This window comes from Solanum dulcamara, chromosome 3 (assembly GCF_947179165.1).
Source record: "Solanum dulcamara chromosome 3, daSolDulc1.2, whole genome shotgun sequence".
In the NCBI taxonomy this organism is placed as follows: Eukaryota; Viridiplantae; Streptophyta; class Magnoliopsida; order Solanales; family Solanaceae; genus Solanum; species Solanum dulcamara.
In genome coordinates this window covers 10552699-10624787 of record NC_077239.1, presented here as the reverse complement: position 1 = coordinate 10624787, position 72089 = coordinate 10552699, and the positions used below count along the sequence as shown (strand labels likewise).

General features: G+C 35.7%; 2 protein-coding genes across 2 annotated transcripts; both read right to left on the bottom strand.

The window, feature by feature from the left end:
- Nucleotides 1-22644: 22644 nt before the first annotated feature.
- Nucleotides 22645-32866, bottom strand: LOC129882395 (chlorophyll synthase, chloroplastic). The gene is made up of 15 exons (XM_055956668.1): nt 32685-32866; nt 32500-32541; nt 32315-32403; nt 29350-29437; nt 28665-28750; nt 28488-28574; nt 28328-28393; nt 28169-28252; nt 28012-28073; nt 24575-24650; nt 24429-24491; nt 24260-24341; nt 23337-23413; nt 23080-23127; nt 22645-22959 (listed from the first exon to the last, which is right to left on the bottom strand). The coding sequence occupies exons 1-15, from the start codon at nt 32791-32793 to the stop codon at nt 22897-22899; spliced, it is 1122 nt and encodes a 373-aa protein (XP_055812643.1). The 5' UTR covers nt 32794-32866; the 3' UTR covers nt 22645-22896.
- A 19097-nt stretch (nt 32867-51963) lies between these two features.
- Nucleotides 51964-52590, bottom strand: LOC129883433 (uncharacterized). The gene is made up of 2 exons (XM_055958107.1): nt 52394-52590; nt 51964-52315 (listed from the first exon to the last, which is right to left on the bottom strand). Exons 1-2 carry the CDS (start codon nt 52588-52590, stop codon nt 51964-51966), a joined length of 549 nt encoding a protein of 182 aa, XP_055814082.1.
- Nucleotides 52591-72089: the final 19499 nt, after the last annotated feature.

The following is a 72089-nucleotide window of genomic DNA, read 5'->3' as shown; positions in this document are numbered from 1 at the left end:
TCAATTACGAGAGTGCTACTTGCCCAATTTCGTAAAGCCGTACAGGCTTCGTATTGTCTTGGCTATCAACTCCAATTATCAAAATAAGAATTCAATCCCCCATCCAATATCGATTTACCCTGGACTTCACTTGACTCTGATTTCGTCCAAATCTGATCCAGGCTCAATATTTTCAAGTCACTATCCAAAAGTTTTCTAGCCCAATCCCCCTATTGGCCTATCCCTAATGCAAAAACAGGTAGTTACGTCTAGATTGATGAGCTTGGATTTTAATTTTGAAAATTCATTAGCTCCGAAATATGATTTTTGACTTAGTTGAATAGTTTGCACGGATCCTGGCGGATTTTGCAAGCGATTTGGGTCATTTAGTTGAATTTTTGAGTTTTAAAAAGTTAAAATTAATCACAATAAACATTTGATCAAGACGAACTAGAATCAAATTTAAGGAGAGATTTATGTGATTAATCTTTCGATTTTTTTATACTAATAACTTTGTATATAAACTAATCTAAATTTGAATGGATTTTATCAAATATAAAATAAAAATAACTAATTCTGATAAAGAGTTCAGGATAATCAAATGACCATTGAAATAATTCAGTCGAAATAGTTTCATTTACTAACCGTTATATATATGCGTGTGTGTATATATATATATATATATATATATATATATAATTGTTTCAAATACCAATAATTAAATTGAGTATAAAAGATATTAAAGGTTTTTTTTTTCTCTTTGTTGGATATGCATGCGGTGGGAAAGTTGTAGAGAGGACTGGTGTCTTTGTGCATGCATATGTGTGTCTTTATTTTGACACGCACCTACTTAGCTTAGTAACTCAAATTTATATACCTCAATGAAACTTGCTCACTCAATTCTATTGTAATAATATAAAATAAAAAGAGAGTTAGAATTAATGGCATCAGGGCAGGAAGATCGATCTCAACTTGATGCTAGAGCTAGACAGGGAGAGACAGTTGTCCCTGGTGGCACTGGTGGAAAAAGCCTTGAAGCTCAAGAGCATCTTGCTCAAGGTAATCATTTTAAAAAAATATCTTTTTTTAAAAAAAAATTCACTGAAAAATATTCAGCTATTTTATTTTAATTGAATTGGTGAGTAAAGAAAAAAATAATAATGCTTTTATACAAAAAGTATTAATAAGTTTTTCACTATTTCACTCAGTGAAAATTTGTTTCAAATTTTTTACATGGTTGTTTATTGACTAATATGATTTTGGGTGGAATATAAATAAAGGTAGAAGCAGAGGAGGTCAAACAAGAAGGGAGCAACTAGGAACAGAAGGGTACCAAGAGCTAGGACAGAAAGGAGGACAAACTAGGAAAGAACAAATAGGGAAAGAAGGATACAAAGAAATGGGTCGAAAAGGCGGACTTAGTACTACTACTGATAAGTCTGGTGCTGGTCAACAAGATGTTGAATGAATCCAAGTTTGTAGTGTTTTTTAGTCTGGTAATCACTTTGTAGTTGAAATCTTTTATTTATTTCAAGTTTTAGTTTGGTTCTTGTTAAGCTCGAGTCCAGTCCCTAGTTATGTTAAAAACAAATGTTGTAATGGACTAAGATTTTCGTTTCTTGCATGTTTTACTTGAAACTTCTTAACAAATTAGTATCAACTGTGAGGATCGTTTTTTATCTATTTTTGTATCAACCTGTTTGTATCAGTCTAAATAAGTACTATGCATGTATTTAATGCATATAATTTTTTTTGTGTGTGTTCTGAATAAATATAAGTAATATAAAGATATCATTTGCATTTTTTGTGTTCTAAATAAATATAAGTGGTGATATAAAGAGTAAATGGAACTTAATGATATATGTTGGATTTAAAAAAAATGAAAAAATGTAAATGAGAAATGAAGTCCTCTCTTATCGGAAAGGCATTAAAAGAAAAAGATATAATTTATAAATAACATAATTTTTACGTCAAAAGATTTTGTAACTTGTTCAATAAATTTTGACTTTTTCAAAAGGATTATGACTTATTTAAAGGGTTTAATATTTCATTTAAAAAAAAGTGGAGTTTTAATCTCGAAGAAAGGTATTGACAAATATAAGTCGAATTTGTTAGTCTATTTTATAGATAAAAGGAAGGTTTCAATTTTATTGATCCATATTCGTCATAAAGGATAACATCTATTTGAATATGAAAATTTATATGAAACCATCTGAGAATTTTGTGATTTGGGATAAGAAGAGGGAATTTGGTGGTTTGGGATAAGAGACGAAAGTGTGGAAATTTGTTAGTTCATTTTATGAACTAAAACAAACCCCTAAATAGTGGCATGTAAAATTTGTTCATTTTATATTTGATAAATGTATTTAAGATTAATAAGTGCGAGACAAGTGTGTATATTAAAAATGCTCTAAATTATAAACTAATTGTGTTTTGTTTATATGTTGATCGTCAGTATAGATTTCTGGCATAAATATTATTAGTCATACAGTGACTAGCAAATTAAGTGGAATTGTATAAATGACAAATGATTCGGCCAGAGGTTTTGGAGTTATTTTCTTAATCTTTGGGATTAAGATTCTCAGAACTTTACAAATTTTAACATTGTTACATTATCATTACATTCATGAAAAGATAGACAAATTCAAATATTTGAATTTAAAATTTTCAAAACACCAATTGATATGAGTTTTGTATCTTTTGGAGGCAAAGTAATTTACAATTGGATTATTCATGAGTATTGAAAAGTCTAATGTATATTATGAATTCTAAACAATTAGATATAACATGTGATATTAATAAATTGTGTTGGTTCACAAGTAATTCCAATCAAATTTATTGAATGGGATTAAAACGAATTTTGAGATATCTAATACATACTCAAGATTATACTTTGCATTATGACAAGTATCTCGCAGTACTTGAAAGATAAAGTGATGCAAGTAAAATTTATGGATCAAATGAAAGATACAGTGATGCAAGTTAGATTTACGGATCAAATGAAGTTAAATTCACAAATGGATATATTGTGTCTTTGAAAATCATCCAAACACACATGTATCGATCGCGCTATAATGGAATCTGAATTTATAGCTTTAAATAAGGCTGATGATAAAGTTGAATGGCTCAAAAATTCTTGAAAGATATCTCATTTTGTCCCAAATCTTTGGCACGTGTATGCATGTATTATGATAGCCAATAGACAATAGGTAGGGAAGGAAACACTATTAGTAATAGAAAATTTTGTCAAATACAATGAAGATATAATATAGTTAGATAATTATTTTCTAATGAAATTATCACAATTGACTACATAAAATCAAAAATAATATGTTGGATCCATTTACAGAAAGTCTAACTAGAAAAATAAGTGAAAAATCATCAAGAGAAAGGGGATTAAGGCATAGGATAAGTCATTATGGTGGTAACTCTAACTAGTATACTAGACATCCCAAGAGCGAGGTTCAAAGAGATCAAACAACGTTATGAATGACGGTTTAACATTGTCGAATAACTTTGTAATTTTGTGTTTTGATGATCAACAAATCATGGGACCTAATAGAGGGATTAGGTCGTGTCAACTTCAACTGATTCCTTTCGAAAAGCAAGCCAGCTGTAATGTTGACAAGGTTGGTGAAAAGGTGGCTGCCGGCTCTACAAACTGTGTACTGATGCACCAATGAGAGATACCGAGGTTTCTCTCATTGAAGAAATTAAAAGAAAACCTTTTCACAAACAAAAGGTGTGTTTTTTGAGATCAACAAAAGTGAATCTATCAAGATTTTTTCTCAAGGAGCAATATACAATATTTGCACTTAAGGGACCTGATCAAGCACGTCTAGCAGAGTCTTATCTTTAAGTGTTACTGTATTTGAGCTTGTAATCATTGTGAGATCAGTTTCTGATTTATAAAGAAACATTGATCAGTCAGGTATATTTTTAGTGCTTGTTTCCAAGTTAAGTGTCAACCTTGAATCAAGTTGTTGAAGTCTACATCAACTAAGGATAATTTGAGTAGTGGGCAATTGTCATATTACTTAGGCTCTAAGTCTTGTGATAGTGTGTTGCAAGCAAAGGGTTGAAGAGGGTTAGTAACTAGTTACATAGATTTTAATAGATATCTTTGCTCTTGCATCTAGTGAAGATTGGTTGGAAAATCCTGTAGAACATGTCGTGGTTGTTTCTCCCTTGAGCAAGGAATTTTTCCACGTAAAACATTTGTCTTGTTTATTACTTGCACTTGTTGTTCATTTCTTGATTACTCTGTTTAGGGACCTAGTCCCATAGTATAGTGGACGCACATATTCCAACATTTGGTATTAGAGAAGGGATCTCTAATCGGCTAACACCCAAAGAGATTCCTATGAAAGAATGGCACTCCACTAAATCTAGAAGAAGGACAATCATCAACGAGACCACCTCGTTTCAATGGCCAGTTCTATAGTTGGTGAAAAACTCGTATGCATGATTTCCTAATGGAGGGACATAGTGAATTATGGGACATTATTCTTGAATGAATCATTCCCACTACTGAACTGAAGGAAGAAGAGGTCACAAAGTGGTTCCTAAAACAAGGCAACAGAACAGTGAAGTTGACAGAAAGAAGATCGAGAAAAACTACAAGGCTAAAAAGCTTTTTGTATGTGGCATTGGAGCTGAGGAGTACAATAAGATCTCAGTATGTGAGTCAGCTAAAGAGATTTGGGACTGTCTGAATAATGCACATGAAGGAACTGAGTAAGTCAAAGAATCCAAAGTTGACATGCTAACCACTCAATATGAAAATTTTGTTATGAAAGAATAAGAGACCATTCATGAAATGTACACCAAATTTCTTCTATAAGAAATGAGCCGAGGTGATTGGGTGAACCTATCAGTCAAAGCAAACAGGTCAAAGTTTTTAAGAGTTCTTCCAAAGTCATGAGAAAGAAATGTGGATGCTACCACTGAAGTCAAGGATTTCAAGACACTTACCATGGATGTACTCATTGTTAACTTGCAGACTCACAGATGAATAAGCAGCATGATGGTTACAAGAAGTACAATAAGAAAGAAAAGTCCTTAGCTTTGAAGTCTGCTCAAAGTGATGATGATGATGAAGATAAAGATATGACCTATCTAACTCATAGGTTTCAGAAAATTGTGAGGAAGCATGGCGGATTCGAAAAGAAGGGAAGCTTTGGACAAAATCCAAATAGTGTTGAACTTTGTCATAGATGCAGAAAGCCGGGGCATTTTATCAAAGAGTGTCCTATGAACAAAGTTGAACATAAAGAATATGTCAAACCTGCAGGTGACAGACAGAGGGACCTGGTCCCTAACAAATGCAGAAGAAAGGCAGCAGCAGATCTTGTGGTGAAAAAGGCACTTGTTGTAACACCCCCCCCCCCCAAAAAAAAAATTCCCTAAGATTCGGACCCTTCTTGTATTCGTGTAGGGTCGGACTCAATTATTGTGAAGTATATCCACGAGTTAAGATGAGTCCTTGAGAAATTGAAAAGTGTTAGAGGTGATGTGGGGTCACAAAAGACCCCTAGGACCAAGCTAAGTCCAAAAGATTCGTCGTGGCTAAGTTTTAGGATGAGTTCATATAAGGGGTCAACTTCTAACGACCCTATCTTTTGAAAGAAGACAATCTGGGTGGTCTACGACTTATTGAATTAAAGGTCGTCAAGTCTTCTTTCCAACGCCACCAAGAGTATAATTTTTAGAGTTCGGAGTCAAAAGGTATGACGATCCTAAGACAAACTAACACGGCAGGAATTTCAGGCCTGGGTTGCAACTACTGGAAATCTGGACTTGTCGCCGCAGTGGCACGACGCGCCACTATCGCGCCAGGAACAAGCCTCAGTAGTTTGGTCCCTGGCTCAGTGCGCCACTACGAGATGTGCAGGGTTTTCAAGCTTATTGTAATATCCCCTAAAAACGTTGTATACGATGTTTCAATTTTTGCCTAAACATGATACAGCCTCTGTATTTTGGTCATAACTTTTCCTAGAAATATCCAAATTGAGTGATTCAAATTTCTGAGTAACCACAAGTTCATTACCTACAACTTTTATGAGGACCATATTTTAAGATTCGGAGGTTAAGTAGGTCAAATAAATTAATCTTTGTAAGGTAGGATGCTGTTACGGAAATGAGTGTTTATAGAAGAAAAATCATATCTCACTGTAGGTTTATCCAAATTGGTTGATTCTTGAACGATATGAAACTAGACTTCCATATCTATAATTCTTATGAAGACACCAAATCCTAATAAGGAATTTATCTTATTCAAACGCAGCTTCCAAAAAGAGTATTCTGTCAAAGATAACTCATTTCACCTACCATAGAAAGATCTAGATACATTTGACATCACTCATGACATAAATTGTCCTCCATTTAACATCATCCATGACATCAATATATTCCACTAAATTTTCAGATTTTTATTTATAATTATTTTATTTATTGTTAGGTCATCTTTCCCACCTATAAATACCCACCTTATTTCCTCATTTTATTCATCAAGCTTTCTCAAGCAAATCTTCTCTCTATACACATTCTCAAATATAGTTTTAGTTCTTCGTAGTGAAGAAATACTATTCCGGTGATTCATATATTCCGGGTAGTACACAAAATGTTCCGACAAGGAGAGAAGCTAGGACTCAAGAGTATTCATTAAGTCTTCCGGTACCAACTAAAGCTTCGGTTTCCAGGGATCGGTGCTCCTCCTCGTTCTCCTCCACGTGGCTAGTTGATATTCCATCGAAGACTACTTTTGGTGAGTTCCCATGTTCCGGAAACAATACTCCTTTGTCTTTCTAGCTTATGATATGTTAAGATATTTTATTATGGCATTTCTTCTATTATGATTGAGGGTGAGCTAGGAACTTGTCTTAGCCCCATTAAATCTAATAGTTAGAGGTATTGTTGGACATATGTAAGTTGAATATTTATTATTATGATTTCCGCTTGTCTATTTATCATCATTACCTATGAAAGGCTAAAAGAATGCTAAGAGGCTTGTTTGAGGTACTTTCGGGTTCCTCATTCGCTATGTCACGTCTAGGCCCTAGGCTTGGGTCGTGACAAACTTGGTATCAGAGCCCGAGGTTTTGAATGATCCTTGGAGTCCAACATACCGCGTCGAATAGGGTCTTGTTCATGGTTGTGAAGCGCGCCACAATTATGAATAAGAGACTATGAGGCGTTTAGGAAAATTTTCACTTCTTTCAAATTTATGTCGTGCCTTAGAGTGTCCTAAGCTTTCCTTTAACTAATTACCCATTTTGTGTTCTCTAGATAATGACTCGTGGAAGACCACCTCAAAGAGCAAGGATTGACAATGAGGACCAAACTCCTCCGATTCCTAATGCCCAACATCATGAGGATGGGGTAACCCATGCCGAGTTTCGCAGTGTTATTACTTTGTTAGCTCAAGTCATAGCTAACCAAGGGAATCTAGGTGTTCCTCCTCCCCAAATGCAAAATCCAGCCTCTAGGATTCGGGATTTCCAAAGGATGAATCCGCCCGAGTTCGATGGTTCTAAACTAGATGAGGACCCTATGGAGTTTATTAATGAGGTGTACCAGATTGTTGCTATCATGGGTATGCCACCAAATGAGAAGGCCGAGCTAGTGGCCTATCAACTCAAAGGTGTGGTTCGAGTGTGGTACGAACAATGGATTGTTGAGAGGGATGAAGAAATAGGGTCGATAGGATGGGAAGAGTTCAAAGGTGCCTTCCTAGACCGCTTCTTCCCATTGGAGCTAAGGGAGGCCAAAATCCAAGAGTTCATCAACCTCCGTCAAGGAAGTATGAGTGTGAGGGAGTATGCTCTCAAATTCACTAAGTTGTCAAAGTATGCTCCCTTCATGGTCTCTGACCCAAGAGCTAGAATGAGCAAGTTTATTTCCGGTGTCTCAAGCTTGGTGTCCAAGGAGTGCAAAACGGCCATGTTGATCAAGGAGATGGATATCTCTCGGTTAATGACTTACGCAGAACAAATTGAAGAAGAGAAGCTTAGAGAGAGATCAAGGGGGTTCAAAAAGGCTAGAGTGGATGGTGGAGGGTTTAACCCTCAAAGGTCCGATTATGGTAACAATGGCAAAGGCCAAGGTGGGCAACAATTTATGGGGCAAGGTTCCACCAATACTCCTCCTCCAAGGTTCAACAAGGACAAGAGTGGTAAACCAATGATTCCCAGAGAGAATGTTGCTACTCAAACTTTCCCTGCTTGCAAGAAGTGTGGAAGGACTCACAAAGGGGAATGCTTAGCTGGCTCCAATGCATGCTTTAAGTGTGGCAAGCTGGGCCACCATGCTAAGGATTGTAGAGATGGTGGTGGTAGGACTCAAGGCCAAATTGCTCATGGTCAACAAGTCCAAGGAGGTGTCCAACGCACCAACCGCTTTTATGCCTTGCATGGGAGACAAGAGGTTGAGGATGCACCCAATGTCATTACCGGTATGTTAAAGGTCTTTTCTTTTGATGTGTATGCACTATTAGATGCGGGTGCAAATTTATCTTTTGTTACTCCATTCCTTGCTAATAGATTTGATGTTTTACCTGAAATGTTATTAGAGCCTTATTTGGTGTCTACCCCCGTTGGTGAGTCAGTTATTGCTAGAAAGGTCTATAGGGGTTGCCTTGTGTCTATCTTGCATAAAGTTATTCCTTGTGATCTCATTGAGCTTGATATGATAGATTTCGATGTCATTCTTGGGATGGATTGGTTACATGCATCTTATGCTTCCATAGATTGTAGGAATCATCGAGTTAAGTTCCAATTTCCAAATGAGCCTGTTATTGAATGGCAGGGTCGTGATTCGGTGGTTAAGGGTCAGTTTATTTCTTATCTTAAGGCTCGTAAAATGATTTCTAAGGGATGTATTTACCATATTGTGAGGGTTAGGGATGTCAACTCCAAAAGTCCTTCTCTTGAGTCAGTTCCTATAGTCAATGAATTCCCCGATGTCTTTCCTGATGACCTTCCCGGTGTCCCTCCCGAAAGGGAAGTTGATTTTGGTATTGATATCCTCCCCGATACCCAACCTATCTCTATTCCTCCTTACCGCATGGCCCCAGCAGAATTGAAAGAGCTAAAGGAACAATTAAAGGACTTGTTAGAGAAGGGGTTCATAAGACCAAGTATTTCGCCATGGGGTGCTCCCGTTCTATTTGTAAGAAAGAAGGATGGTTCACTTCGAATGTGCATAGACTATCGGCAATTAAATAAGATGACCATTAAGAACAAGTACCCACTCCCTAGAATAGATGACTTGTTTGATCAATTACAAGGGGCAAGTCACTTCTCCAAGATCGACCTTCGGTCCGGCTACCACCAACTACGGGTAAGGGAGTGTGATATTCCCAAAATAGCCTTCCGAACAAGGTATGGTCACTATGAGTTTGTGGTGATGAGTTTTGGGTTGACGAATGCACCGGCGGTGTTTATGGACTTGATGAATAGGGTGTTCAAACCTTACCTTGATACCTTTGTAGTAGTCTTCATTGATGATATTTTAATTTACTCTCGGGGTGAGGAAGAACATAAAAATCACTTGAGAGTTGTGCTTCAAACATTGAGGGATAAACAATTATTTGCAAAATTTAGTAAGTGTGAATTTTGGTTAAAGGAGGTAGCATTTCTTGGTCACGTAGTGTCCGGTGATGGAATCAAGGTTGATCCTAAGAAAATAGAGGCAGTCAAAAATTGGCCTAGACCATTATCTCCTTCAGACATTAGGAGCTTCTTAGGTCTAGCCGGATACTATAGACGGTTCGTCAAAGGCTTTTCTTCCATCTCATCTCCTATGACAAAATTGACCCAAAAGAAATCCAAATTCATATGGACAGATGAGTGTGAGAAGAGTTTCCAGACCTTAAAAGATCGACTTACCTCTGCTCCTATTTTGACTCTCCCAGAAGGATTAGAAGGGTTTGTAGTTTATTGTGATGCTTCAAAGATTGGTTTAGGTTGTGTCTTAATGCAAAAGGGCAAGGTAATAGCCTATGCTTCTAGGCAATTAAAGGTGCATGAGCGCAACTACCCTAACCATGACCTTGAATTGGCGGCTGTTGTTTTTGCTTTGAAGATTTGGAGGCATTACCTCTATGGGGTGCATGTGGATGTCTATACTGATCATAAGAGTCTTCAATATGTGTTTACCCAAAAGGACCTTAATCTAAGGCAAAGGAGGTGGCTAGAACTCCTTAAGGACTATGACATGAGTGTGCACTATCATCCGGGTAAAGCCAATGTGGTTGCTGATGCACTTAGTAGAATATCTATGGGGAGTGTGGCCCATGTGGATGAAAGGAAGAGGGAGTTGGTGAAAGATGTTCACCGATTGGCTAGATTAGGGGTGAAGTTGGGTAGTACTAATGATGGGGGTATGGTTGTTCAAAATAGTTCTGAATCCTCTTTGGTGGTGGATGTTAAATCAAAGCAAGATCTTGACCCAAAGTTTATCGAGTTAAAGAAGTTGGTAAAGGAAAAGAAGATAGAAGTCTTTTCCCAAGGGGGATATGGGGTACTGTACTATCAAGGTCAGATATGTGTTCCAAATGTTGATGGCTTAAGGAGTTTGATCATGATGGAGGCTCATAATTCTACATACTCCATTCATTCCGGTTCAACGAAAATGTATCGAGACTTAAAGGAGTTGTATTGGTGGGGTGGCATGAAGAAGGACATAGCAAGGTTTGTGTCCGAATGTACGAATTGCCAACAAGTGAAGGCCGAACATCAAAGGCCGGGTGGCCTAGCCCAAGACATTGAAATCCCAACTTGGAAGTGGGAAGATGTGAATATGGATTTTGTAGTGGGTCTGCCTCATACCCGGAAGCGTCATGACTCAATTTGGGTAATTGTTGATAGAATGACTAAGTCAGCTCACTTCCTACCGGTTAAAACTTCCTATAGTGCCGAAGACTATGCCAAGTTGTATATTCGGGAGTTGGTGAGGTTGCATGGTGTGCCATTATCCATTATTTCGGATCGTGGTACCCAATTCACTTCTCACTTCTGGAGATCATTTCAAAAAGGCCTCGGTACTAAGGTAAAGTTGAGCACAGCATTCCATCCTCAAACGGATGGGCAAGCCGAAAGGACGATTCAAACACTAGAGGATATGTTAAGGGCTTGTGTGTTGGAGTTTAAAGGGAATTGGTATGATCATCTACCTCTCATCGAGTTTGCCTATAATAATAGTTACCACTCAAGTATTGAGATGGCACCGTTTGAGGCTTTGTATGGGAGACGATGTAGATCACCGGTTGGTTGGTTCGAAGTAGGTGAGATGACCTTGTTGGGCCCCGATTTGGTACTTGATACTTTAGAGAAGGTGAAGATCATTAGAGAAAGGTTGAAGACGGCTCAAAGTCGTCAAAAGTCCTATTCTGACACTAGAAGAAGGGATCTTGAGTTTAATGTGGATGATTGGGTGTATCTGAAGGTTTCACCCATGAAAGGTGTGGTTCGATTTGGTAAGAAAGGGAAATTGAGCCCTAGATATGTAGGGCCTTATAGAATCGTGAGACGTGTTGGTAAGGTTGCATATGAGTTGGAATTACCATTGGAAATGGCCATGGTTCATCCGGTGTTTCACGTGTCTATGTTGAAAAAACATGTGGGTGATTCTAGTTCCATTGTACCTATGGCAGTAGTGAATATTGAAGAAAACTTGACCTATGAAGAAGTTCCTGTGGAAATTTTGGACCGGCAAGTTAAGAGATTGAGGAACAAAGAAATTGCATCTGTTAAAGTCCTTTGGAGGAATCAACAAATAGAAAGTGCAACATGGGAAGCGGAAGCGGATATGATTAAGAGATACCCTCATCTTTTCCCCTCTACCCAAACCTAAGGTATTAAGTTGTCCTTGCTCACTTACTTGAAATCCTTACATCTCAACTTTTCTTGTCACATGCTTGCAAAATTATGAAATATTTTTTAAACGATATTTTAAATTACACTGTTGCATTAATGATAGGTTGTTTTTTAATACTCTACTCTACTCAAGCTAAGTCTTTTCTCATTCGAGGACGAATGTTCCCAAGGGGGAGATAATGTAATATCCCCTAAAAACGTTGTATACGATGTTTCAATTTTTGCCTAAACATGATACAGCCTCTGTATTTTGGTCATAACGTTTCCTAGAAATATCCATATTGAGTGATTCAAATTTCTGAGTAACCACCAGTTCATTACCTACAACTTTTATGAAGACCATATTTTAAGATTCGGAGGTTAAGTAGGTCAAATAAATTAATCTTTGTAAGGTAGGATGCTGTTACGGAAATGAGTGTTTATAGAAGAAAAATCATATCTCACTGTAGGTTTATCCAAATTGGTTGATTCTTGAACGATATGAAACTAGACTTCCATATCTACAATTCTTATGAAGACACCAAATCCTAATAAGGAATTTATCTTATTCAAACGCAGCTTCCAAAAAGAGTATTCTGTCAAAGATAACTCATTTCACCTACCATAGAAAGATCTAGATACATTTGACATCACTCATGACATAAATTGTCCTCCATTTAACATCATCCATGACATCAATATATTCCACTAAATTTTCAGATTTTTATTTATAATTATTTTATTTATTGTTAGGTCATCTTTCCCACCTATAAATACCCACCTTATTTCCTCATTTTATTCATCAAGCTTTCTCAAGCAAATCTTCTCTCTATACACATTCTCAAATATAGTTTTAGTTCTTAGTAGTGAAGAAATACTATTACGGTGATTCATATATTCCGGGTAGTACACAAAACGTTCCGGCAAGGAGAGAAGCTAGGACTCAAGAGTGTTCATTAAGTCTTCCGGTACCAACTAAAGCTTCGGTTTCCAGGGATCGGTGCTCCTCCTCGTTCTCCTCCACGTGGCTAGTTGATATTCCATCGAAGACTACTTTTGGTGAGTTCCCATGTTCCGGGAACAATACTCCTTTGTCTTTCTAGCTTATGATATGTTAAGATATTTTATTATGGCATTTCTTCTATTATGATTGAGGGTGAGCTAGGAACTTGTCTTAGCCCCATTAAATCTAATAGTTAGAGGTATTGTTGGACATATGTAAGTTGAATATTTATTATTATGATTTCCGCTTGTCTATTTATCATCATTACCTATGAAAGGCTAAAAGAATGCTAAGAGGCTTGTTTGAGGTACTTTCGGGTTCCTCATTCGCTATGTCACGTCTAGGCCCTAGGCTTGGGTCGTGACACTTATTTTCCAGAACCCAGAAAACTTGGGCTTGGCACTGTAAGAGCGCGATGCACCACTATCGCGCCATAAAATAGCCTCAGTAGTTTGGTCCTTGGCGCGACGCGCCACTAGCAGATGTGCAGGTTTTTAGCCTATTCGACTTGGCGCCGCAGTGGCGCGATGCGCCACTATCGTGCCAAGGGTGTTTTTGGCCTATTTTCCAGATTTTTGGAGAAAGGGCAATTTGGGTATTTCCTCAAATTATATATACACAGCCTTAAGACGTTCTTGGGACCATTTTCACTCTCTCTCTCTCTCTCTAAACGCCCTAGAAATCCCTCTCTTCTTCTTCTTCTTCTTCTTCTTCTTCTTCTTCTCCAAATCCTTCTCCAACAAGAAGTGCCTCCAAGAGCTTCAAGAGTTCAAGTTCCCATTGAAGACCCAGCATCAAGGTTTTCTTTAAGTCTTCACTAAGGTATGTAAGGCTACTCAAAATATGGGTTGAGTCCACCCATGTACCCTACACTTTCTTTGAGGTTAAATATTCATGAGAAATGGAGTTTCTTGATAGGCCTATGTCCAAATGAATCTTGTCATCCATTAATGTGATTCTTATTATGTTGATGTTGTTGAGACAAGAAATTTCTAGAAAGAACTTTCATGTGAGTATGAGTTGATGAAGATGAGTTGTTAAACATGCTTTATTGATTTTCTTAACTATGTGGATTATGACAAAAATGCTAATTCTCATAAATATGTTGTTCATTTTAAATTGTTGGTCTAAAACCTTGGAGTTGTGATGAGTTCCAAAGATGTGTTAAATGAATAGAGAAATAGTTGGATATATTTGTATGATGCCATAAATGTATATTTAAATTTACTCTTGAATGATATGATTGGAATCGATCAGATAGTATGATTGGGAGATGTTTGATGGTGATAGAGTTGATGAATTGACAAGGTTCTAAATGAGACTTGTCGAGATGATTTGATTGAGTTGATTGGATGGAGTTTTATCAGCATTGAGTCTTGGAAGAAGTATCGAGCATTGAATTAGGCAAGAGTATAGTCTATACTCGAACTCAATAACTACGTCGCCAAACGTAGGAGGGGATTGAACCGTTAAAGTCGAATGCTTCCCCAAAACTATTGTCCTGACATTATAGGACTTGGTTGGATTGGATCCATGATTGGTTGATTCGTTCATACCCTGGAAAAGTATGAACGGATGCGGCAACAACGTCAGTTTGTTGTACTGTCACTGGCTCATAAGTGATGGTTGTCGAATAAGAGAAACTCCCACATAGGTCTTGATAGTACTCTGAGTCGGATTGAGTTGAATTGTATGCGATTTGGTCCCATCTAAACTATATTCTTGCTTAGACTTAGGACGCTTGTTTGAGTTGTACTTTTTTCTGAGTTGAGATCCCTGAGTTGATTCGGTCCTTTCTGATGTTGTTTCATTCGGCCATTTTATATACTCGTACATTCCATATACTGACGCCATTTGGCCTGCATCATTTCATGATGCAGAGACAGGTACTAGAGATCATCAACCGGCGCACCATTGAAGATCCACACACTCCCAGCTAGTTGGTGAGTCCTCCTAGTTTTCGGAGGATATTGAGTTTCCTGTATAGTTTTATGTTATTTCCTTTATTTTGATTGTTGGTAGCCATGGGCTTGTCAATGGCACCTCCTAAATTGTTGATAGAGGCTTCATAGACCGGAGCGTAGAAATGTTGGATTGTTCTTTTGAGTAGTTCTTCTATAACTGTTTTGTTGATTTGATAGTTATTTAGCCTTTGGCCCTAAATTATGAATAGCACTTCATTGATTTAGTCTTCTGCTGAGAGAATGTGTTTGAATGAATTTGTTACTGGACCAAGTGGTTCGCTTGGATGCCAGAAATGGCTTTCGAGTGTCGGTCATGCCTAGGGTACCCTCCCTGGGTGTGACAAACATGGTATCAGAGCCCAGAGTTCAAGAGTCCTAGGGAGTCTATGAAGCCGTGTCTAGCAGAGTCTTGCCTATGGGTGTGTTTTACACCACACTTATAATCAGGAGGCTATAAGACATTAAGAATTATTTCCCTTCTTTCATACTCTAAATTCATGCGATAGAGTTAAACTCTATAAACTTCCTTTCTAATTCGTGCGTTTATACGTTACAGATAATGCCTCTTAAACGTACTGCTAGCTAGAGTAATGCTGATAACGCAGAGATGCCACAGTTAGAGGTACGCCCATCGAGGGCTAGAGGCCGACCGGTGAGGTATGCGGAGGCACCACAAATGCCTACTACTCCACCTACACCAACTTCGGAAGCAGACTTTAGAGAAGCGATTGCCATGCTCACTCAATTAGTGGCTGCCCGAAATGGCAATCAGAGTTTGCCAACTCTTAGCTCTAGTTCCCAAGAGCTGTCTGCTGCTACCAGAATTAGAGACTTTCTGATAATGAATCCGCCGGCATTCACGGGATCTAAGGTTGATGAAGACCCCCAAAATTTTATTGATGAGGTGGAAAATCCTGAAAGCTATGCATGCTACAGAGATTGAGGGGGTTGAGTTGGTGTCTTACTAGCTCAAGAACGTGGCTAACATCTGGTATAACCAATGGGAAAAAGATAGAGGTGAGGATGTTGAACCTGCTATGTGGGATGAATTTGAGGGAGCTTTTCTCGACCACTTCTTTCCCAGAGAATTGAGGGAAGCAAAAGTGGAGGAGTTTGTGAATCTGAAACAAGAAGGTATGATAGTTAAGGAGTATGGTCTGAAGTTCATCCAACTATCTAGATATTCTCCAGAGATGATCCCAGATATGGGGTCGAAGATGAGGAAATTTATCTCCGGCTTGGGAAGACATGTGAAAAAAAAGTGCAAAGCGGCATTTTTAATCTCCGACATAGATATTTCAAGATTAATGGTGTATGCTCAATAGGTGGAAGGTGAGAAGAGGAAAGACAGAGAGGAGCATCTGAGTAAGAAGGCAAAATCAGCGGGGCATGAGAATGAACAAAGGCAAAACAAGGGCAACAGGTCCTTCTTCCAGAAGAGGCCTTCCAACTATGCCTCATCTACCGCCAGTGCACCTATGCCGCAGAACAGGTATGATCGGCAGGGACAGATTCACCAGAATTTCATACCCCAGGGTTCTCAATCCCAGGCTAGCGTGGGTCAAGGTTCGCAAGGGAAGCCACCATGCGTCAAGAGCAGTAAGCTCCACTTGGGAGAGTGCAGAGTGGGAAGGATTGGTTGTTATAAATGCGGCCAAATAGACCATTTTCAGAAGGAATATCCAGCATGGGGGAACAGAGCCTACTCCACCACACCACCAACTAGAGGTAATCAGAGGGGAACTACTTCAAGTACGAGCGGAGGTACAAACCGTCTATATGCCATGGGTAGTCGTCAAGATTAGGAGAACTCTCCAAACGTCGTGACGGATATGATTCGAGTCTCTTTTATTGACTGTTATGTTTTGATGGATTCGGGTGCCATGCTATCTTTTGTGACTCCTTACGTGGCTAGTAAATTCTATAAAATTTCTGAATGTCTTTGTGAGCCTTTTTGCGTAGCTACTCCTGTCGGTGATTCTGTCTTAGCTGAGAAAGTCTATCGAGATTGCACTGTGTCAATTCATCATAGGGATACCTTGGCTGACTTAGTTGAGTTGGACATGGTTGATTTTGATGTGATCCTTGGCATGGACTGGCTTTATGTCTGTTATGCCTCTATTGATTGTAGGACTCGGATCGTTAAGTTTAAATTCCCGAACGAGGCTGTTATAGAGTGGAAGGGGAGTCCTATCGTGCCTAAGGGTAAGTTTATTTCCTACCTTAGGGCCAGAAAGCTAATCTCAAAAGGATGTATTTATCACATTGTCCGAGTGAAAAATGACATTGTTGAGTCTCCATACCCTTATCTCACAAAATTGATACTCCACCATCCACTCCTATAAACTCTCCTCTTAAGTTTGATGAGTTGAAACTTACTAAAAGTGCTAATAATCCTTCTACAGACCTAGATATCATCCATGCCTATCTCTGCACTTCCTCTCCTTCTTCCTCCCTAAAAGAAAATTCCTCCATTCCTCCAAAGAAAAGGGAGTCCTCTGAAGCTCCTCAAACCCTTTCCACTGAAGACCAACCATCCTCTTCTCAACCTGGTCCTGTATCCTCCTCCATGTCCAAAAGACTTTTTAAAGGAGATCTCCCTAAAGAAAAGGGGACTAAGTCTAATATCCTGGTAGCGGGAGATGAGTGGGTGGTTGACAATCTAAACGAAATGAGAAGTGATAGTTTTAAACTTCCTTTTTCTGATGTTAAAGAAAAATCACGAGACTTGCCTTTTGTTCTCACTTCTCCTGTATTTGATTAAATGCCTGTGAATATTGATGAGAATTCGGAAGCAAACATTGATGATAATGAACCCTTGATATTGAGGGCTCAATGAAAAGGGGAAAAGGATAAAGAAGGAGGAGATCATCACTATTGAGTCAAAATTATCGTAAAAGAAAAGAAGAAGGTTGATAAAGGGAAGAAAGCAGTTGTGGAATCTGGGAAATCTGAAAAGAATTATCCTATAAGAGGTGCTCAACAAAAATTGTTAAGTGATGCAATATTTACAAACAAGTCCAAAACAGTAAAAAAGCGAAGACTAAGGTCGCAGTTTGTGATTGAGGAGGAAGACATTCCAACTAAAAAAGTGATTGATATTTCCAAAGAAAAGGATATGAGTGAAATTGATTCGGATACTGTGATTGCAAAAATTAAGAAAGGAAGTTCGAGTGTGATCAAGAAGAGTGCCAAAGGTGCACAAGTTGACAAAAAGAATACCAAAGAGGGGAGTAAAATAAAGAGGGAGGAACCTGCTTCAACCAAGGGATCAGGTTCAGTAAGTAAAAAGGTGAAGGTAGAAAAAGTGTTGAACAAACAAGAAAGAATTCAAGTTCTTGAGAAATAAAAAGTGTTGAGTGATCGAGTGTTTGATCTAGAGGCAAACCTGGGATGAGTGATTTGGTGGATGCTATGGAGACACAACGATGGTCTCATCTATTTGAGTAGTCTGTTCCCACTCTCTACCAAGGTGAAGTGCGTGAATTCTACTATAATTTGGAATTCACTGATGATAGTGGTTTCAATACTGTAGTGAAGGGGGTCAGCATTCATCTGATAAAGGAAATCCTGGGAAGGGTTTTGGATTTAGACCACGTGGGAATCAATTCAGTAGGAGGAAGGGAACCTACAGAGAAATTTGTTCAAGAGGCTAGAAAACTTCCAAATCTGAACTGTGCATGGGTGCCTAAGAAATTCCTAAATGGATTGTACCAACTCTACTTTGAGTTCATCAACAAGTTGTTGCTTCACAGGTTTGAAAAATACATTGTTGCCTCTTCTGCTGATTTGTTCTTATAGAAAGTCTCAGTAAATGAATCCATTGAACTTGCCTACTCTAATGATGGAGCATATCATCAAGGTAATGACTGTGAGGGATGGAAAGCATGGGTTGGCATATGTTTACTTGGTGAACAAAGTCTTTGATCACTTTGGAGTAGACCTAGGCAAGGGAATACTTAGGACTATCAAACAGGCCTTCTCACAAACTACCTTGGTAGAATGTGAGTGCATGGAGGGGAGAACTGGCAACAAGGCAAAGTCTCAAGTTTCATACCTACTTGATCAGCAAAAGAGGTTGAAACCCCAAGTAGAAGAGATAACTATGCTACTGGCCAACCGAGATGCTGAGATTGCCAGATTGAATGCCTAACTACTGCAGGCCTAGAATGAAAGACCAAGTTCGAGTGAGATATTGAGACTCCAAGGGGAGAATGAAAAGATGAGTGCTGAGGTGAAGGGTGTCACGCAATAACTCCTACAGGTGTATGCAAACTCCAATGCTCGAATGACTCTCCTACTCCAATCTCTTGCTCCTAAACCTACTTCCCCTTAATGTCCTCCAGTTCCATCTTTTTGTTTCAGTTCTTTTGATCCCTTGTGGCTAGTCCTCATTCGTACTGGTTTCTATTTTATTTCTTAAGTCTTATTATGTAATACTCTCTTTTTATTGAAATGCATTTGTTGTGTCTCTACCTATTTGATTGCTATTTTAAGTGATTCTGATTATGTTGTGCTTGCCTAAGCGGGGGTGAGCTTATGTTTTGCTCCGTATCTCAGAAAGAGGATCAGGTGTGCGATAACTATATTAGCTTTGTGGCGTCTTTCATCAAAGAAACGACTCTTTTTACTACATTTGGTTTACTGTGTTTTGTTTTAATGATGCCAAAAGGGGAAAGATGTGTTTGAGGGATTTGGTTCAGGGGGAAGCTATGATTAAGAGGGAACAGGATGAGGGATCTGGTTCTAGGAAGAAGCTTACGATTATGGGGGAACAAGATAAGGGATCTGATTTAGGAGGAATCAATACTTTCCATGGTTTTTCATCATCAAAAGGAGGGCAAATGTAGTTTTGTGTTTTGATGATCAACAAACCATGGGACCTAATAGAGGGATCAGGTCGCGTCAACTTCAACTGATTCCTGCCAAAATACAAGCCAGTTGTAATGATGACAAGATTGGTGAAAAGGTGTTTGTCGGCTTTGCAAACTGTGTACTGCTACACCAATGAAAAATATTGAGGTTTCTCTCATTGAAGCAATTAAAAGGAAACCTTTTCACAAACAAAAGGTGCATTTTTTGAGATCAACAAAAGTGAATCTATTAAGATTTTTTCTCAAGGAGCAACATACAATATTTGCACTTAAGGGACCTGATCAAGCACATCTAATAGAGTCTTCTCTTTAAGTGTTATTGTATTTGAGCTTGTAATCATTATAAGATCAGTTTCTGATTTATAAAGAAACATTGACCAGTCAGGATTATTTGTAGTGCTTGTTTCTAGGTTAAGTGTCAACCTTGATATATGTCGTCGTCTTCTTCAATTCTATCTCCAAGTGTTCTACTCTTGTTTGGGAGTTTTCATCCTCCTTGTTTTTAAATTATCTCATGTCTATGTGAACCATTACTCTACACCTTAGTACTAGAATATGTTCTTTGTTTGATACTTGATTTCTTGTTATGCCTTAAGCAATTTCAGTCTCCTTTGTAGTTTGTTGACCCTTGTTCTAAGTTTTCTTTTTAAAATTCTGTACAGTGTTCCATTTCTCAGGATTTCCAACTTGAAAGCAAGGAGAACGGATTGATATGCTAGTACGTTCGATTTGGTTCACATTTTACTATTGTTCCTATTGTGACTTGTGAGTTACTTATACAACGTGCTTTAGCCAGTATTTGCCTTCAACTAAGGATAGTTTGTGTAATGGGAAATTGTCATATTGCTTAGACTCTAAGTCTTGTGATAGTGTGTTGGAAGCAAAGGGGTGAAGAGGGTTAGTATCTAGTTACATAGGTTGTAATAGATATCTTTGCTCTTGCATCTAGTGAAGATTGGTTGGGAAATCATGTGGAACATGTCGTGGTTGTTTCTCCCTTGAACAAGGAATTTTTCCACGTAAAACTTTTGTCCTGTTTATTACTTGCATTCGCTATTCATTTCTTGATTACTCTGTTTAGGGACTTGGTCCCATAATATAGTGGACGCATACATTCCAACAAACTTAACTCATTCTCATGATGAAGACATATTCAGAAATAAGGATAAAGCATAACATTTTAAGTTTTTTTTTAATGATTTCTAAGTTTGGAAGGATATGACCAGTTAGTTTATCTATAGGATTACACATCTAGGAATCACCTCTATGAGTGTGAAGTGTAAGTCGCTTTAAGGAGAATGATAATAAAGGTCGATTCTCTACAATTCATGAGATCAGGCAATGTTTATGGCTGAAACGAATAAAACTGTGAGAATCATAAATAGTTAAGGGTTAATTATGTGACTTGTATTGTCTAGGTATACAATAAATTTGTTGGTTTAAAGATATCATATGTACTGATTAATCGAGTGCATTCGATATAAGTTCCAGACGAATAGTCCTTGCTTGTAAATCACACATTGTATGTATTTCTTTTCTTTTTTATAATCATTCCCCATTCATGTGAAGGGATTGTTGGATTTTAAAAGATGCGAATAGAAAAAGAAGTGTTTTTTTTTCCAAAAAAACACCAAGAGAAAAGATGCAACTTCAATAACAGCTTTTCACATTGAAGGATTGTGACTTTATTTAAAGAGTGACTTTTTCAAAGGGTTGCAAATTTTTCAATGAATTGTAACTTTTCAGAAGGATTGTGACTTTTCTGATAAGGTACAATAAGAACATGTTCATACTATCTTTTGTTGGTTATAAATAGAAGGATTTCCTGTCATTTTTCAACAACAAATTTTTTCAAGGTTTCTACTCTTCTTTTCTTTAAAAGGAAAAAGAAAAAACCTCAAGTGTGTGATTTACAGCAGTTGAATGAGTTCGTAATTTAGTAGAATTTGAGGTACTTCTATTTTGGGAGGATATATTTTATAAACTCATGTACTTGAAGAGAATAATTTTCTTAAGGACACATTGTAAATTCAGTAGGCTTGATTTTTTTATTCTTTCTTCTTGATTTATTATTATTATTTTTAAATAGTGTTTACCGTTTATATTTTATTGAATACAGATTTAAGCCAGTTGACAATACAATGTCTATCAGATTGTATGTATCAGTCTGTATGTATTGAATACGATATGTAACATGTTGTATTCGTTGATATAATTTGTATTCATCAAATACAACTTCTGTCTTGCATTTCTCCCCTCTCCCCCAAATTTCTGCCCGCCCCTCTTCTCTTTCTCTCAATCTCGCTCACCTTTCTCCTCTTGCTATAAATGATAAAACTCAAACTATAATCATTTTTGAAAATTCCTCGGAAAACAAACATTAGAGGCAAGTCCCAAGGGTCAAGACTATTACTCTATTAGCATAATTAGAATCATATCTTCTAATCTTAGCGAATAAGGAAACATAATATAAGTACATCCATAATATGATACTCCATCCTAATAAACTAGACCCCTCAATAATTAAACTTTTCAAAAATCCCCCTTTTAACTAGGCGGCTCTTAGATCAGAAGTGACACTAACATATGAAAATGTTAACTCTTAGTCCAACTGGGGTTATACATCAAAGCCTGCTAAAAGAACCACAGGACCACATTTCTTCGTGTGAGTGACTAACTTACACAAGTCCAACAAATTATTTGTTAATCATCAAAATTAAAACTTAACTCAATACTTGCCATAGAGAAGAAGATAACTTTGGAAGGGGTGATGGGTAAATATATATTTCATAGGTCCCCCGAATCATACATCGTCGATATAGCTGTGATCGTGCGAGCTATGGGATTTGTTTCTAGTTTTATATTATTTTTATAAGAGATTTACGTTTTTATACATTAAAAATCCTCATTTTTACAGAGATTTGAAAAAATTGTTTTCTCCTATTCAAATTTTAAGTGGTCATAAGAGATCATTTTCTCCTTTGTTTATAATTTTATTTGTTAAAATAAAAAATTAAAATCATCCAAAATTTGCATAAACCATCATACAAAACCTGCATAAATTAATTTTTGCATCCTAATCTAACATTCTACACTTGGGGATAAGTAAAACACAAGTCATCAAATATAAAGAGCTTTGTTCTCTCTTAGCAGCTTGGTGATATATATATCTCCATGCGGAAAAGGCACCTCTTCTATACCATGAAAGCACCACTTGAATATTAATGGCTAGTTGCTAAAGCAGTAACCAAGAGACCAAGTATAAGAAATGGCTGTGCACTAGCCTGAAATGAGGTAGAATTGGTATTAGTTTGAGAAAGCCAAATTAAGAGCTCCACTGAAAGATTGATTAATGTTTACATTTCCGACGTTTGAAGTTCTAGTACAAAGGAAGACGAAGGTACCTGATACTTAACGTCGTATTTTACTGGGTCTTTGAGGAAGTACTTGAACTGCAGAGCCAAAAAGAACTACATGTTAGATCACATTTTCCATGCAGAGAACTAAGTCATATAGAACCCGCCTCCTTTCCCGATCAAGAAGTTATGGATTTTGTTGCTACTTTTATCAGGTAACTGATCCACACTAACTGTGTATAAAAGTCAAACTCTCAGGTGATTAGATGGAATTGTGTGGCTCTGTTACCGCGATAAGGCTTTACCTGGAAGAAGACTTGTGGAGCAATTAAACCTAGAAGTGCAAAAGCATAATAGGGTTTGCCAGCACCTAAAAGATACCCTGCAACAAATAAGACATAATGCAGTTACAAGATTGGTTTAAGGCATAAATTTGTCCACATATCAGTCTACATTCAGAAAAGTCCATTCCTAAATGATAGCCTTTATCTTTAGCATAATGAAGCTTAATTTGGCCTCAACCTAGAAATGTTTAGATGATCTTAGGTGCTCTAGATTGCAGCTGGATTTTGACACCACTTAAGTAAGCCTTCGTACCACCTTAGTTTACAAGCAAAATAAATCTGCAGCTCTAAATTTCAAAGAGAGATTTCCAAACAATCAAATTTAGTGATTACCCTCTATAAGGTAGCAGCAACTAAAGCTCTCTTGGTTGGTTTTTAATTTTTTTTAAAAATATTGTGGTGTCCGAGCAAACTTGTGCGCACCTTGCTAAATCTACGGGGTATCTGCTAGCTGCCACCAGCACAAGTACCAGATAACTCTATCCACCAAGGCTTAGACAAATGAGAAGAAATGACCTAGTGTTTTTGCCTTTGCTATAATTTGAACCTGAGACCTCATGATTCCCAACATACTTTATTGACCACTAGGCCACACCCTTGGGAACTTCTCTTGGTTTTCATATAGTCTGAAGTCAAGGAGGCTGCTAATAGCGTCTACCATGCACATCAATAATGGCAGTTACAAATCATTTATATTGTCAACAATCACCATTTCACAAAGCTATCACCTTCATCACCTAACATCCATTTCTTACTTTCAGATGATATCTTGATATAATAATATAAGCTTCAATGAAGATACACAACTTAGGAGGACCAAAAGGTAGTCACATGTTAACATATATAGATTTGACAGTTGTTGATAAAATAAGAACAACGATCACCTGCCACTGATATCTGAGTTATGTCAATGGCACCAACACAAATCCATTTAGCAGCTTCAGAACCAAAAGCTACTGGAAGTGACTAGAAATATAGCGCCATAAGAAAGTCAGTATAGTCATAGACATGCCCGGTTATGTATGAAAACTCAAACTGAGTGGAGATATATACCTGAAGCCCCATCGCTCTATCTCCTTCAATGCTTTTGAAATCATTTACAATGGCTATGCCCAGCTGCAAAACAACAGAAAAAAGGTAAGATGACTATTGATGCATGTGACGGACAATAAAACAAAGGTGCTTTTGCAGACTCTTACACCGGCAATGCTATACAATAGCGTTAGTACAATTATGTCAGGTGTAAGGGTCCCGAACAAAGCTTGACCAGCCCACCTACATCAAGAAATTAAAAAGATTTTCATTACACAGTAAATAAGAATCTTTTGCCCTCCTAAGCACAAACCAAAATGCTACAACAACAACAACAACAACCCGGTGAAATCCCACATCGTAGGGTCTGGGGAGGGTAGAGTGTACGCATACCTGACTCCTACCAATGTAGGACGGCTGTTTCCGAAAGACCCTCGGCTCAATAAAAGCATAGAAAAAGGTCGGACAAGATTATTAGAGTAAATAAGTAGATGACGAAAACGGTCCAAACAATAGTATAATCAAAGCACAAAACAACAGTAGATATTATTATTAGATAATAACATAAATAACATACATCAGAGTACAAGGAATCATAGTGCGTTAATACGCCTACGAATAAGGGTGAATAAAACCACTAAGTACTAGCCTTCTACCCTAATGTGTGTCCTCCACACCCTCCTATCTAGGGTCATGTCCTCGGTAAGTCGTAAATGCGCCATGTCCTGTCTGATCACCTCTCCCCAATATTTCTTCGGCCTACCCCTACCTCTTCTGAAATCATCCATGGCCAACCTCTCACATCTCCGCACTGGTGCATCTGGGACTCTCCTCTTCACATGTCCAAACCATCTCAGTCGCGTTTCCCGCATCTTGTCTTCCACCGCGGCCACTCCTACCTTTTCTCGAATAGCCTCATTTCTAATCTTGTCAGTCCTGGTATGCCCACACATCCATCTCAACATTCTCATCTCGGCAACCTTCATCTTTTGCACGTGGGAGACCTTAACTGGCCAACACTCCGCCCCATATAACATAGCTGGTCTAACGACCACTTTGTAGAACTTGCCCTTAAGTTGTGGTGGCACCTTCTTGTCACATAACACACCGGAGGCGAGCCTCCATTTCAACCATCCTGCCCCAATACGGTGTGTGACATCCTCGTCGATCTCTCCGTTGTCTTGCATGATAGAACCAAGGTACTTAAAACTACTTCTCTTTTGGATGGCTTGGTCCCCGAGCCTAACTTCCGCGCCAACCTCTTGAGGTGTCTCACTGAACTTGCACTCTAGGTACTCTGTCTTGGTCCTACTTAGCTTAAACCCCTTAGACTCCAAGGTGCGTCTCCAATCTTCCAACTTAGCGTTAACTCCGCTACGAGTCTCATCGATGAGGACTATGTCGTCCGCAAAAAGCATACACCATGGCACCTCACCTTGAATTTGTCGCGTCAATCCATCCATCACCAAGGCAAATAGGAACGGGCTAAGAGCTGATCCTTGATGCAACCCCATCATAACTGGAAAGTGTTCTGAGTCCCCTCCTACTGTCCTTACCCTGGTTTTGGCACCCTCGTACATGTCCTTGATCACCCTTATGTACGCTACAGGTACACCTTTAGCCTCCAAACATCTCCATAGTATCTCTCGTGGGACTTTATCGTAAGTCTTTTCCAAGTCGATGAATACCATATGCAAGTCTCTCTTCCTCTCCCTATATTGCTCCATTAGTCTCCTCATAAGGTGGATGGCTTCTGTAGTTGAGCGTCCTGGCATAAATCCGAACTGGTTCTCTGAAATAGACATGCCTCTCCTCACCCTCATCTCTACCACTCTTTTCCACACTTTCATAGTATGGCTTAGAAGCTTAATACCTCTATAGTTGTCACAGCTCTGGCTATCCCCTTTGTTTTTGTAAAGCGGGATCATGATGCTCGATCTTCATTCTACGGGCATCGTTGCTGTCGTAAAGATGACATTAAATAACCTAGTCAGCCATTCCAAACCTACCGAGCCCGCACTCTTCCAAAATTCTCTAGGGATCTCGTCAGGTCCGGTCGCTCTTCCCCAGCGCATCCTACGAACAGCATCCTTAACCTCAACGACCGTAATACTCCTACAACCCCCAAAATCATGACTCCTTCCTGTATGTTCCAAATCTCCAAACACAATTTCGCTGTCCCCTTTGTCATTCAAAAGTTTATGGAAGTATGACTGTCATCTTTGTTTGATAAGGGTCTCCTCTACCAATACTTTTCCGTCTTCGTCTTTAATGCACTTCACTTGATCCACATCGCGTGCCCTTTTCTCCCGGGCCCTGGCTAGCCTGAATAATTTTCTGTCCCCACCTTTCTCTTCCAGTTCAGCATAAAGACGTTCAAAAGCTGCCATTTTTGCCGTTGCAACCGCCGACTTCGCCTCCTTCCTCGCTATCTTATACAGTTCTCCATTCGTCCATTTCTCCACCTCATCCTTGCTCTCCATCAGCTTAGCATATGCCACCTTCTTTGCTTCCACTTTTCCTTGCACTTCTCCATTCCACCACCAGTCCCCTCGATGCCGACTACGACTACCTGTCGAGACTCCTAGCACTTCCCTTGCTACAGCCCTAATATAACTAGCTGTCCTATCCCACATATCGTTCGCATCCCCACTACTATCTCAGGCCCCCATATCCTTCAATTTCTCTCCCATCTCAAGGGCACTAACCGTTGTCAAACTCCCCCATCTGATCCTAGGTCGTTCTTCCCCGACCCTCCTCGTCCTCGTCATCTTTATCCCTAAATCCATCACTAAGAGCTTATATCAGGTTGTAAGGTTGTCGATCGGGATGACCTTACAGTCATTGCACAAACCTTTATCATCCTTCCTAAGGAGTAAAAAATCTATCTGAGTTTTAGCCACTGAACTACGGAAGGTAAAGTAATACATTTATAAAAGCCCGTTGCTGCAAAAAGGTCATTATTGTCACAGATCTCATCTGCGGGACTAAATAAATGAGAACAAACTCCTTTACCAAGTCTCCAAGCAATTGAAGCCTAGTCAGCTAGTTTAACATTCAATATAATCATCATTGCATGATTGGGGAAATAGCTTCACCTAATAAACCTTCTTATACAGGCAAAGGTACAAACAGATAAGGCCCTCCCTCCACCCCGCTTCACATCATGGATTTCCCTTTCTGGATTATCCCGACTATTAGAAAATTCTACGTAGAAACAGAAGTTAATCTCGACCCCAAAGTTTTTTGTGTTCAAATATCATTAACAACTATAATCTATACTTCCCCAGAACAATTTTATGCATCAGTGAAAAAATTACCTTAAAGTTTCCTCTTTCTTTATAAGTAAACTTCAAAGTTTTCTTTCTATCGTCATGAATAGATAGTAAATGAAAATAAGCCCTGATAAAGCTGTCATAAAAAACAGGATGGAGGCAGCAACTCGGAGGCAAAGGGAGGCCAGGTTATTAGCTTTTCTACAAGTAAGTCCATGTTATTATTATGAGAGGTGATTTATTAAGACTTCCCCACTTTAGCCAGGTTCGTTCAATTTTTGGAAGTAAATCTCGACAAGTTGCAGAGTAGAAGAAAGTTTGATATATACCAAGGCAAGCTGATATAACTTGCTCCTAGAGCAAAATTTCCAATCCATCCATTCTGCTTGAGCTGCACATAAATTATTATATCAGAGCTGTTCACATTTTGATACTGTACCAAAAAAAAAAGCTTGTTCAGAGGATTGTGAAAGATAACGATATTACCTTTAATGGTGGAGCGGAGTAGATGTAGGAGAGCAAGGATCCACCAAGTGCAAGGTAAAATATCACAGGAAAGTCGTGCCCTGCCTATAACAACAATGATCATGGAATTGAGACGTTTTCAGATAAATAACTAGATAATTAGCAAATTTAAGGACTTACCCACACATCTAAAATACCAGCTAACCCAAGACCTCCTAAGAGAAGCACCCATATTTGAGTAATGACCTGGTATCAATGATATTTTGATGAGAGCATATAGTATTTCTGGAATTAGTTTTCATTTTTAACGTATCCGTAGACAATCTCAAACAAGACATACCTCTTGTTCAGATATTGCCCCTGAAGGAATTGGACGGTAGGGTTCATTAATAGCATCAATCTCTCTATCATACCAATCATTAATAGTCTAAACATAAAGCAAAAAGTCACTTCCTGGGATTTCTGAAGTAGATATTCAATCTTGAAAAGCATTAACTTGAAATTGCGAGAGAAGTACCTGAGTATAACCTGTTAGAAATGGGCCAGACATCAACATACAAACAATTGATTTGGCCACATCTTCTGGAGTCCAGTGGAAGTTCCCTATGACAAGGTTTCAAAAATAAATTAGATAAATGCAGAGAGCCCACAAAGTACATATTTGTCTAATCACAACTTTATAAATAAAAGTTTTTATTGAAAAACAGTTTCGCTTACAAAATTAACCCACAGAGATAAAATGAAATATAAATATTCCAAAAGTCTGACAGCATTTGTCATGGCAGATCTAGCACCATTTGTGCAGCACCAAGCCACAGCTGATATAATTATAATAGGCTATAACACAAGGCAATATTCCTTTTTCTTACAAGTAGACAAGGGAAGTATATTTAAGAAATGAAATCGGATCGTGGCTTCATAATCTCATATTTGTTTACACAGCCTGATGACAATATCCATCTGAGGTAAAGTTTATATGAATATAAAGTGTTCAATTTAAAATATAAGAGCATTTCACGATTTGATAACTAAATGTTTTGGCTGCATTCCTTTCATGTTTGGGATGTTAAAACTTATCAGAACAAACAGGATATGAACATAGAAAATGGAGACATCTAGGAAGGGATTTTGAAGGAGACATTTAAATACTCCTTGAACATGTCTCTAGCAATTGAGCTTTAAGATTATGTGCCTAGTAATACCAGAAGCAGCAGCTCCACAGACCACACCCCACACAAGGGGAGGCCAAGTAACAGGTTTTGTAAGCTGAACACGAATCTTCCACTTGTCCTATAAAGAAGTGAATGAGAAAAGTAAGCATTCAATTATTTAGTCTCAGTTGGGATATATATACACACAAACTCATCGCATCCCTCTTTTATATATTTTTTCTCTTGCCCTTTTTAACTATCCAACAGAAAAAGCAGACTCTAGTAAGAAACTTTAAGGTGTTCTTTCTTGTTTATGACATCATGCAGAAAATATATAAAACGAGAGTATCTGTAGAACTTCTGCAATGATGGTAAGCATGAGTAAACTCTTCCCAAAGAATGACCTGGCATTTACCTGTCAAAGGCTTCCTGTGCTACAAACAAGAATTTTCCACATGATCAAAAGTCAATATGAGCGGAGATGATTTTTTGCAAATAGATGCACCTTATTAGTTATTAACCTGACCTCCGTGTTGCGTGTAGTTTTGCAGGTAGATTGATGTTCACGACTTTCTTGAGTGATATCAGACATAACAGGCACTTTTATCAATGAACTACGGTTCAGTACCAAACAAAGTTGGGTCATATAGAATCCTCTACAACAAGTTCACTATATCCCAGCGTGAATCATTCCAAAACTACTTTACAACCATAACTATGCCTCAATCCCAAATCATCTCCAATACTACTTTGCTTATAAATAATTTATCTTCTAATGAAATTCAGGATTCACTAAACAAGAAGTTTTCAAGTATCACACTTATCTCTACAATATACACTTCTTTCACCAGACCAAAAAGACTTCTGGCAAGTACTGGACTTAATAAAAATGTTACAACAATAATACAGAAATAAAATAAACCTTTATCCCAGCTAACTGGTATTACCACCTTTGCTTTCTATTCGTAACTATATCCACATTGATTTTGATTTTTGAGAGATTGCAGGTCTTTAAAAACAACTTCACTCCATGTAACTTTAGGCCTACACTGTCCCATGTATTCTTGCCCTTACCCTTTCGGTCGAGCACATTAGTACCTTCAATCATCATAGCATTGTGCCAACAGACAAGTGCAGTTTATATGGGCCATGATCAAACCCAGATGACATTTCATTTTATCCCGTGAGTTTGTTACTTGTATCTTCAGGCAGATGTAATCAATTCTAATCTTACGTTACACAATCTGTTAGCACATTAATCTTAAGATCCGCATTTCTGCAGTACTCATCCTTTAGATATATTGGGCCTTAGATATAGAAGTCCAACATTCAGTCCCAAGGAACATTTTTGGTCTCGCCATTGTTCGATAGAATTTTTTTTTTTTGACAAAGGTAACAGAATTGTATATAAATCTTCAGCACTAAAGGCTAGGATCCCAAATTTACACCATGAAGCTACACACTGTTGAGTAGACTCAACAAATCTAAAAAAAATAGGTCCTACTTCGTCTTACAAAGATCCTAGAATATCTATAATAGCTACAGGATCATCTACATACTCAGAACTGCACCAATAGCAAAAAGTGTGCAGTTCATTTTTAATCTTATGTGAAGGACTGCTAATGCTCTCAAAACATCTCAAATTTCTCTCCTCCCATATGGTCCACCAAATCACTGTTGGGACAATTCTCCATCTGCTTTTGTCTGTACAGCCACTACCTTCATTGTTACAGCTTTCTATAGCCTGACTTGTCCTCTCTGGCATGGTCCGATTTATGCCGCTGAAGCTGGTAAACAACTTCCAAAGTTGTCTGACTACCCTGCAGTGAAGAAACAGATGGTTGATTGTCTCTGTCTGTTGCTCACAGAAAAAACATCTTGGACACATATGTATTCCCCTCTTCATAAGATTCTCCTGAGTTAGTGCTGCCTCTTTTACTACCAACCAGTTAAAGACTGCATTACATTTTCTATAGAATTTGAGTTTCACTATGTCACGTATCTTCTTATCGCATACCACTCCTGTAACACTCCTCCATTTCAGGTGTCCTATTTTAATACTATGCATTACATCTTCGTGTATTATAGCTTTCTTCTATAATATTGTGCCTAACTATGTGATATGCTTGCATTTGAGCACCACAATCCATCTAAACTCACTTCACCTAATCCTTATGTTGGCTAAACGGCAATTTCATAACAGGCATTTATGCATTAAATGATTACCCAAACATTCATTGAAACCCAACAAAATTCTCCTTATCAGAGCAACTGCTGCTCAAAGACTAGGACTACAACATCAACCATTTTCATCTCATCAGAAACTGCTTCAATACAAACCTAGGATAATCACACTATTTACTTTCATAGTAAAAATGGAAAAGACATGTAATTGCATCTAACATTCTTTTCAATATTGATTACCTGCTGGATCTTCTACACTCTAACTTACGTGTTTGGTATGGAGGAAAATATTTTTCAGAAAATGTTTTCCAATTTTCCTATGTTTGGTTGATCAAAATGTTTGGAAAACATTCTCTAGAAAAACAAGCTCCTTACAAACAAGGAAAATAACTTCCCTAATACAAGTAGGAAAACAAGTTGCATAAATGACGTTCTAAGTTTATTGTCTCCTCCCCACCAACCTAACCCACCCAACCCTCACCCCTTGACCATCCCACCCCCGAACCCTCATTCCCCATCTCTACCCGTCCCCATAATGTTTTGCTAGATAATATGTAAATGCTTTTGGGATAACTTTTTCTTGCTTACTTACCAAAAGCTGGAAAATAGTAAGTGACTCACTAATTTTCCAAGAAACATTTTCCTTCATACCAAACACATCCTAGTCACTACCCAAACCTACCACTTAATTATTGAACAATCCACCTTGTAACAATAATCTTAAGTAATTGTAATTCAAATTAATTATAATCCAGAGTAACAAAGTTAAGGATATATTAAAATTTAAAGGTCAAAGTAACAATAATTCGAAGAATAAACCCATTTAGCCCACCGTTTCTTGCTTTGCTCCTTTGATTCCAAGAATCTGATTTATACTTGAGCCACCAGCAGCTGGTGCCTTATCCGGTGCCTGTGCTTTAGCTACAATAAAATATTTGAAACTCCCATCAATACCCAAAACTCAATCCGTTCAATTAAACTTAGGAAAAAACATGAAAAATAAATTTAAAAAATCACCTTCTTTTTCAGTCTCTGTAGCTCTAACAACAAGCCTTCTTCCTATTGAAAAAAAAAGGTCCAAAATAACAAATTTAAATGCATTCAATTACCAAAATGCAATGAATAATAGAAAAAAAAAAAGAAATAAAAGTTAATTACATGTATGAAGCATGAAGAAAATAGTAGTTTTTGAGTGAGCTTACGAGAGAGGGAGAAGAAAATGGAGGATGAAATTTGTGAAGAGCGAAGTGGTTTGTTGTTGTTGAAATTTGACAGTTTAATAGATGGCACAGAGTTGAGAAGAGAGGCCATTGCAATGGAGGAAGGAAGTTCAGTGAAAGGAGAGAAGCTTGACCTTTTGCTCTACTGATAATAACTTTTGTCTTTACCAAAAAAATAAAAAAGATAATAACTTTTGTCTTTATTATAATTAGTTTAATAACTTTTGCCATTTTATACAACATCTCTGCTTTCAAACTATACTTAAAAAAATAAAATTAACTTTTACTATATGATTTTTTTAAGAAAAAATAACTAAGCTTTTAGGTATCGTTTGCTAGTAGGAGCTGATTTGGAAATACGTCATACAGATATTAAATAATATATAAATAATATTTTTTAAGTTTATATTAAATGAATTATTAAAAGTTTTTGTTATAGTATGTTGATTTATTTTCATATTTAACCTTTATTTGATAAAGTTTTTAATAATTTCTATTTTTTAGGGAAATAATTAGAAAATAATTAAAAAGACAGTAGTAGAAATAGCATTTTATTTATATCTTAAAATATTTTTCTGAATAGATGTTTTATATTTCAATAATTCACTTAATATGAACTAGAGTGAGTATAATATTTGATAGTTAATTAGGAGGTAAATTAATTATGTATAAAATTAATAGAGAAAATTACATCTAATAGACGAATTGTGAAACTATTTATGCAAATTAGACTCAGCCTAAACTATTTACCCTTAATAGATTCATGACTCAAAATATTTATCATCTTACCCCACTTTGTTCCTTTTAATTTCGCGCATGACGTTATGCTGGCGTCAGCATCACTACTCCTCTTTAATACCTCTTTAGTATCAAACAATTTCTTCTTGATACCATCAGAGTATAATATATTCTGATGGTTTCAAACAGTTTCGTTGAAGCATTTTCTCTTCCTTCTTGATACCATCAAAATATATATATACTCTCATGGTATCAAACGTGTATTTATATCATTACCCCTTCCCTTGTTCCTCTTTGATACCATCAGAGTATAACATACTTTGATGGTATTAAACAATTTATCAAACAGTTTCTTCTTGAATATATTCTGATGGTATCAAAAAGAAAGAGACAGTGCTTCAGCGAAATTAATTGATACCATCAGAGTATATTATATACTTTCATGATATCAAATGCGCGAAATAGTTAAAAATAAAGAGTATGAAAGTAATGGAGTATCCAATGATAAATAATTTTTTTGGGGCTATAACAATAATTATTCAAAATTAATATTGTGTTGAGTAGAATGTATTAGAAGAAATAATGCATGCATTAGCTTTGTGTATTAGTAATTAGGGTGACAAATGATTGGATTGAATCAAATTTTAATGAATTGAATATGGATTAAGCCAAAATGAATTGAATTACAATTCTTATAAAATATGATAAATATAAATTTGATCAAAACTAAATTGTTATTATCCTAACCCTACCACTCCCACCCCACTCCTAAATTATTGTTTTTTAAAAATTAATATTTTATAAAAAAAAATGATTTTTTCTATCCTCGTACCCTCATCCCCCAACCCCACCCACCAAAACACCTCACCCCCAACCCCAATTTTCTTTTAAAAAATAAAATAAAAATTTTCGCCATCCCCAACTCGGACCCTCTGTCCCCACCCCCACGCCCACCTCAATCTTTTTTAAAAAAAATATAGATCCCCCCACCCCAACCTGCCAATATTCTTTTTTTAAAAAATAAAATAAAATAAATATTTTTTTAGTGCAATTAGAAAGTTTATGATAAGTAGATGATCCATGAGTCTATATGAATTTTCATATTTTACCTATTCTGTCCATATTTGTATGAACTTTTAAAATAAGTCCACTCATATTTATCCATTTAAAAAATATGACTGATTCATTTAAATAAATATGAGTTAAATGGATTCTTTTTATTTATATGGGCTGAAATTGTTGCCTCTAATTAGTAATATCTTGTGTGATAGACTTTTTCAACATATGTATAATTAATGTTTGCATTAGTTATACACTCTATTGTGTATTGAGTGTATTACTACTATATGAAAATCCACGATACTATTAATGCAAGGGAATTTAATACATGCATTAGCATGGTTAAAGACTCAATTATCTTTCAAAACTTTTTTTTACATTTTTTGTATTATATTTGTGAAGAATATCTTTATAAATAAATACTTTTTGAAAAGATTATACAATGCATGATATTTTTATAAAAAATAATACAAACATGATTAATATAAATATAACTAATGTTAGTATTACTAAATACTACTAATACATGCATTATTTTATGACCCCTTTTAATTTGTTAAAACCGATTAAACTTAAGACAAAAGTTGAATATTTTTGTCTTCATTACTCTGAAACCTTATTATATTTTCGATGACGGAAATAGGTAATCGTACCATGTGCTTTGTTTAATCCTATAGTTACTTGTAATTAAAAGTGTAGGTAGGATGGTTTGGTTTGATTTAGTTTGATTTTTATTAAAATCAAATTAAATTAACATATTGATTTGGCCAGTTCGATTTTGTTGATTTTTTTGTCACATGAATTATATTTCAATTTTATTTTTTTGGAGTTATAAATAAAAGTTTAATAAATAAATATATATTTAGTAGTATTGACAAATATATGTACAATTAAACACATGTTAACTACACTAAACACATATTTTTTTCGTTTCAAATTATCTTCTTTGTTAAATCCAATTTACACCCATTATGGAAATCCTACACAAATGAAGAAAAAAAATCTAATTAAATATATTTAAGATAATTTGAAACGAAAGAATAAATAAAAAAACTAAAATAGAAAAGACAAATATCTATAAAATAAATATTATAATTAAATAAAAATTGTAAATAACTTACATATTTAACGTACAAAAAAAATTCAAGGTATGATAAGATTTGTTCACTTGTGTGATTACACTGAGTATATATGTTATTGTTATTATATTTTTAGTACAAAAAATGTTATTACTAACCGTTGCTATATCTAATTAAATGCTTTATGTTCACTTTTCTATTTATGACTTTGGAATGATAAATGCTTTTAAAATATTTATTATCTTTTAATTAAAAGCATAAATAAAAATTTTGTTAAAATACTTTATCTTCGCTTTTATAATTTCATAAAAGTAACTCTGAAAAGACTTCTTATACTCTTATTTATAGTTTTAGTTTATATTTTAATATATTGAATTATGGATATACATTTATCATAGGGGGTATAATGTTGGATTTTTTCATAGTACAAGGGCATAAGTGGGCGAAATCCATCGATGGCCCCTTAAAGTTGACACCAACTTTCACTTAGACACCTAAACCAGGAGATGTTCATTTTAGACACCTTATGTAAGGGTCGAATGTGTCATCTTGACACTTTTTAAATAATCTATTGTTGTACTCAAGCACGTGTATTACAATTTCGTCCACATGGATTAGTTGACCAATTATATCACGCCAACTCTTTCTTCTTTACATGTCATATTAGCTTTAAATTTAAATGCTCAAAAATTGATCTTCAACTCCATTTTCTCTTCACTTCACCGATCAAAACCCTAGGTAAGAATATGAAAGTTCAATCTTTCTTGATTTTCATTCAATTCTTAGTTAGTACTAACTGTTATGTTAGTTTATGTTGCCAATTTCCAGGTTTAAAGGTTGAAATCAAGTATTGGAGATTGCAAGGGTGAACTTCAATCCATGCTTTTTGACATTTCTATCAACTACTTCTTGTGTTTTCATGTTTCATTTGTTGAAGAAGAAGGTGTATGTTTTGGTTGTTCCACTCTCTTTTAGCATTTTGTAACTAGTTTTTTTTTTGGAAATTGCACTGATAAAGTAAGGTTTTTTTTTGGGTATTTCCTTGTGTTGGGGTCTTCTTTTTGAGATATGGACGACTATATATTGACATGTTTTCATCATGGGGATCATGTTATCGCAGACCCTAATCCTACTTATAGAGGAGAAATAGATGTATTTGCCGTTGCCATTGATAAAAATCATTTTAGCCTTGTCTGAATTCTTTCATACACTAAAGACCTTGGGTACACAAATGTGAAGGATTTACTGTCAAAATAAAATTAACAATGAATTTGTCCAAGTTACTTCTGATATTCAATTGTTAGACAGTGTGAAAGACTTAATAGATGGTGATGACTTTCATGTTTATGTGGTCCATGAAATTGATGAGTTAGAGGAATTGTCAACTCCAGCTGATCTTTTAGCATGGCCAGACTCTATTGATATTGGAAATGTGGAGAATGAGGTTGTTTCAGATGTGAATGAGACTGAGGATGTTTCAGATGTGAATGAGTCAGATATGCATAGTAGTGACTCAGATATAAATGTCATTCCTGATGAACTTGACTGATAGAGTTTGTAGTTGTAGAACTTGGCAACTAAGAGGCATTCCATGCCAACATGCTATTGTTGCTTTGTGCCACATAGAATAGGAGCTTGAAGCTCTTGTGGAGCATTGGTATAAGAAGGATACCTTCTTAAAGGCTTATAGTCATTTCATCCAATCAATTCCAAATATGAAGTTGTGGCCTGAAACTAACAATCCAAGGGTTGAACCTCCTGAACCTAAACCAATGTCTGACATACCTGAAAGAAATAGAAGAAAGGGCAAAGATGAACCAAGAAAGAAGTATGGAAAAATGTCCAAACAAGGGGTGAAACAGACTTGTTCCATGTGTAAACAACAAGGTCATAACAAGAGATATTGCAAGGTAACATAATTTATACTTGCTTGTGTCTTTTTTAATCACTTGTTGAATTTTTAATGAACATATATTTTGTGCTTAAATATTCAATTTGCTGGTCAAAGTTCAGAAGCAGCTAGCCATAATTCACAATTTACTGGTCAAAGCTCAAAGGAAAGTAGCCAACCTGAACCAAAAAACTTCAGCCAACCTGAACCAACAACATTCAGCCAACCTGCATCAACAATATCAAGCAAGTATGCTTCTTCAATAACAGTTTGTGCTGATACAAGTAGAGTTAAGAGGGTGAATGATATAAGCTCAAGCCAACCACCATCATATGTGGATACAAGTATTCCTTTTACAAGAGGAATAGCAAGTCAACTACCTCGGGGGAGAAAAAAGATTATTGGACAAAAGAGAGGAGTTGCAACTGGAGAAGATTCTGCAAGAAGAGGGACAAAGAAGCCATCATATGGTGGATCAAGTAATGTTGGATTTGACATATTCACAAGCGCAAGTGGAACCCAAATACTCAAAGTATGTTATTTTCTCCTTTGGTTACATACTAATCTTCACAAGTGTAGCTTACTTACTAATTTTGATTTCTCTTTTTCTGTAAAAACAGCCAGAGACTTCAAGTCAAAAAATTATACCATCAGGTTCAAATTTTAAGGATACAAGTTCAACAGGCGTAGATCTTGGTTTTAATCCTAGAGGCTTGAGATAAAAAAATAGAGATGCTGTCACTACCTCCCAGTTACAGCAAATGGCAAACAAAAAGAAGAAGTAATAGCAGCACCAGCTTTGAATACTTTTTTCTATGTAATGCAATAAACACTTTTGAAGATTGTAACATTGTATTGATATAGGTTGTAGATGTATCAGAAGCAATAAAGCTTGATACATGAGAATCTGATAGATAAACTTTCCTCTTAAATTCGAATCTGATACATGAGAATAGCTGATACATAACCATTCGACAGATTTAGGGTTGATACATTGAAGATTGTTGTAGTAGTTTTCAACTGAATTGTAGTTGATACATAACATCTTGCACTGATACAAGTTGTAGATCTATCAGAAACAGTAAAGCTTGATACATGAGAATCTGATACATAAACTTTCCTCTTAAATTCGAATCTGATACATAAGAATAACTGATACATAACCATTCGACATATTCGACAGATTAAGGGTTGATACATTGAAGATTGTTGTATTAGTTTTCAACTGAATTGTGGTTGATACATAACATCTTGTATTGATAATAAAATATGTGTAGTTTGGTAATTTCTTCTTTTAATAATTAGGCTTCAATCTCCATATTCCAACTATTACCAACCTGTAGCAATGACACCAACAATAAATATATTTCTTGCTGAATTTATTTTTTATCAAAAGCCTTGACTTTCTTCAACAAATCCTAGATCACCTTATTTGCTTGAGGAGGGTGTCAATCTTCATACCAATAAAAAAATCACAACCACCCATTTTCTACAAAATCAATCAGAAAAAATAAATTAGAAGCCAACAATTAATTATATAATTAACTTTAAGAAAAATAAAGAATTACTTTATCTTTGAAAGTTTACAAGTAAAATATCTATGACCTGGATTTAGTTGGGTCCAAGAAGTCTTTAATAGTGCTTCATTACCACATTTACAATATCGACATTCATCCAAAGAGGTCATGGAAGAGTTGGAGAAGCTCAACATGAAAGTGTAGGAGAAGCTTGACATGAAAGAGAGAAAAACAAAGAAGAAGAGAGAAAACTATTTTTTTTTTCAAATCAAAGAAAGAAGCTAAGAATTAGGGCAAAATTGAATAAGAAAGGGTATAAATACATAGATGGGAGAGATATTACTGTTTTAGGCCAAGTATGATGCCATATTAGATTAAAAAACAATTTCTACGCACCTCACATAGGTGGAAAACACGCGAGGTACCAACTGTGTAAAAAGTGTCAAGATGACACATTCAACCCTTACATAAGGTGTCTAAAATGAACATCTCCTGGTTTAGGTGTCTAAGTGAAAGTTGGTGTTAACTTTAAGGGACCACCGATGGATTTTGCCGCGTAAGTGCTTAATTTAAAAATACATAGGGACTTTCCATAATTGAGTCATAGTACATGGGGTGTTTAATTAGTATAGCTAACCCTAATTTTTCAACAATGTACATAGTTAGATTTAATCAAATTTTATGATTAAACACAAAAATCAATATAAAACCTAAAAACATATACACTTTGTTCAATTTTTAAAATTACCAAAAATGCAACATCTCAAATTTAAAGAAAATATAAGAGTATATGAAAGGAACAAATAAATTGACACATTTCAATAACACTTAATAAGAAATTAAGCATTATTTGAGGAAATTTTACGAATAACTACTATAAGTATCTTAATTAAACTTTGCATATTTACGGATTGTAATTATAGTTTAAGTTTCCTTGTTTGTATAATTGAGTTATTTTGTATAAACTCGAAATAACAAATTTACACAAATACAAATATCTGAACTTTAAATAATTATACAAAAGTTATACAAATTATATTATACATGTTATGTAAAAAAAAGACGGTTTCGAAATTGATTTAGGAGTAAATCAATTAAAAAGGAGTCACCACTTAATTTTTTAAAGAAATTAAGAAAAACTTTATTTAAAAGAATTTAACAGAAATAAATCTTAAAAATTTAGATACAATGGTACGAGGTTCATATTATTATTTTTAAAAGGTTTTAGCACTTAAAATAGCCGCTAATATGCGGTTATCCAAAGATGTAAATCATTTGTCTATTGAAAAAATATTTAAAGAAAAGACACTTTAAACTCATTTGATTTGAAAAAATATTAACTTGAAACCTTTAAAATAATTTGAAAGAACATTATATTTATCAAAATGTCTAAGTAAAAGAAAACACTTGAACGAAATTATTTTAAACAGTAGCTTAACAGAAAAAGGTTTTTCTTTTAGGAGAGTTCGATTAGATTAAACCAAACTAAATTAATGTATAAGCAATTATAAATAAACATATACAAGTGAATAAATTATTATAAACTGAATTAAATATTAATGAAGAATATGAAAATCTGGCTCAACACTTAGTTTCTGTACACCTGAACTAAATTATTGGCCACCTGCATTTTTGGGCTTTTTCAACCCAATTCGAACTTGTCCTAAAACTAACTAAAATAAATACCCCAAAATAGATGGGCTTTGGCTCATTTATCTCAAAATAAGCTGTAAAACTTTTTGAATGGCTTTTTGGCCCATCTCATATATATATCACTATTGTATATACACTGTATATCAATGTATACAGTCCGCTTTCCACCTATATATCTAGTTTATCGGTTGTGCAGAGCCCAATTCCAATCTTCAACACTTGTATTTGTGCTTTCAAATGACTAGTTTGACTCGATGATGAGAATTGAACCTCCGTGGCTAATCCCAAAAATGCATAGAAAGGGGAAAGTCCACAAGGACTTGGATGGCATCACATGTAACAAAATAAAATCACATTTGCTAAGTAACGTGATATAGAATTATTCTAACGCATTTTAAGAGAATGAAAAATCACTAAACCACTCAATACCTTTGAATATAGTAAAATATAAACGATACTTGATCATTATAAATCTAATTAATTAATGAAACCAACTGGGTGTTTCAATCAACAACTATTTGGAATATTATAATAAAAATAAACCTTACAGACAATTATTAGATTTACACAACAAGTATGAGCACTAAGATACCATAAACATGTTTGCATTAAATTAATCACATGAGAGAAGTATTAACACTTTGTAATAATAAAATGGTTCAAACATAGAGCTAAATTTATCAGATACCATATTTTAAGCCAAGTTCAATTTCATTATAAATAGTAAATCATTTAGTAAGTTTAGCATTACAATAAGTAAGAACAATCACAACTTAGCTATCAAATGGTTCACAGTAAACAAGTGCTTAAATAGTTATCATCCCAATCTTCACAACATATTTAGGTAATCTAATCAGGATATATTTGACCGTTGCTTCTTCAACTTAGCAAGTAACTAGAAGTAGGAAGAATAAAAAATGGAGAAACTGATAGTGTATATATTTTGATTAAGAGATCCTCTAAAATTCTGGAATACTACAGTGATAATCAAAAGATGCATATCGTCAAAAGATGCAAAACCAAATAAAAATCAAATAAATCATACTCGACAAATAACTTCATGATATAGATGGCTATTAAACTAATGACAAGCAAATGATTTGTGACTTTAGATTCGACATCACGAGATAACATTCAAATTGTTATCAAGGTAAAACGAAAAAATAGAATAGACGAGTATGTAGACCAAACTTGAGACGAGCATAAGTCTTAAACAAACAGGAAGTAGAGATATGCCATAATCTGGCCACTTGAACAAGAACGAAATCAATTAGCTAACTAATATTCACCTAAGTTAACTATTCACGACAAAAACAACAACTAGCGAATAAGAATAATTCTTCATCTTATTTCGCATGTTCAGCATAAGCCAATTAAGGCGAGAAGTCCCACAATAAAGAGCTAGCAGTAACTTAGAACCGAAAGTAATTGGAATTAGGACAGTTTGATTATGACAGTGGCAAGAGGCGAAATAATTACTTTAGAGTTTTAAAATAACAACTTAAACTATCAAGCTTAGAGTGAATCACAAATCATGCGTTAGAAAAAATTTAAGCCTCCACAAATCTTAAGACGAGCTTAACTGAACAAAATCTCCTTTACATTAAGTAGTAAGAAGTCTGAATTGAAACATTAAGAGAAATCAAATCATGCTAAAAATAAGAAAATATTTTAACCAAAAAAAAAACCTTTTTCAAATCCATTCACATGATATGCAATGCAGCAACTAGATAGAGACAATTTCAAAAACAAAATCCATGCTCAAATCATTACACTTTAGCAGCAAAAAAGAATAACTTTATCAACACAAAGTCAACTTCAATTCCAGAAAAGAAGAACTAAAACATAATGTTAAACTAAATCAGGAAGTTGACAATGAACAACATCAACATAATCACGTAGTTAAGAGCTTCACAAAATCAAAAATATCATGCCAAACGAGAAAAGGAATAAGAAGAAGAAAAAAAATTCCACAAAGAGAGCAAAGGGATTACCTCTTTTGGAGCAGGAACAGAGATGAGAGATGAAAGTTTATCCTTTTACAATGAACAGAACTTCATCGGAGAGAATTAATATCAACTGAAAACTTCAGATTCAAAATCCTTTTGACTCGGAAAAAGCAAACTTGTGTAAATTCGGGAGATTTTTCTTGCTTTTCCCCCGGTGACCCCCTGTATGTCTATCTGAACCTATCTTTTTATATACTTAAAAAAATCCCCCCTAAAAAATAATCCCCCCAATCTTCAACAAAAACCAACAAAATTGAAGCCAAGGACCAGAAAAACTAGAGGAGCCATCCCTCATATTTATTGTTTGTCGAGCATGCTTGAAGAAGAAAAGGTGACAGAGCGCACGACGGCATGGGTATACGCACGCGTTTGAAATTCTGTTATGTTCTTTGTTCATAGTAGGAATATGTGTAAATGGTTTAAATATGAATTATTGTGTAATAATATATGTTGTAGTGGGTGGGAATTATTGATGTTGCATATGTTGGTAGTTGAGTGAAGGAATTAATTAAGGGGTTGGGTGGTGATATGTTGCTGGAAAATGTAGGAATTGAAATTGGAATATGTGGGAATGAGTATGTGCCTATTTAATTTTGTAATGGGTTAGTGGGATTATAGGATATATTGTAATTAATATATTATATAGTGAAAATTAGTGTGGGGAACAAAGGTAGGTGGGGAATGGAGTTATCTGCCATCTACAGAGAATTAATGTATTAGTAAAGTGGGAAAATGAGTGGTGGGGCAATGTGTACCATATATATGCTTCTTTTGAGCCGAGGGTCTCTCAAAAACAGTCGTCCTACCTTGGTAGGAGTAAGGTCTGCGTACACTTTACCCTCCCCAGATCTCACATTGTTGTATTTCAATGATTGTTGTTGTTGTTGTATATATTATAATTAATAATAATAATATTAAATTTCCAAATTTTTCGACATTGGAGGAGCTAGATGACTAATTTAAATTGTGAAGGGTCAAAATTGAGTGTCCAAACATGTCCCTTTCTTTGGATAGAGTCTATGGAAGAGATCCTGGACAAAGAAAATTGATAAATCCAATTTTGACCGACTACACTTCATCTTTCTAACATAGAGTCTGGTACGGATTTGGGACTTTGGAAATTACTGCCTGACCTTGGTATCGGGTTTCCTACATGTCTCAATCTATATGAGAATTCAGGTCATTTGTGGTTCAGAACGCTTGATTTGGCGCATAAATTTTGAAAGAATTCAAAAGCGATCCCGATATCAAATTATGAAGAGACTGGGGTGCTCGGGGAATGAGATTAAGAATGGTCTTTGGAATACAGTCGAGTTTGTCAAGTCCGCCTATATATTCCTAAATTTAGAAATTAGATTGCTTGTAGTTTTACTCAATCGTTTGGAAAAGGGAAATCTCTTATGCTAAGATAACCTTCGGTTGGGAGGAGTGACAAATAAATCGAGTGCGAAAAAGAGGCTTGCAACCTCTAAGCCATGAATATGACGTACTTCACACTCATAAGTAAGAACTTATACACACATAATTTCCAAAGTTTTTGATGTGTTGTCACTCAGATTGAAATGTTGCTTTTGGTGACATTTGAAGTTTTCCAAATGGTAAATCGAAACTGACGAACTCAAAGAAATACCCACATGCCTTATGATAGGGGTGTGGTTTTATTGTGGTGGAAGTCGCTCTTCAACTCGTGTCCTAAGAGTTTAATACTCCCCTTCAGACTATATCTCAGTTCGCTGCTAAGAAAAAGTTCCACGTTGTGATGCATCCTATTTGATATCACCCGCACTCAAATAAAAGGTCAACGTCGTTACTATGTTGGCATGTCAACCTCCTTCGATTTTGATTTAAAGCAAACAAAACACACTTCTTAAGTTGATGTGATTTATAATATATTCCTCGACTGTAAATTTCTTTCAATTTGATGTAATATCCGATGAGTTGATATGATACAATATGATGACAAATTGATATGATAATGATGATGGGTTGATATGATGCAATATAATGATGAGTTGATATGATGCAATATGATGATAAGTTGATATGATGCAATATAATGATAAGTTGATATGATGTTATTTGATGATGAGTTGATATGATAATGATGATGGCCCTCTCAGCAATGATATGATGATGATGATGGCCCTCTTGGCAATGATATGATAATGACCCTCTTGGCAATGATATGATAATGGCCCTCTCGACAATTATCCCTTCTAGTAATAAAATATGAATGGCCCTCTTGGCAATAATATTACCACTCTCGATAATATAATATGAATGACCATCTTGGCAATAATATTACCACTTCCGATAATGTAATATGAATAATATAATATGAATGACCCTCTTGATAATGATATTACCACTTTCGATAATATAATATAAATGACTCTCTTGACAATGATATTACCACTTTCGATAATATAATATGAATGACCCTCGTGGAAATGATATTACCACTTTTGGTAATATAATATAAATGACCCTCTTGGCAATGATATTACCACTTTCGGTAATATAATATGAATGGCCCTCTTGGCAATAATATGATAATGGTGATGATGTCTTGTTGATAGGATGATGATACTTCATTAGTAGGAATGATAATTCTCCATGGATAGAATGATGACCGTTATCTTTCAAATGTTGATATTTGATCGATTTTGGCATGATATCGGATATTTTGGCTAGTTGCACTTCAAACCCTCATCGGTATTTGATGCGACTTATGTATGCCCATTAAACATCATTGATGCTCATTTTAGAACACTTTATATCCTTTGTGGCTCATGATTGGTCGGGGATTTGAACGAGGCCTTATTGCCCGTATTTTGAATGGCTTCTTTTTGTCTAATGCATCCTAAATGAATTTCCTTTTTCACAAAAAGTTATTACTTTTGAAGACCCTTTGTTCTTTTGACTTCTTTCGTATTTGCTGAACAGAGGAATATAATGATCCTTTAGAAATCTGCATCAATAGAAAATTTGTTAGTTAGAATGAATTGATCTATGTTGACTTCTCCATTTGTTTGCTCCTTATTTTGCTATCTTCGATTGCTTGCTCTAATTCCCTCCTTCACGATGTATATAAGACGAAAATATATTTATGTAAAAAATATTTTATGTATTAAAAGATTTTAAGAAAGATGAGTTTTGAAAAGCAATTTGGAAAGGGTCACTGCCAGATGTCATATCATGCATAGCTTAGATAAATGTCCTTGGTTCAAAGCTTTAAGCATGTCTGATAGCTTGTTAGGAGAGTTTTAACATAGCTGAAAATTTTTATAGTTGACTCTGAATTGCGATGGTGCTGGAGATTATTAAGGTTGACATTAAACTTCTAATAGTGCTGGGGATTATTTGAAGTTAGTGTTGAACTTTCAAAGCTGACCAAAACCTTCAGATGATGCTGAGGATCATTAGTTAGGTTTAAATTTCTAATCATGTTGAAAATATTCAAAACTGCATTTAGATGTCTGATACTGCTTGATAAATTTTTGAGGTCGTCCTCAAAAATTTTTGTCCCAGTTAGATGTCTTGCTGAATATCAAACTACCAATAAGATATTTGCAGAATTTTTGAGACCCTCTCAATAATTTTGTCCAGTTGCTTTTTCTGATGCCCCTTAGTCTTGACTCTTCTATAGAAAGATCTTCTTTGAAATGTTTGAGTCTCTCTCAAAAATTTTATCCCAATTTTTGTAATAAATAGAGAACTTATAGGAGACATGACCGAACTATTGTGGCGCCTACGTATCCCGTTGAGGCAGAAATTAAGTCAAACGTAGTTCCCATCTCGGGAGATAAATGAGAAGTTAGAGATTTTAATAGAAAAATGACCGAAACTGACATAGGCCACCTACATATCTCATTTTTGAGAATTCAGGTCAGACGTAGTTCATTACAAAGAGGAGGGTTAATTTAAAACAAACAAGCATAGAAATGATTACAAACAAACGACACACTTACAAGTAAAGTGATAAAGGAAAATTCTGAACCTTTAAACATAGTATCTTTTGACGGCATCTGGGTTGATTGGTTTCGGCTACTCTTGGCCATCCATCTCGGATAATATTAAGGCACCTCCAGACAACACTTTGTGAACCATGTATGGTCCTTGCCAATTTGGCGCAAACTTTCCTTTATACTCATCTTGATGTGGAAAAATGCGTTTAAGAACTAATTGGCCAACTTCAAACATTCTTGGTCTCACTCGTTTGTTAAAAGCACGAATCATTTCTTTGCTGGTACAATTGACCATGGCAAATGGTGGTCATTCTCTTTTCATCAACCAAAGCAAAATGTTCAATTCGATTACGAACCCAATTAGTGTTACTCAATTCATTTTCTTGAATGATTCTCAACGAAGATATTTCTACTTCGGCGGGGATTACGGCTTCTGTCCCATATACTAACAAGTATGGAGTTGCTCCAATTGATATTCTGATAGTCGTTCGGTAACCTAACAAAGCATATGGCAACATCTCATGCCAACCTCTATGATTATCAATCATTTTCCTCATGATCTTTTTGATGTTCTTTTTGGCAGTTTCTACAGCTCCATTTATTTAAGAAAGATACGCGGTTGAGTTTCGTGATTAATATTGAATTGGTCACATATCTCTTTCATCAAATGACTATTAAGATTTACTCCATTATCAGTGATGATATCCGGTATTTCAAATCTACATATCAAATTGTTACGGATGAAGTCTGCTACTACCTTCTTCATAACTTATTTATACGAGGTTTCTTCTACCCACTTGATGAAGTAATCAATGGAAACTAAAATTAACCTATATCCATTAGAGGCGGATGGCTCTATTAGACCAATGATATCCATACCCCATGTCACGCCCCGAGAGAGTACTCTAGACGTAATCGGCACTCAAAAACCATTTTTGGCTCCCAAGCGAACCACATAGCCTGATCATACATCCGTTCATTCATTCATTTAGCGGAAGACTTAAAATACAGAGAATATTTAGTGGGCAACTCGAATCGTCAGTCTAACTCAAAGAATAAAGGCCATGGGCCAACAATCAACTCTAATATTTGTCATTAAAAATAGTTTGACAAGAATAATTTAAGGAAAGAAATACTCAATCGACCCTTCACTATTTAGTCTATGAAGCCTCTATCACTACTATCTAATTGATGCCAATGACATGTTCATGGCTACCTCAAATCAAAATAAAAAGGGCTAACTCGATGCAAGAATACACAGACGGTGTCCTCCGAATGTAGGGGAGGACTCACCAATACGCTGAGTGCGAATAGATCCCTAATGATGCTCCTATTGACGATCTCTTAAACCTGTCTCTGCATCATGAAATGATGCAGGTCCAAATGGACGTCAGTATGTGGAATGTACGAGTATGTAATATGGCAGAATGAAACATACCTCGAGGAAGAATAACATCGGTCCAGATATCTCAAATCAGAAAGATAAGAGAGATTCAAATAAGGCGTCGTAAATCTAAAGTAAGGATACATTTCTAGACAAAGACCAATCACACATCATACAATCCAATCCATTCATACACAATACAGTTCAATCAAATCATATATCATTCGATTCAATCTAATCGTATACAATCAGTTCAACCCGGTCATATACGATCCGATCCAATCCAATCGTATATCCTCTCGTTCAACCCAATCAACATATCATCTAATCCAATCCAAGTCCAATCATACACTATCAAATCACAATTCATCTAATCCAATCCGATCAATGCAATCAACTCAAAATCAACTCAAAGGGCTCAACTCAATAAATATGCAAATTAAGTTATGCAATGTCTTACAATTCAACTCAATCATCTACAATCACAATCAAACCAATCAGATCAAGCACAATCCATTCAATTGGGAGTTTCTCTAACCAACAACCATCACCATATGAGCGAGTGATAGTACAACAAGCCGACGTTGTTGCCGCGTCCGTTCATACCTTGCCAGGGTATGAACGCATCAACCAATCATGGATCCAATCCAACCAAGTCCTATAATGTCAGGACAAACATTTTGGGGAAGCATTTGACTTTAACGGTTCAATCCCCTCCTACGTTTGGCGACGTAGTTTATTGGTTCGAGTACGGACTATACTCTTACCTAATTCGGTGCTCGATACTCCTCCCAAAACTCAATATGCTCATATCTATCAAGTGAGTAAAATACTCAAAATGCTCATTTAGTCTCATCGGACTCTTTCAAATAAACTCATTTAGTCTCATTGGACTCTTTTCAAAACTCAATCAAATCTGGCCTCATTGGACCTTCTTTCAAATCGACTCATCTTAAATCATCAAACTCTTCTCTTTAAAATCTATACAATCTCGGAAAAATTGACATTTTAAAGTAAAAATACTCAACTCACTTATACTCAAAATACTCTTGTTCAAAAATAATTAAAAGACTTTTCAAACTCAACTCATGCTTAAACTTTTTTCAAATCATAGATGAAAATAATTATTTCTTAAACTCAAAATAGTGTATAAATAGTTTATGCAAAAATTCTCACAAATCATGTATTTAAAACTCCTTCTCAAAAGATCCTTTATTTTTAAAAATACTCATAAGACTCCAATCAACTCAGATTATGCAAATCACATATCACATAATCAGATTAGACTCCAATCTGCTTCATCACATAACATCCTCATCAACATACCTCCTCATCAATCATTCTACACATATTAAATAATCACTATTCACATAATCACTCACACTATCATCAAAACATCATCACTCGCATCATTATTACACCATCATTAAAACACCACCATTCACATCACCATCAAATATTATCATCACATCATTGTCAAATATTATCATCACATCATTATCAAACATCTACTCCACAATCTTCATTTTAGTCCTATGTTCAAATTATAGAAACAAAGGGACATTCTTAACTATCCAATTCATTCTTTCCATTCCAATCAATACATATATACACACAACTATTCATCTCAACCTCAAGACAATTATGACAAAAAAAATCTCATCTTGGGTTCATGTGAATGAAACATGAATCCTTACTCTCAACAAAACTCAACTCAAGAATATTGTCAATACCTATAAATCTATTACAAAGATACATTTGTAGTCAATAATATGAAAATTAACTATTTAGTAACTCAAGTCATTAAAATCATCAATCAACCAATAGTATCTAAAAATATTTCATAGTTTAGGAAAAACTTTCAAGAAAACCTTCCTAGAAGGTGCAACTCTTTCACAACTCCTAACCAACACATCTATGGGCATATGGAAGAACTCAATCCATATTTCAGGTTAGCCTTACATACCTTGTTTGAAGACTTTGAAGAAAACCTTGATGTTGGGTCTTCAATGGAGGGCTCAAATCTTGAAGCTCTTGGAACTCTTCTTGTTAGAAATGGAGAAGAAAAAGAAGAAGAAGAAAAGAGAGAGAGAAGCTCCTAGGGCTTTTAGAGAGAGAGTGGGGGCTGAAAATATGATCTCAAAATAGTCTAGGGTGATACATATATAATTTGGGTAAGTTCCTAAATTTTCCCTCCTCAAAAGTTCTGAAAAATAGGCAAAAATGCACCTGGCACGATAGTAGCGCATAGGGCTGTTCAAAACCGTCCACTACCGATAACCCATCCGCAAAATTGGCTTATTGGCTTATTGGTATTGGATTATCAAATTAGCGGGTGAGGAATGGATTTAAATTTTATAATTAATGGCTTATTGGTGTGGGGGACGGATTACTCAATTTTGTTATTGGGTAAACCGTTAATCCGTTAAGAATTTATTATATTTTAATATATTTTATATGAAATTTTCATAATCTCTTTATTTATATAATTAAAAAAATCAATGATTTTGAGACAACAAAAACATAGATACAAATTAAAGAGAAATCAAATGAGACGGCAAATTAGAAATTGTTGGTGAGTACCAAGTTGCATCATTTTGTGTGGCTTAAAATTTAGCTAATAATACCAATGGGCACGAAAGTTCCTTTCAACTTCAAATAGAGTATTTTGCACTGATTTTTCTATCTCTGTTGCTCCACTCTATCACAAAAATTTTGACCATAAATTTGTCAATGAATGAGACAACTTGCAAATATTAATAAGGGAACGAAGAAAGAAACAAAGGGACAAACCATGAACATTTTGTGGCTACTGTATTTGACTGAACATGATTTTTAAAAAAAATAAAAGATCGAAAATTGTTAATCCGACTAATTTAAATTTAAACTAGATAGGTCTTCAAAATAGGATAAGATGCTTCTTACTATCACTCAAAGTAATTAAGAATTTAAATTGTATATGAAAATAAAATTAACCGATACACCGTCCGATAACCGCCCGATAATTGCTAATCCGATACCAAACCAACCGATATCTTATAGGTTGGCTAGCGGATTAGTACTTTTAAAAGCCGATAACCGTTAAATTAAACCGTTAAACATAATAATCCGTACGATCCGCCCAATAAGCACCCCTAGTAGCGTATCACGCCATTGCAGTGCCAAGCTAATTACGCCTAAAACCTACACACCTCGTAGTAACACGCCGCGCCAGAGACCAAACTACTGAGACATATTTCTAGCGCGATAGTGGCGCATCGCGCCCTTACATCGCCAAGGCCAATATTTTCCGGGTTTTGGAAATTGGCTTGAAAAACTCTGCACACCTTTTAGTAGCGCACCGCGCCAGAGCCCAAACTACTGAGGCATGTTTCTGACGCGATAGTGGTGCGTCGCGCCACTGCAGCGCCAAACCCAGTTTTTCAGCAATTGCAACCCAGGCCTGAAAATCTCTACTGTGCTAGTTCATCTTAGGATCATCATATCTTTTGACTCCAAACTCCAAAAATTGCAATCTTAGTGGCGTTGGAAAGAAGACTCAAAGACCTTTAATTTGGTAGGTCGTGGTCCACCCAGTTCTTTATATCCTAGGAGATATATTCTTTTGAAGTTTACCCTTATACTAACTCGTCCGAAAACTTAATCGATTGGAGTTCTTTGGACTCGACTTGGTGTTAGAGATCCCTTATGACCCCTAAACACATATAACACACTTCAAATACTTAGGAATTAATCCCAACTCATGTGTAGAATTACAAGTCCTCCGGTCCAAGCCTACCCACACGTGAAGAAATGTTTGAGTCTTTGCAAAAAACAATTCCGGGGTGTCATACCCCAATCCACAAATAGCCAAGGAGAACTCATAGCATTGAGTTCGTGAGGAGGTACTCGAATCAAATCACCGTGCACTTGACATTGATGACTTTTTTGCACATACTTACAATAATCACGCTCCATAGTCATCTAAAAATAGCCGGATCGAAAGATCTTCTTCGCTAAGGTAAGCCCATTCATATGAGTTCCATAAACTCCTGCATGAATCTGTTTGAGAAGCTTCATAGTTTCAACGGCATCAATATATCTGAGAAGTCCCATATCTGGAGTTCTCCTATAAAGGGTTTCTCCACTTGGAAAGAAATTATTAGCCATTCGACGTATTGCTTTCTTCTGATTGAAAGTCGCATTATCTTGATAAGTTCTGGTTTCTAGATACTTTTTTATGTCAAAATACCAAGGTATCCTATCTGGTTCTGCTTCAACATGTGAACAGTGAGCGAGTAGTTCTTTCAAATATATCTCCACAGGGTCAATGTAACTTATATTCGAATGTTTGATCATTGAGTTAATAGTAGCAAGAGCGTCAGCAAATTCATTCTATGACCTTGGGGTATACCTAAACTCGATCTTGCGGAACCTTTTACACAACATTTGCACTAACTTCATGTACGGTGCAATCTTCGAATTCTTCACGGTCCATTCCCCTTGAATCTGATGAATCGGTAAATCTGAATCTCTGATTACCAGCAACTCTTGAATATCCTTATCGATAGCTATCTTTGGACCCATGATGCATCCTTCATACTCAGCCATGTTGTTCATGCAACGAAATCAGATTTTGGCCGCCATAGGATAATGTTGGCCAAATTCTAATATTAGGACTACTCTAATTCCATTTCCTTCATGATTCACTGCCCCATTAAAAAATGCTCTCCAACTAGGGTATGCCTCAGATATATCTTCACCTATGGATGATATATCTTCATCGGGAAAATAAGTTTTGAGCGGCTTTTATGCTTCGTCTACTGATTTTCTGTGAGATGATCCGCTAAGTCTTGTGCTTTTATCGCCTTTTGGGTCACATACACAACATCGAACTCACTTAACAACATTTGCTATTTTACCAACTTCCCGATTGGCATCGCTTTCTGAAAGATATACTTTAATGAATCCATCTTGAAAATGAGATATGTAATATATGAAGACAAGTAATGTCTCAACTTTTGAGCAATACATGTTAAAGTACACTATTTTTCTCCAAAAGAGTGTAACGAGCCTCGTATGGAGTAAACTTCTTGCTTAAGTAGTAGATTAATTGTTCCTTCTTCCCAATATCATCATGTTGACCTAGCATGCATCCAAATGCATTATCCAAGACAGACAGGTATAGCAACAACGGAACTCCTTTCCTCGGAGGAACTAGCACCGGTGGATTAGACAAGTAACTTTTGATAGCATCGAAAGTTGTCTGACACTCTTCGGTCTATTTTGTCAATGCATCCTTTTTTAGCAGCTTTAAGATAGGCTTACAAATCAATGTGGACTGAGCTATGAATCGATTATTGTATTTCAATCTTCCCAGGAAGATCATCACTTCCTTCTTGGTCTTTGGTGGAGGTAATTCGTGAATCGCCTTGATTTTAACAAAATCAAGCTCGATACCCCTTCTACTGACAATAAACCCTAATAACTTATCGACTGGAACTCCAAAAGCATATTTAATAGGATTTAATTTTAAGTTGTATTTGCATAGATGATTAAAAAACTTCTTCAAGTGCATCGAATGATCCGCACTCTCAAAGGATTTGATAATGACATCATCCACATACACTTCAATTTTCTTGTGAATCATATCATGAAAAATGGTCATCATGTCTCTCATGTAAGTATCCCAACATTCTTGAGACCAAATGGCATTACTCAATAATGATACACGCCCTGCGGTGTGATGAAAGTTGTTTTTTCTTCATCTTCTTCATCCATTAGAATCTGGTGATAACCCGCGTAGTAGTCCATGAATGACTGCATCTCATGCTTGGCACAATTATCAATGAGAATGTGGATATTTGGTAATAGGAAGTTATCATTACGGCTAGCTTTGTTCAGATCTCTATAATCAACACAGATTCTGATCTTACCATTTTTCTTAGGCACTAGCACAATGTTAGCTAACCAAGTCGTATATTGTGTCACTTCCACAACTCTAGATTGAACTTGTTTGGTAACCTCTTCCTTGATCCTCAAGCTCAAATTTGGCTTGAATTTTTGAGTTTTTTGTTTTACCAGACTACAATCTGAGTTGATCGGCAATTTATGAGAAATAATGTCCTTACTCAAACCTGAAACGTCATCATAAGACCAAGAAAATATATCGACATACTCTCTAAGCAAACTGATAAGTTCCTTCCTCTAAGCCTTTGTTAAATAGACACTAATTCTAATTTCCTTGGTACACTCCTCATCCCCTAGATTCACACCCTCAGTTTCTTCTTGATTTAAATTATATTGTTCTTCAAATTATTTCAATCCCTCGACGAGGTGTTTGGGTATCGTAGCTTCTTCATCATAATCCTCGAACTCATCACCATCTATCTTATTTTGCTCATTTAGCTTATGACATGACATGATTTTTGCATATTTTATGTTATTTTTACTGAAATCATAAGCAAACAAAGTTAGATAAGTAAAATATAGACCGATAAGCAAATGAGTAAATTTTTCGAGAGGAGATCTTCATTAAACCAAAAGAAATACAAACTTTGCCCATGACTGTGGGTCAATCTGCCTCTTTTCAAACATCACAAGGGGAATTTAAAGCATAACTAGACAGAAATAACATAAAGGATGGGTCTCGAGCATTCTCCGAACTACCACCAATTTAAAAAATATATATAATATGTCTTTATCTACCAAGACGAGCGGGGAATTAGGAGCAGTGCGGACGTCCAATTTGATAATTTCTCCTCTAGCTCAGCATCATGGATGTTTGACAACTTTGTTTCTTCCTCTAAGATTGCATCAACTTTCTCAAAAAGATCCTAGATTCTTTCCCCAAGATCGCCATCATTGACATGTTCTCACACTGGAAATGACAGATATAGGTGAGGTATTGGCCTAGCCAACAATCGATCAACACTCATGATTGTCACATCTGTCTCATCGTCTTCCGTTGGGATATATCCCAAATGATACTTCAATCCTCTGTCGGGAAACTGAATAGGCTCGACAATTCCTTGGAAGTACTTTCCCAATCTGAAACCTGGCTCAAAACTGCTTCTAAGCATGACAGTGGCTATTATTTTATGAACAAAAGGCATAGGAGGCTGTGGAGCTAAATCATCGCTAGTAGAATTTACCAGCTCCAATGTGTAGAAGTCGGTACCTCTAGTAATATCATCAACAATTGGCATGCAACCATTTGAATGACTTCCTTCACCATAAATTACCACTCACGATTATTCTTCACGAACTTTATCATCTGATGGAGAGTAGAGAGCACGACTCCAGCCATATGGATCCATGGTTTTCCTAATAGTAGGTTGTAGCTGGTGGTGATGTCTATCATCTAGCACTCTATAACAAAATCAGTGGGACCTACCTGAATACCCAAGTTCACAACTCCTAATGTATCTCTTTGGCTTTGTCGAAAGCTTTAACATTAACTTGGTTCTATCAGACTCTTCCTAAATCAAAGTTCAACTGTTAGTCGACAAAAGAAAAATGTTAAGACCCGATCCATCATCGATCAATACTAATTCATGATCTTATCCTAACACTTAATAATGACATGAAGAGATTTGTTATGCATCACACCTTCAAAAGGCAATTCTTTATCGCTAAAACTGATGCGGTGTCCTTGAACGACTCGACTCACCATAGCAGCCAAATTATCTCCATTTGTACCCATAGGTACATAACTGTGATCCGAAGCTTTCATCAAAGCATATCTGTTCTATTGCAAGCTCATCAACAATGCTCACACTGAGATTTAGTGAGTTACTTTCTCCAGATGTTTCACTATAGAATGATCTTTTGGCTGCATCTTCCGCCAAAACTCTTCAGCCTCAGCTTCACTAATTGGTCTTTTTTGTTGGTCTCTCTTATGCCATCCTTGAGCCAATTTTTCTGGGGTATAACACCTATATACCTTGTCATTCCTTGAGTCATCGCAGTCTCGATTACAAACTTCTTTTGGTTAGGGATTTCTCTTGGTACCAAAGCAATAACTTTTTGAGGTATAAAAATCACAAATTCTGGTTTCTCATCTATGCTCAGCGAAGCTATTTTTTCAAGATTGTTAGGATAGGTGGGACTATAGCCTTTGTTGAACACTAATCTTTTTTCATCTTGACCATATTGATATCAACCCTGCCATGATTCGACAACAGATTACTATTGACGTTAGGAGCGGCGATTTGGAGAGTAATGACCTCATGATCAATCAATTCTTGAATCGTATGCTTCAAATTGATAAAGGTTTTGGTGTCATGCCGACACTATTGGAATGATACACACATGTTCTATCAGCTCTGAAGAACTGAGAACTTGTATCAGCAGGTTTAGGTACAATAAAATGAACAATGCCTTCATCTCTTAATCTTTCAAACAACTTACTCCGACTTTCCACCAGAGAAGTAAAAGTCCTGGCGGGCTTGTTTTCAAAATTGGATTGAGAAAGGTTGTATTTATTTTGCAGGGGTGGGGGTGCATGATGATAACTCGGATGATTTTGGTGGGAAGGTGTAGGAGTTTGAAATCTTGGATACGATTGGGTTTGGTAATTTGGTTGTGGGGTCTGGTAGTTTGGCGGAGTATTTTGGTATTGTGGAGCTGCATAATTAGAAGGTGGAGTTTGATAACTTTGAGGTGAGGCTTCTAATTTGGGGGTGGATTTTGGTAACTAGAGGGTGGGGTTTGGTAATTCGGTTGGGTATAGTAAACTTGATATCTACTTTGTGGAGCTCGTGGATGTGCCTTAAAAAGCGCAGACTTCCTGGGGTTGCTGTTGGCGAATCTCTTCCCTTCCGGCATATAAGAGATGGCAGATACATCTTCTCTTTTCTTCTTTAATAGTCCCGGAGACCCGGTTGAGGATGTTACACGGGCTATCTTTCCAGTATTGAGCCCATCCTTGATAGTCTCACCTATCTTGACTATCACGACAATTTTTTCTCCAATGAGCAACATTAATCTCTCATAATAGTCGGTCTCTTGCATGTGTAAAAATACTTTGATAATTTCTTTCTCTGTCATGGGAGGTCAAACTCTAGCGGTCTCTTTTCTCTATTTGTCGCGTACTCACGATAACTTTCAGTGGATTTCTGCTTGATTTTCTCCAAATAATATAGGTCAGGAACAATCTCCACGTTGTACGCAAACCTCTCAATAAAATCTTTTTCCAGAGTGTTCCAATTAGACCATTATTTCATTTTTTGGGCGGTAAACCATTCCAAGGCCTCTCCACTTAAACTTCGGCTAAAGAAATGCATTAGCAAGCTTTGTTCTTCCCAACTCCTACTAGTTGATCATAATATGCTCTTAGATGAGCCAAAGGATTTCTAGTTCCTCTGAAAGTATCAAAGTTTGGCACTTTGAACCCCTCGGGAAGGTCCAAATTTGGGTAGATACACAAATATTCATAATTTAATCCTACAACATCCGGAGCATAATGAAACTCCTTCATAACTTTCATGATCTCCTCTTTCATATTCCATTTGGTTGTCTCTTCCTTTTCCCTCCACTCCTTCATAGTGATCAAGTTCAGAACCGTTGGCATAGGGTTCATTTGGGATTGAGATTTGGAAAGTTGTCTTTTGAGGCAAGGATAAGATAATAGAGGGATTTTGTGTATTTTTAGGGGCTTGGTAATTTGGGGGAAATGTCTGATGGTCAGTATATTGATTTTGGTTATGGGGAAAGGCCTGTAGATTGTTATCATTTTAGGTTCGTGGGGGAGGACAGGCTTGAGGGTTGGTATTTTGTGGAAGAAGGAAGCTTTGAGGATTGGTATTTTGAGGGTAAGGTGGTGCTTGGTAGGAAGCGGAAGCATGATGGGGATTTGAGGTAGTGAGGTTAGCAATAGAGGTATTTTAAGCGGGGTTTGAGGATGGATTTTGAATGTGTTCCATACTTGAACTTGGAGAAGGGAAATAAAATGAAGGCCTTCCCTCACCTAGAACCAGCATGTTGGCGGCAATAGTCAGATTTGACAATTCTCATTTTTTTGTATCTTAACTCTCATCTCAGAGATTTATTGCACCAACTGTGCAATCAACTCATTTTGTTCAGTGATGACAAGGTCTGTCACAACAATCTCTATCAAACCAGTTTTCTCATCATTGCCAATCATTTTCCTTTTTCCTACTAACAGATTTTGACCGGGGAAAGAATCTTTGGAAGCCTTTAATCTCGTGAAATAAGGGTGCTCGACCAGTTTATCAACATAGATCAATTCTACATACCTAATAAATAAAAATAACTCAAAACAAATATGTTAGTCTTTGTTCGCAATATGTAATGCAAAATATCACATATAATAAGACAAATAAACACACAAGATGCATAAACGATTATTGCGCGTCCTAAACAAATAGATTGCCCTTTTATGCTAAGGGGTAGGCTTAACGGATTTGAAAGATGTATGTGAACATTTAAATCATTCCATTACCCCGAGATAATTTTGCATAAATAATAAAGAGCTCCTTCCAAGAGGACAAAAACAAAATAAAACCTGGGGATTTAAGAGAAATACAGAAAGCAAAAGAGGCCCACGCAGGGATCATTTTAAAAAATGCATTAAAATAAAATACATAAAGGCAAACCCGCGCACAGGTAAATAATTGAAAATACATGGAATGAAGCCCACACAGGGGCAAAACTACCAAGGTGCTCCAGATAGTCCTTCTTCCACTCGCCTCCTCTTTGTTTGACCCATGGCTTGACGAAGTGTATACTGAGACATTAACCAATAACCATCATACCAACGCCCCTTATCCTCCCAAGCTTGGGATCTTTTGCTCTCTTTCCGCACCTCCATCCAAGTATCCAAATCTCTCAAATTACCCCTCAAGTCTTCCAATTCATGGGTTAGGCCTTATATAGTATGTTTGTGGGTTTCTATAGTATGCGCGTCCTCTTCTTATTTTTGGAGAAATGCCTTGAGTATTCCCCATGCTTCATTCTTGACTTGTTCCAGTTCTATCTTTGTTTCTGACTCTTTATCTTCTATACTGTAATAAATGTTTGGAACCGAAAATGAAAGATCTTACATATTGTTGCTTAGCCACTTCTTGTATCTTTCCACGTATTCAGTATTGAATCGATCTTCGGCAAGTACCTTCAACCAATTTTGGAGGATTATTCCATTCTTTTAATATATTTCCCATATTTGGGACTTTTTCATCTCCGTGGTTGAACATATAAACATTGGGATGCCTTATTAGAGGTCTGATTTTTCTTTCTCCCAAACTACCTCATAACTCGGATAGGTGCATATGGACGAATACCTCGAATGCCCAAAAGAGGCAAAAATAAATGCTTATGGCCTCGTATCACGATTTCCTTTGAAATAAACCTACTGAACATCTATTGTATGTCATCGTCTTTTAACCCATGGAAAATTCAAGCCTATTCTGTCTTAGTTCTTCTCCTATCAAGATCCTCCCAATATAGCCCATGTTTAAGACCTAAGAGAGGGTCTCTATCATCTAGAATAGTGAGCTCTTGAGTTCTTTGTACTTTGAGTAAGTGACTCATTATCCACTATTGGAGGAGCATATTACATCCTTGAAAATAATGATGCCCATTTCTGCACCTTCCCAAGGCGCGGTACATGTTGGCTAAGATAGTAAGTGTAAGCGGGTAGTAATTTACCACTCCTTGACTAATAAGTCCATGGAAGGCGGTGTGAGCAAACATGATAATCCGAGTGTTAATAGTAAGGCTCGGACCTTGAGAAAACACCATGGTTCCTAATAGTGCAATGGCAAATGCTAGCGGTCGTGTCTCATCCCATTCTTTGTATGACTGGAAATCCTGATTAAAAGTTATGTAGAAATTTGTGTGTCCAAATCGATTATATAGATACCTGAAGGTAACGCTTGATCCACGAACCCAATCAGCTTGATCCCTTTTCAGCTTGAGGTATTTTATAATATCTTCAGGAGTTGGCTTATTGTGAATCAGAATGTTCTTTTCTTTTTTGACCCTTCTCTTTAATCCTGTACAGACGGTGTTTATAGAATCTCAAATTTCCTCAATTTTTGGGGTGATTTCTACGATCCCAAAATAGAATACCATTTTTTCATTATCGAGTATCTGGTAAGGGCTTCGATCAATTCAGGCCAAGCGGGCATTTGCAAAAGTGATGGCAATAGTCCCATGTGCCGATTAAGTATCTTTTTGTGGTCTCTATTGAGATTGTTCCACCATATTTTAAGATTCAAGGTTGCTTCTAAGACCATGTCGAATTTAAGAGAATGAGTCATACTTACAAAACAAGGTACTGTTACCATCCCCGCCCCCATGGGTAACAGTTTGGTTGCACACATACATCTTTCAAATATCACATAAGAATGATATGTCTTTAGGTTGTGGACCTTAGACATGTTTTGGCGGTTTACTAATGGACTTAATACACCTTGGGTATTAAGACACCTTAGGATCATGCTTAAATAGGGATTTGGTTTTGCTCTACTCTTTGGTGGACTAAAGTGGGCTTTGAAAAGAGACTAGATACCCGAGTCGCGCTGACCCTAGCAGTTGGGTATTCCTTCTTAAGAGGACACTAACCCTCCCGGACAAACTGCGGGCTGAATATAGTAAACGGTGTTGGACGACCACGAACCAACTACCAGTTTATTAATTTTAAGAAGTAATAATTATTTTCTGAAGGAACAACCGCAGGTGACTACGTAACTGTCACTTAATCTTAATGCAAACTCTCTGCCATTTGGCAGAATTTAATGCCATGAAGTGCAACAGTTATAATTTATGAAATTTAAACAAATAAAAACAAATAAACATTATTACAAACATAGCCAAATAATCAAATCTAATAGTTAGAACCCATTAAACTCTCTAGCAGAGTCGCTATTTCTGTTATGTAAAAAAAGGACGGTTTTGAAAGGAATTAAGAAAAACTTTATTTAAAAGAATTTAACAGAAATAAGTCTTAAAAATTTAGATAAAAGGGTACGAGGTTCATATTATTATTTAAAAAAGGTTTTAACACTTAAAATAGCCGCTAACATGCAGTTATCCAACGATGTAAATCATTTGGCTATTGAAAATATATTTAAAGAAAAGACACTTTAACTCATTTGATTTGAAAGAATATTAACTTGAAACCTTTAAAATAATTTGAAAGAACACTATATTTATCAAAATGTCTAAGTAAAAGAAAACACTTGAACGAAATCATTTTAAAGAGTAGATTAACAGAAAAAGGTTTCTCTTTTAGGAGAGTTCGATTATATTAAACCAAACTAAATTAATGTATAAGCAATTATTAATAAACATAAACAAGTGAATAAATTATTACAAACCGAATTAAATTTGAATGAAAAATATAAAAATTTGTCCCAACACTTAGTTTCTATACTCTTGGACTAAGTTGTTGGGCCACCTGCATTTTTGGGCTTTTTCAACCCAATTCGAACTTGTCCTAAAACTAACTAAAATAAATGCCCCAAAATAGTTGGGCTTTGGCCCATTTATCTCAAAATAAGTTGTAGAAGTTTTTGAATGGCTTTTTGGCCCATCTCATATAAATCACTATTATATATACATTGTATATCAATGTATATAGTCCACTTTCCACCTGTATATCTAGTTTATTGGTTGTGCAGAGCCCAATTCCAATCTTCAACACTTGTATTTGTGCTTTCAAATGACGAGTTTGACTCGATGATGAGATTTGAACCTCCGTGGCTAATCCCAAAAATGCATAGAAAGGGGAAAGTCCACAAGGACTTGGATGGCATCACATGTAACAAAATAAAATCACATTTGCTAAGTAACGTGATATAGAGTTATTCTAACGCATTTTAAGAGAATGAAAAATCACTAAACCACTCAATACATTCGAATATAGTAAAATATAAATGATACTTGATCATTATAAATCTAATTAATTAATGAAACCAACTGGGTGTTTCAATCAACAACTATTTGGAATATTATAATAAAAATAAACCTTAGAGACAATTATTAGATTTACACAACAAGTAGGATCACTAAGATACCATAAACATGTTTGCATTAAATTAATCACATGAGAGAAGTATTAACACTTTGTAATAATAAAATGGTTCAAACACAGAGCAAACATTATCAGATACCATATTTTAAGCCAAGTTCAATTTCATTATAAATAGTAAATCATTAAGTAAGTTTAGCATTACAATAACTAAGAACAATCACAACTTAGCTATCAAAAGGTTCATAGTAAACATGTGCTTAAATAGTTATCATCCCAATATTCACAACATATTTAAGTAATCTAAACAGGATATATTTGACCGTTGCTTCTTCAATTTAGCAAGTAATTAGAACAACAACAATCCAGAGAAATTCCACAATGTGGGGTCTGAGAAGGGTAAAGTGTATGCAAACCTGACTCCTGTCAAGGTAGGACGACTATTTTCGAAAGACCCTCGGCTCGATAAAAGTATAACAAGCGGTCAGATAAGTCTAATATGTTCAAAGCAATATGTGAAGGCAATTAACGAAAGCGACACAAGTAAAATAGAGTAAAGAAAGTGCAGAAAGTAATAAATACTTATAAAAATCCGAGCACAAGAAATTATAGTGCACTAATGTACTTACTAATACGGAAAAATAACGAGACTATGTACTAGCCTTCTACCCTAAAGTGGGTCCTCCACACCCTCCTATCTAAAGTCATGTCCTCGGTAAACTATAACTGTGTCATGTCCTGTCTAATCACCTCTCTCCAATATTTCTTTGGTCTACCCCTACCTTTTCTGATAGTTTATATATTTTGATTAAGATATCCTCTAAAATTCTAGACTACTACAGTGATAATCAAAAGATGCATATCGTCACAAGATGCAAAAGCAAATAAAAATCAAATAAATCATACTCGACAAATAACTTCATGATTTAAATGGCTATTAAACTAATGACAAGCAAATGATTTGTGACTTTAGATTCAATAGTACGAGATAACATTCAAATTGTTATCAAGGTAAAATGGAAAAATAGAATGGACGAGTACGTAGACCAAACTTGAGACGAGCATAAGGCTTAAACAAACATGAACTAGAGACATACCATAATCTGGCCACTTGAACAAGAACGAAATCAACTAGCTAACTAATATTCACCTAAGTTAACTATTCATGACAAAAAAAAAACAATTAGAGAATAAGAATAATTCTTCATCTTATTTCGCATGTTCAGCATAAGGCAATTAAGGCGAGAAGTCCCACAATAAAGAACTAGCAGTAACTTAGAATCGAAAGTAATTGGAATTGGGACAGTTTGATTATGACAATGGAAACAGGCAAAATAATTACTTTAGAGTTTTAAAATAACAACTTAAACTATCAATCTTAGAGAGAATCACGACTCATGTGTTAGGAATAATTTAAGCCTTCACAAATCTTAAGACGAGCTTAACTGAACAAAATCTCCTTTAGATTAAGTATTAAGAAGTCTGAATTGAAATATTAAGAGAAATCAAATCATGCTAAAAATAAAAAAAATACTTTAACCAAAAAAAAACTTTTCCAAATCCATTCACATGATATGCAATGCAACAACTGGATAGAGACAATTTGGCAAACAAAACCCATGCTCAAATCAATTACACTTCAGCAGCAAAAAAGAATAACTTTATCAACACAAAGGTCAACTTCAATTCCAGAAAAGAAGAACTAAAACATAATGTTAAACTAAATCAGGAAGTTGACAACGAACAACATCAACATAATCACATAGCTAAGAGCTTCACAAAATCAAAAATATCATGCCAAACGAGAAAAGGAATAAGAAGAAGAAAAAAAAATGCCATAAAGAGAGCAAAGAGGTTACCTTTTTTAAAGCAGGAACTGAGACGAGAGATGAAAGATTATCCTTTCACAATGAACAGAACTTCATCGGAGAGAATTAATATGAACTGAAAACTTCAAATTCAAAATCCTTTCGACTCAGAAAAAGCAAACTTGTGTAAATTCGGAAGATTTTTCTTGCTTTCCCCCCAGTGAACCCCCGTATTTCTATCAGAACCTATCTTTTAATATCCTTAAAGAGATCTCAAAAAAATAAAATCCCCCAATCTTCAACAAAAACCAACGAAATTGAAGCCAAGGACCAGAAAAACCAGAGGAGCCATCCCTCTAGTGTACTGTTTATCGGGCATGCTTGTAGAAGAAAATGTGACAGAGCGCACGACGGCATGGGCATACGCACGCGTTTGGAATTCTATTATGGTCTTTGTTTCATAGTAGGAATATGTGTAAATGATTTAAATATGAATTGTTGTGGAATAATATATGTTGTAGTGGATGGGAATTGTTGATGTTGCATATGTTGGCAGTTGAGTGAAGGAATTAATTAAGGGGTTGGGCGGTGATATGTTGCTGAAAAGTGTAGGAATTGGAATCAGGATACGTGGGAATGGGTATGTGCCTATTTTATGATGTAATGGGTTAGTGGGATTATAGGATATATTGTAATTAATATATTATATAGTGGAAATTAGTGTGGTGAACAAAGAGAGGTGGGGAATGGAGTTATCTGCCATCTACAGAGAATTAATGTATTAGTAAAGTGGGAAAATGAGTGGTGGGGTAATGTGTACCATATTATATATATATTTATAATTTTAAAAATAATAATAATAATAATAATAATAATTTCCAAATGTTTTGACATTGGAGGAGCTTGATGACTAATTTAAATTGTGGAGGGTCAAAATTGAGTGTCAACAATACAAAATTTGAATTGTACAAATGTGTGAATTATACAAATCAAACAGTAATTCACGCTAAATGTTAGTGGTGAATTGTAAATAAGTTAAACTATAATTATGTTAACTAATTAACAAGTATATATTTATTTATTACGTAATTTTCTCAAATAATAAAATCTTGGGCTTCATATGAAAAGTAATGAGAATAGGTCCAATTTTTTTTCTATAATGGGCCATGCTTACAAATTCAATCTCTCAAATAGTAAGACCAATTATGAATGACATGTATATATTTTGGAATAAATTACGTAACTCAACTGAGTTACTTAGTATAGCTATAGTTTAAACAATTACAATTTGCCATTAATTTTTCATCCGGATGGCTATTAATAAGCGGGCCTCGCACATTAAAATTGTATCAAACAATTTTTTTTTTCTCTCACACACGATTCCCTTTTGTCCACGTAATTCTCTCTCATCTCATACACACTCATTTTCTCCTAAATTCACTCAACCATATCAATTTTTAAAATTTTGAAGATTTCTTTTCTCTCTCCTAATCGTGCTTCCCCAATTTTAGGTATCTACATTGACAGTTTTTAATTATTTTTTATTTTCATTTTTATATTTTTATATTTTTGTTCATTCATTCAAATAATTTTCATCTGTCATCTTTAGTCTTTCAATCAAATCAATCGGAACAAATGCCTAATGGTTCAATAATTGATGAATTCAAAAAAGAAAAAGAAATTACATCTAGCAATAATGAATAAAAAACATATGATAATAATATTGAATCTGGGTCTTGGGACAAAGACGATGTTGAAGAAATTGAGCTATATGGGTCAGGATCACACCTCGATTTGAGATTTAACTCTCAAGTCACGAATTGGGTTGGGATCGGATCTTTGTTTGGTTGTGATCTGGATCAGAATTCGAGGTCGAGTCCCAGATTGAGTGTCGTAGTTGGGTTCTGATTCAGAAGTTGGGGTCCCGATTTGAAAGTCGGGTTCCGAATTGATCATCGAAGTCATGTCTCGATTCAGTTGTCGAGTTTGGATCCCATATCAGTTATCAGAATTGATTTAAGGGTCAAAAACAATTTTTCTAAAAAGTATTTATAACTCTCTTATAAAAAATAAAATATATTTTCTGGAAAATATTTTTCACTTACCAACCAAACACTAGAAAATATTTTTCTCTCACAAACCAAACATTAGAACTTGTTTTCCAAGAAAAAGAATTTCTAGGAAAATATTTTCCTTCATACCAAACACACCCGTCTCTTGTTCGATATACAGTAGGATCTAGGAGCGATTCTCCATCATCTAATTGAAGATTTAAGAAGGGTTTAAGTGGGGAAACAACTAGTTTCATATCTGAGATCTAGTGGAATCATCAAAATTCAAGAACGACCTTTCTAACCTCAAATGTTGACTTTGATCAACTCTCTTTAATTTTTCAATTTTCAAAACTCATCTGAATGTCTTGTGGACACAAATCAATAATCCAAACAACTCAAAAATCACCTAATAAAATTATTGTAACTGTCATAATCCCATTCCGAATGCATTTCCTCAAATATTGACTTTGGTCAACCATTTCAACTTTTCAAAATGAAAAACTCATCCAAATCCCCTCCAACCACCTCAGAAACGATGTCATCAACCCGACCACCCCTGTAGATCACAAATACCACACTAAAGCTACGAAAAGGGGTAAAATAATTAAAACACAAAAAAATCTTAAAATAGCTATGAGTCATTAAATATATATATAAGTCGGGTAAGTTTATTTTAGGAAAATTGCATAGTAAGGCAAACTTGTGATATGTTGTAATGACCCTGAATGTTATTTTTTAAAAGAATTTAGAAAATTACTATTTTATCCCTCCTAATAGTTGCCTCGAGTCGGACCAGTTTACGAAGTTAGTTTTAAAAATTCTTTAAAAATTGTGATTTTTGGAAAATTTGAGTTTTTAAAGGCTTAAGTTGTTTAAAAGTATTTTTTTTGTACGAACCGGAGTTACGAGTTTCAAATGGAATTTCATCATTTCTACCAACTCTGAAATGTAGAATTTTGTTTAGGAGAGTTGTCCGTTTCAAATTTGAAGTTGTTTCGAAGAGTTGAGATCCTAATTTGGAATTTTAGACCAAGAGTTGACTTTGGTCAATAGTTCAGACGCTTGGATTGAATTTTCGACGATTTCATTAGATTTGGAAGATGATTTCAGGCATAGAAAAGGTCTTGGTTTAATTTTATAGGTCCCGATTCCAGTTTGATATTTTTGAGTATTAAGTTAGTTTAAGTGTGACTAAATGAATTTTGAGTCAAGGAGACCTCGAATTTGTGTTGCGACGATTCTATTGAGTCTGAAGCATTGAATTTAGTAGGGTGGCATTTTATGATTTTGTGTATATGGGATCACAATCCCCGAAAGTCCATTCGGATATTTTATGTCTTGTGTGAGTTGTTGGTTTACTGTTGTTCTGGTGCCCACTATCGTGAGACTACCTATCGCGATCGCGTAAGGTACTTTTGTTGAGCATCACGATCGCGTGTAAGCTGTCGCGATTGCATAGAGTTAAATTCTTGGGCGTCGCGATCACGAATGTCAATATAAGTGAGTTGACTGCCTTACTCATCGCGAACGCGTGGCCTGGGTCACGATGAGCGGTTCTTATCTGAATAGTGTTCTTTTCCAAAAGTCGGGTATTTTCACCATTTTTGAGTATTGTAAACTCGATAGAGATGATTTCAGTGGGGTTTTTCAAGATAAAACTATTGGGTAAGTGATCTTCGTTATTTCTTCTTCTACTCTTCTACATTTGAGGCTTTATTTAGAGAGTTAGTGAGGCAGTTGCTTCTCTTCCCGGCGGACACCTCTTACTCCTTCTTTAGGTTTTTCATCTACTTTAGAAGCAGAGACATTGAGACTCGTATATCTTTCATTCTATATGTAATACTTAGAGGCTTGTATATGTGACAACTATATTTTGGGGGTATTAAGAGTTTGAACAACTTATTCGCATACTTTGTTGTATTGAGATTTCATTTCTGCTTTACTTTCGCATTTGTCTATTTAATAGAATTTTAAGTTGACTTGCCTTGGTGGGATAAGGCAAGTTCCATCACGTTCTCTTTTAGGTAGTGACATATGTATTTACTATAAATAACTATAGTATAAAAGAATTACTTTACGTAGTTATACTTAGGACTTATAGAAAATCTCTCCTCTCACACTCTTTCTATCAAACTCTTGCTCGCCTCTCTCCTCTTCCCCCCCTCTCTCGCTCGCCTCTCTCCTCCTCCCCCCTCTCTCTCGCTCGCCTCTCTGCTCCCATCTCTCCTTTTCTCGTCCCCTCCTCTATATCTCGCCTAAATTTAAATTCAGTAAGCAACAATGGACCTTGGGGTTCAAATGTGATATCACTGATACAAAATAGGTAAGAGATTTGTATCAAGCAAGAGAGAGATGGAGGAGACCTCTCTTCTTCCTCTTCAATTTCATACTCAAATTTTTGGCATGCCTGAAAGAGGGAGAGACAATATTAGTACAATATTATATCAATTGTAATTTAAAAGAACACTATACAACACATGACACAAACGTATAACAAGGACAAAATATAGTTGAATACATTAATACAAATCTATAGCAACTACCAGATACACTCAAATACATTGATACGGAGTGAATACCCAAGGAACATATACATTTAAAACAATTATATTCATTTATATAATTGTATTTGTTGATACAAATTAATTGTATCAATTGTATTTGTGATACAACCTGATATGACTAATATAACATGTATTCGTCCTTTTTCTCCTCTCTCACTCCCAAATTTCTCTCGTCTCTCTCCCCCCTCTCCTAAACTCGCTCGCATCTCTCCTCCTTCTAACATATAGCTATGAATCATAATTAAGCAAATTATAACTATAAATCTCTAATTAAGCCCAAACTATAGTCATTATTTAAAATTCCTCTTTATTTTTCCCCTCACCATTTTATAAAACTTTGACTGTCTGTCATGAAAAACAGACCTCATGCTCACTAAGCATTAGAGAAAAAGTACCTCAATGCAAATCTATTACGTAGTTAGGTAAGTCATTGGAGGCAGAAAAAACATGATGCATGATTTGGTTGGTTTTTGAAGGACGTGATTGTGTTTTTTCAAGTGATTTGAAGTAGAAATACTATCAACCACATGTTTGTTAGCTATGAATTGCTCATTAGAGATAGCTTTACATGGATGACTTCCCAATAACTCTTGGTAAAAAGAGCCAAGTTTTTTCTGGGATGATTGATTTTGTGGCCCTTAACAAATTTAATTTATTGTCTTTAATAAGAGATTTTCATTTTGTATATATAAATAATCTTTAGTCATATAAGAGATTTTAAAAGATTATTTTCTTCTATTCAATTTGTAAGTGGCAAGAGATCTTATTTCCTTACCTTTTTTTCTCCTATTGCTTAAACACTGCTTCAACCCCCTCCCTTTAAAAAAAAAGACGAGCAAACATACAAAATGCAAGGTGATCTTTTATGATATATAGAGTTACTATTTTGTATTTTTTTGTCCTAATTTATGTGAAAGACTTTGAAGTACGAGCCATTTAATTTTGACTAGAGATTCAGATATGGATTCTTTATTTCTTTAAAAAAATAATTATATATTTAAAAATTATATAAAAATATTACAAGTCAACATAACTAATGATTTCAAATATTTAAAAAGAATCTGAGAAAACATTATAACGACCTAGCCCGTTTTTACTAAAAATATATGCAGTAAAGTTATACGAATCTTATTTGTCATAAGATTAAGATAAATTCCTAGATATGCGAGTGCATTAGTTGTGAATTAAAATCGTACAATGCCCCTAGCACAAAGTTAAGTTGAAAGTGCTTTTCCGATTTAGTTTTGGATTTGAGTTTAAACAATGGTCAACTTCAAACGACCATATCTTTCAGTATTTAATGAATTAGGTAGTCCATCACCTATCAGATTAAAGTTCTATGAGTCTTCTTTTCAAAGCTACCAAATTATCCTCAGTTGGAGTTTGGATTAAAAAGTTATGCCCCTTTTACTATACATTGTCTGTGCTGAGCTGTCAGAGCGGGAACCAATGGGCCAGAAGTTAAAAAAGGCATATTTTTATTATCTCATTCTTTCTCTAAGTGCCAAAATAGTTGAGGATTACCCTAGAAACCCCAAAGAAGCTGCTCTAGGCTCGGAAAAAAGTGAAGAAGAGATTCCTATCTCAAGGAAGTCTACAGCCCACAGATTTCAGGCTCGTCTCCATAGTTTATTCTTTCAGAAGTCAGGGATCATGTTATAATTCTTATATAGGTACCCATGTAGGCTATATATTTCTCAATTGAGTAGTTATAAATTCATTTCCATCGCTTAATATAATATAGATTGACGGAAGATTTAATATCTAGGCCTTCATACACGGAGTATGGATGGTTAAGTCATTGTCAATTATTGTTTAGAGTGGAAATGTATGTTATGGTTCATGATTATTATGTGACTAGTGATAAAGGTCCAATCTTTGAATTTTAACCTTGGTGAAACTGTTTAGAAAGCCATTGACTCTTATGAGATTAAGTGTAAACAATAGTTGGGTTAACCGAATCAGGAAACTTGGGGATTATGGGCTATTGATGTATATAGGGGGATGTGTTTATATAAATAATTCTGTGTGTTCATGCTGATTATTTCATGTGAATTATTTGAGTAATACTGTGATGTTGTGGTTGGGTGATTGGTATGTTATTGTGATTGATTTATAATCCAAAGACAGTGAAATTCATAATCTTGAACTTACTCTACCAAAAGTGATTTCTTGAATAAAGAAGGCTTGATGAAATATTGTTAATGAAGGAAAAGATAGAATGAAACCAATGAAATGACTATTTATGAACAATTACATACAATGAACCCGTTACTTGATTTGTGCAAGTATGTGAACTATTCATTATGGAATGTGACTATATTTTTTATTGTGATATTGGATCAAGTGTCACGTTCTAACACATATATTGAATCGGATGTCACGTTCTGACACATATATAGTTTAGGTATAGGTTCCATGAGAGAATAATTATGTCACTATCATCTGTGAACTAATCTTGACTATATGGGTAATGATACAGAAACTAACCCGATTATAATTGAGCATGCCTATCCTGTATAATGATTAATATGAAAGGAACGAATGTTTAAGTGTTACCATGTTGACTGTTGTAATTGAGATTTACATTGTAAAATTGTATATTACTCTTGAAATGGTGAATTAAATTATGTTATGGTGGCTAGATGCGTTTATATCATAGGTAAAAGGTCGTGGATAAACAAGTGGAGAGAATTTGATATATGCTTTAGTAAGATCTGGACTTAGAGTTAAATATTGATAGTGTCCTATTGGTACATGTGAAAAAAGAGGGATTGGGAGAGAATTCTCATATTCTATCTCCGGCAGGCCGCCCTGGTGGGAATAATCCCATTGTGGTGAGGCTGATAAAGTGGGTTAGGTCTCACCACAGTGGACCTGTATATTTAGAAGAGGATCTTTAGTTAACCTTAATGTTTCCCTCCTCCAAGTAAGGTGTTAATTATTCTAGGGCCAGGTGTTGGTGCAAAAGCTTAAGGCAAGTAGACTGGTTAGACAAAATTAGTGAGCCCATAGTTTAGAAACTCATCTATGTGATAAAAGGGCTAGGCCTTGATCTAATTTAGAGTTGACAGCGGACCAACTAGAAGGGATGAGAGTTAGGTTTGAATGATTTTAATGAGATTAATGGGAATGATAAGACTTTGTGCATAAGAGTTTGTCGAGTGTCTTTCCTTAAGAGCGTGCTTTCTTCTTGTCGATTTCTTTATATTATGCGGTGGGTATCGGGTTGACCGATGATTCTTACCAGTAAGTGTTATTTTTAGTAATACTACTCTTGATATGTCACTTGATATAGTCTGGTTGTGGGGTTAGTGATGTTTAATAGGTGAAGACAAATATGAATCTCCAATAGCTTCTACTCTTCCTTGGTGGGAGTTGTGCCTTATTTTTATTTATAAACTATACTATTAGATACTCTTATACCTGTTTTGACTAGTATCCTTAGGGGTGTTAAATTATTCTTTGTAATAAATCTTAGAATTTAAAATCAATTATGGTGTATTCTTGACTTTCCAGGCTATTATTTGGTATTTGTTAGACTTTTACATGATATTTCTGTAAGGATTCTCCTATCTAGGTCTTAGATTAGGTGCATGCGCGGTCCGATAAGTTGGATTGTGACAAGTTGGTATCACAACCCTAGTTATCGATCTCTCAGTGCAAGAACAAGTGTGGAATAGACACT

What these genes read in the sequence shown, in the direction of transcription:
- LOC129882395 (XM_055956668.1), bottom strand. Translation starts at nt 32,793, where the DNA reads ATGGCCTCTCTTCTCAACTCTGTGCCATCTATTAAACTGTCAAATTTC. An exon ending in CATTTTCTTCTCCCTCTCTC is followed by an intron (nt 32,542 to 32,684) that starts GTAAGCTCACTC and finishes TTTTTTCAATAG; the next exon opens with GAAGAAGGCTTGTTGTTAGA. An exon ending in CTGTGGAGCTGCTGCTTCTG is followed by an intron (nt 28,751 to 29,349) that starts GTATTACTAGGC and finishes ACCTTGTCATAG; the next exon opens with GGAACTTCCACTGGACTCCA.
- LOC129883433 (XM_055958107.1), bottom strand. Translation starts at nt 52,590, where the DNA reads ATGGCTGAGTATGAAGGATGCATCATGGGTCCAAAGATAGCTATCGAT. An exon ending in TTCCGCAAGATCGAGTTTAG is followed by an intron (nt 52,316 to 52,393) that starts GTATACCCCAAG and finishes TTCGAATATAAG; the next exon opens with TTACATTGACCCTGTGGAGA.